The 72,089-nt window shown below is 37.9% G+C and overlaps 1 long non-coding RNA gene across 1 annotated transcript; it reads right to left on the minus strand.

The window, feature by feature from the left end:
* Window positions 1-42,517: 42,517 nt before the first annotated feature.
* Window positions 42,518-57,395, minus strand: LOC110121936 (uncharacterized). Its single transcript, XR_002309076.2, has 3 exons — window positions 57,285-57,395; window positions 43,437-43,596; window positions 42,518-42,676 (listed from the first exon to the last, which is right to left on the minus strand). It is a non-coding gene; the product is annotated as an uncharacterized lncRNA (long non-coding RNA).
* Between the last annotated feature and the right edge of the window lie 14,694 nt (window positions 57,396-72,089).

Genomic DNA, 72,089 nt, shown 5'->3' on the forward strand with positions numbered 1-72,089 from the left:
TGAAATCCCAAGCTGCTTATTCTCTTGAGCTCCCCACTCTGCTGTTCTAGTTCTGAGTAGGCTCTGTATTGCACAGATGCAGTCTATCAGGATCTCCCATCCTGCCTTCCTGGACGATTTCTAGCCTGTCACCCTTCTAACTTCCCTCTCAGAACTGCTTTGAGATCCTGTTTGGTGCTCATGCTGGCTCATGCAGGCATGGCTTGGAAGTTCAGAGAGATTTGTGTCCTACAGGATAAACATTTAACCAATAGAAAAGGGGGATTGGTAGATAAAGGGGGTTAGTAGATCAGTTCCTGTTTGCCTTCCCAAGCAATGGTCCTGAGCTGTGTTGTGCCCTAGTACCAGTAGTCAATTACCCTAGAAGTGGCCAGTTCTATGATTCATCTTTGTGTTGACTCTTTCTCCTTCCCTGCCTCTGCCTCTCACGCCTTACTTCTGCTTCCTGGATTGGGATTTCCACTAGAGTTACTAAACCCTCTGTCTCCACACGTGCTTTCAGGGAAACCCAGGCTTAGACAGCTTGTCTAGGAAATATTTTCTCTCTCAATGTGTCTGTTCTCTGGGTTAACACAGGAGTCAATAAAATGTTAAATATCAGCAAAAATCTCTAACAAGGGGTCATTTCTTCTCTTGCCTGGCATTCCAAAATCTGAATTTACTTTCCATCCCTGATTCAAAAGGAGTAGACCATCATTTTGGACCCTATTTTCATTGGCGTTTAACACTATTCTATGAAGCTCAGTTTCAAAGGTCTGGCCAAGACCTATTCTTCTTTCTCCTTCTGATAAGACTTCTAGACATGGCCCACATCTCTAAAATTCTGCATTGATATAGAATTTAATTCCACATAAATACAGTTCAGTTTGGCATTGTTGTTGTTGTTAATACTGTTGATGTTATTGCTATTTCTAAATGCAAGATACTTTGTCAGTACGAGATGTGGATTGCAACAGTGAATCAGGGACTCTTCCTCTGCTTTCAGTAAGTTCTCAATACAGAGCAGGAGGTGGTGGTATATACAACTCCACAAGCAGGCAGACATACTGTAACAGGTACCTGAAAAGGGAGCCTAAAGGAACAGAGAAAGTGTGGGGCTTCTTCACTCAAAGTGACTAGAGAAATCAGAGAGAATTTCAAGGGTGGGAGGGATGGTTAAACAGTTTTCCTGCATGTACCCAGGAAGGCTATAGTTAATAAATATTGAACAATGATCCGCATGTTGCAAAAGTCAGCTGAACTTCTGACATGACTTTAACTCCCATGGAGCCCCTATACAGCACAAATGAAATGTTTCTTGAAGTCCAAGACAATTTCTTAGGTATATTTGCAGCCTCAACAGAAAAAACAGCATGTGTTGTCTTCTGCATACTAACAGGATGTTAATTGTTTATTGGATAGAATCATGCATAAGCAGTAACAGAAGCATACACAGTAGCCTCTCCCCTCAATGTCAATCTCCCCATGGCAACCTGCAGCCCAACACTCCTGCTTCTTGCCACCCTGCCTGTCAGCCATAATTCTCAGGTTTAGTCCTGCAAGGTTTGGATGATACCAGCTGTGCTTGGTGCAAACCAAAAGAGAAAGCAAAAACTTTTCATGCTACTCAGTAAGACTCAAAAGTGGTGTTAAGTAAATGTTAGACACTCTTTCTAGATTTCTTTCCCCCTCTGTAAAAAAACAAACAAACTGGTATTTATTCAAAGATTAGAGCCATGTCATGCTGATTTCAAAAGCTAGGCTGGGAAGATTATTTGGATAACATACAACACAACTCAACTCTGATCCTTAATATTTATTTATTTTATTTTTTTTGATCCTTAATATTTGAAATGTCTTTAATATACAGGGTTGTCAACATTTCCCTAATCATATCTTGCAATTTTCTAATTTTGCTTCTGTGTAGAACTTTGGAAAATATAAGCTTTTTTTTTTTTTTTTTTTTGGCTTTTCTTATTCACAATATGTTCATTGTTGTTGGCTAACTTAGTGTTCTTACTAAATTTGTTCTTCCATTGTGTTAATTCTTTCATTCTCTTAGGTACTAGGTAGCTATGAATAGTCTGAATAGTCTATGTACAGTCTTGATATTGGGAGTAAAATACCCTTATGATCCTCAGTATCCTCTCCTAAAGGATCAGTGAGGGATGTTTGAGGCCACTAGTCTTAAACAGAAGATCAAACATGATAAGAGGCATTTAAAAATTATCGTACATTATATTGTACTAAATATCCCATTTTCCCCTTTGCATTGACCTTCACTGGAAAGGGGGGGGGGTCATGGAAGTGGGGTTTCATGAACCATTTTGACTTGCTTCAGCCAATGACCTGTGAGAGTAATGGTGTTGTTTCTGGACAGAAGTGTTTGATGACTCAGAACTTCCCTTTATTCTCTATCTTGATCACTGGTGATGTTCCAGATAAAGGATGCTTTGTCACTTTGGGTCCCAGAAAAAAGACGATGCAGGGCAGAATAGAAATCAAACTTTGATGAAGCATGATTCAAAAATAAATCTTTATTTTCATAAGCTATGGAGATTTTGAGGTTACTTATTATTACAAAATAATCAAGTCAATTCTGAAATATATACTTTTCTTCAAAGAATTTTCTGAGGAACTTTTCCTACCAGGTGTGGTAGATAGACAGAATGGTCCCCAGATATGTCCATCCCAAAAATGTTCCCTAATTTCTGGAAACTGTGAATGTGTTACCTTACTCAGAAAAAGGGACTTTGTAGATGTAACTAAAGCAATGAACCTTAAAAGAGTGAAGTTTTCTAAATATTCCAGTTCAGTTCACTTCAGTTCAGTCGCTCAGTCATGTCTGACTCTTTCCAACCCCATGAACCACAGCAAGCTGGGACTCCCTGTCCATCACCAACTCCCAGAGTCCATCCAAACTCATGTACAATGAGTCGGTGATGCCATCCAACCATCTCATCCTTTGTCGTCCCCTTCTCCTCTGGCATTCAATCTTTCCCAGCATCAGGGTCTTTTCAAATGAGCCAACTCTTTGCATCAGGTGGCCAAAGTATTGGAGTTTCAACTTCAACATCAGTCTTTCCAATGAACACCCAGGACTGATCTCCTTTAGGATGGATTGGTTGGATCTCCTCGCAGTCCAAGGGACTCTCAAGAGTCTTCTCCAAAACCACAGTTCAAAAACATGAATTCTTCGGTGCTCAGCTTTCTTTATAGCCCAACTCTCACATCCATACATGAACACTGGAAAAACCATAGCCTTGACTAAATGGATCTTTCTTAACAAAGTAATGTCTCTGCTTTTTATTATGTTGTCTAGGTTGGTCATAACTTTCCTTCCAAGGAGTAAGTCTTTTAATTTCATGACTGCAATCACCATCTGCAGTGATTTTGGAGCCCTAAAAATAAAGTCAGCTACTGTTTCCACTGTTTTCCCATCTATTTGCCATGAAGTGATGGAACTGGATGCCATGACCTTTGTTTTCTGAATGTTGAGTTTTAAGCCAACCTTTTCACTCTCCTCTTTCACTTTCATCAAGAGGCTCTTTAGTTCTTCTTCACTTTCTGCCATAAGGGTGTTGTCATCTGCATATCTGATGTTATCGGTATTACTTCCAGCAATCTTGATTCCAGCTTGTACTTCCTCCACCCCAGCGTCTCTCATGATGTACGCTGCATATAAGTTAAATAAGCCGGGTGACAATATACAGCCTTGACATACTCCTTTTCCTATTTGGAACCACTCCGTTGTTCCATGTCCAGTTCTAACTGTTGCTTCCTGACCTGCATACAGATTTCTCAAGAGGCAGGTCAGGTAATCTGGTATGCCAATCTCTTTCAGAATTTTCCACAGTTTGTGGTGATCCACACAGTCAAAGGCTTTGGCATAGTCAATAAAGCAGAAATAGATGTTTTTCTGGAACTCTCTTGCTTTTTTGATGATCCAGCTGATGTTGGCAATTTGATCTCTGGTTCCTCTGCCTTTTCTAAAACCAGCTCGAACCCCTGAAGTTGATGGTTCACATATTGCTGCAGCCTGTCTTGGAGAATTTTGAGCATTACTTTACTAGTGTGTGAGATGAGTGCATTCTTTGGCATTACCTTTCTTTGGGATTGGAATGAAAACTGACCTTTTCCAGTCCTGTGGCCACTGCTGAGTTTTCAAAATTTGTTGGCATATTAAATGCAGACTTTCACAGCATCATCTTTTAGGATTTGAAAGATTTCAACTGGAATTCCATCAACTCTATTAGCTTTGTTCATAGTGATACTTTCTAAGGCCCACTTGACTTCACATTCCAGGATGTCTGACTCTAGGTGAGTGATCACAACATCATGATTATCTGGGTCATGAAGATCTTTTTTGTACAGTTCTGTGTATTCTTGCCACCTCTTCTTAATATCCTCTGCTTCTGTTAGGTCCCTAGCTTTTCTGCCCTTTATTGAGGCTATCTTTGAATGAAATGTTCCCTTGGTATCTCTAGTTTTCTTGAAGAGATCGCTAGTCTTTCCCATCCTATTATTTTCCTCTATTTCTTTGCATTGATCACTGAGGAAGGCTTTCTTATCTCTCCTTACTAGTCTTTGGAACTCTGCATTCAAATGGGTATATATTTCCTTTTCTCCTTTGCTTTTGGCTTCTTGTCTTTTCACAGCTGTTTTTAAGGCTTCCTCAGACTGCCATTTTGCTTTTTTGCATTTCTTTTTCTTGGGGATGGTCTTGATCCTTGTCTCCTGTAAAATGTCATGAACCTCCATCCATAGTTCATCAGGTACTCTGTCTACCAGATCTAGTCCCTTGAATCTATTTCTCACTTCCACTGTATAATCATAAGGTAGGTCATACCTGAATTGTCTAGTGGGCCTTTAGCAACATGAGCCTTTAAAAATAGAAGTTCTCTGACTTGAGGTAAGTGCAGCTGAAGATGAATTCAGAGAGATGACTTAAGGAGTGAGATGGACTCCAATGGGGCTTCCCTGGTGGCTTGGCAGTAAAGAATTCACCTGCCAATGCAGGACACATGGGTTCCACCCCTGGGTAGGAAAGATTCCTTGGAAGAGGAAATGGCAATCCATTCCAGTATTTTTGCTTGGGAAATCCCATGGACAGATGAGTATGGTAGGCTATAGACCATGAGGTCACAAAGAGTTGGACATGACTTAGTGACAAAACAACAAGGACTCCATTGAGCAAATGCCGATTTGAAGATAGATATTGAGGGGTAGGGGAGTTGTAACTAGGGTCTCAGGTGGTCTGAAGGAGCTGAGAGCCTTCCAATGACAGCCAGCAAGAAAAAGGGAACCCTAGTTCCATGACCACAAATAACTAAGCTTAGCTAACAACCTGAGTAAGTTTATGAATGGATTTATTCTTAGAGCCTCAAGGAAGAATGCATACATCGTGAAAAGTTGAGATGTAGGTCTTGTGATATTCAAAGCAAAGAGACTAGATGAGCCACATTGGACCCAGCATTCTAATCTACAGAATTATGAGGTAATAAATTTGTGTTTTATTTTACATCTGTATTTGTGTTTATTTATATGACAGTGATAGATAATGAATACACTAATTCTGTGATTTAAGTAGTAATAGGCATTGACACATATTTTTCTAATATGATTAATGATGTAATGCAATGATTGTTGAATCTGGTAGTAAAAAGCAAAGGCTAATAACAGGCTAATAATTTCATCCCTCACTTTCTGGCCACTACACCTATGGCAAATTGTGTATGTATAAGAATTTCCTAACCTACAAAAGAAAACTTGATTTGTTTACTTCACAAAGTTGATGGATTTTTTTAAGTAAACATACATAATCTAGTCCTTGATATATTAGGTTGATGAAAAAATAATTGCAGTTTTGCATTGTTGAATTTTGTCATTTGATATTGGAATACATTCTTAAATGTGATTATGTTATACATCATTTTATTGTGCATTTCTTGCTTTATGTTTTTTTCTAATGAATGATTACTTACTGTTTTTTATATGTATGTTAGACTAGGGAAATGATGTTAGACAAAAACAAATTTGATCAATTTTCTTATTTGAGTTCAAAATGGGTCATAAAGCAGTGGGAAGAACTTGCAACATCAATAATACCTTTGGCCCAGGAACTGCCAATGAACCAGTGGTGGGTCAAGGAGTTTTGCAAAGGAAATGAGAGCCTTGAAGATGAGGAGCATCATGGCTGGCCATAGGAAGTTGACAAAGACCAGTTGAGAGACATCATCAAAGATGATCCTCTTACAACTGTAGAAGTTGATGAAGAACTCAACATTGACCATTCTATGGTCTTTTGGCATTTGAAGCAAATTGGAAAGGTGAAAAAGTTCGATAAATGGGTGCCACATGAGCTAACCAAATTTTTTAAAAAAAATTGTCATTTTGAAATATTGTCTTCTCTTATTCTAGGCAATAGCAGTGAACCATTTCTTGATCAGATTGTGATACACGATGAAAAGCGGATTTTATACAACAACCTGGAAAGATCAGCTCAGTGGCTAGGCCAGAAAGAAGCTCCAAAACACTTCCCAAAGCCAAACTTGCACTAAAGTAAAGGGTGATGGTCACTGTTTGGTGGTCTGCTGCCCATCTGATCCACTACACCTTTCTGAATCCTGGTGAAATCATTACATCTAAGAAGTATGTTCAGCAAATCAATGAGATGCACCAAAAACTGCAATGCCTGCAGCCAGCTTTGGTCAACAGAAAGGGCCCAATTCTTCACAACAACGCCCGACAGAATGTTCATTGAACAAATTGGGCTACAAAGTTAATCTCTTGCCAACCGACAAGCAACTGGACACACCTTTTTGCAGGAAAAATGCTTCTACAACCAGCAGGAGGCAGAAAATGCTTTCCAAGAGTTTGTCTAATCCCAAAGCACAGATTTTTATGCTACAGAATAAACAAACATATTTCCCACTGGCAAAAAATGTGTTGATTGAAATGGTTTCTATTTTGATTAATAAAGATATGTTTGTAGCCAATGGGAATTTGCTGTATGACCCAGGGAACTCAAACCAAGGCTCTGTAACAACCTAGAGGTGTGGGGATGGGAGAGAGTAGGGAGGGAAGTTCAAGAGGAAGGGGACATCTGTATACCTATGGCTGATTCATGTTGATATTTGGCAGAAACCAATACTGTATTATAAAGCAATTATCTTTCAATTAAAAATAAATTTCCTTTTAAAAGATGTGTTTGAGCCTAGTTATAGTGATTTAAAATTCAGGGTCTGAAACAGCTATTACTTTTGCACCAACCTAATACAATAAGTGATCAGTTATTGATAGTTAAATAAATGAAAAAGTTAATCAGTAAATAAATGATTGCCAAATGACCCGACTTATAGGAATATTGTTTGCTCTAGCAAGATTGAGCAATTCTTTATCCCAATCAGTGTCTGTCTTTGATATTTATAACAAACCTGCTCAACAGAAAGAGAACACTGCAGTTTTTAAAGTAGGAAAGAATTTCTTAAGAATATCACACAAATTAAAATCTGAATTTATCTGTTCGCTTTATAAAATTCACCTTATCATGAAACTAATAGTGATTTCAACATTTGTCATGCCTTCAGGAAATGTTTACAAATGAGACTGTATCACCATTTTAACCATGCCAGGTTAGCCTTTTAATTGCAAATATTTATCAGTATTCTGAAGGAATACAATGAATAGAAATGCTAAAGTCTACCTTTCACTGGATTGCAGTTTCTTACTTAAAATTCATCCTTTCCCTCAACTAGCAATTATTTAGCACCTATTATTTACTCGGTCTTATTGTAGGTATTAGGGTCTGCAAAAAATAAAATATGTTCCTTGCCCCAGTAAAGATTATGTTTTAATTAGGGAGCCAAACATTTAAACAACTATTAATGTTTCCTTTGTTAGAACAGTGCTCTATAGCACAAAGGAGAAGGAAAATTAACTTGGTTGAGAGAATAAGGAAAATCTTGCAGAAGGGTAGAAATTAGATGTAATTCTTGTATTTGCACTGCTACTCATTTGCATTTGCCAACTCGAAAGTGTTGTCTTATATAATATAAATGTTAGATGGCTGACAATATATAAGACTTTGTGTCATGATATCTCCTCCTTATATCTGGGCTGGGAATAATTTTCTCTAGAAAGTTAGATAGGAAATATTCTAGACTTTGCAGCTGCATGGTCTCTGTCACAATTACTCAACTCTGCAGTCCCAGGGAAAGAGAAGCTACAATGTATAAACAATAACATGTAAACAATTGGATGTGGCTATGTTCAAATAAAACTTTATAAAAACTGGTAGCTAGTCACATTTTTTCTGCAAGCTGCAGATTACCAACCACTGTCTTAGATAAATAATATGCACATAAAAATAATTGACAAGTACTATTCTTTTGTGCCAGAGCACATGAAGATACACGGAAAGAAAATGAATAGTTCAAGCCTTCAAAAATTTACTAACATACAATATTCATGTTAAAGGAATTCTACAAAGATTTAAGTTTATGATTTTAGCCTCAGAGTCTAAGTAACCAAGTTGAAAAAGATTGAGGGCAGGAGGAGAAGGGGACGGCAGAGGATGAAATGGTTGGATGGCATCACCGACTCAATGGACGTGGGTCTGGGTGGACTCCGGCAGTTGGTGACGGACAGGGAGGCCTGGTGTGCTGCGGTTCATGGGGTTGCAAAGAGCTGACTGAGTTGCAACTGGGGTTGCAAAGGCTGAGCTACAGAACTAAACTGAACCAAATTGAATTAGGAAACCATACTTAATCTAGTTTAATGTAATTTTGATATATTGCTTCAGATATTAACTAACATATTAGGGATTGTTGGCTTGTTTGTCTAGTTCAATGAATCTACACCTGTTCTAGACACTTCAGTTTCTCTTGGTTGCAGGAAAAAATTCATACTCTCTTATTGAGTCATTACACCCCAGATCACCAAGTCAGGCACAGTTTTAGATAAGATTGTGTTTCTAGATTAGAAGCAAAGCGGGGATAAGAGAAAGATTCAAGAGGAATTTCATTTTTATGGGTAGTCAGATTTGGTAAAGGAAGGAAAAGTTTGCCTGAGAGGAAGGCTGGAGAGGCAGGTCACCAGTCAGTAAGGTGTGGAGGCCTAGAGCGCCAGGATCCAGCAGGCTCCAGGTTAAACTTTACATGCCGGGGAATATTTCAGTGTATAATACTAACACTATCTTTTTTTTAATTGAAGTATAATTGCTTTACAGTATTGTGTCAGTCTCTGCTGTACAGGGAAATGAATCAGCTATGTGTGTACATGCATCTTCTCCCTCTTGGACCCCCCCTCCCCTCCCCAGCCCGCTCCTCTAGGTCATCACAGAGCACCTAGTTGGGCTCCCTGTGCCATACAGCAGCTTCCCACTAGTTTTCTGATCTACACATGGTAATGTATGTCAATCCCAGCCTCCCAATTTGTCCCACCCTCCCTTTCCCCCCTCCACCCTGTGTCCATATCATGTATTAACACATACATGTGGAATCCAGAAAAAAATGGCATAGATAAACCTATTTCCAGGACAGGAAGAGACACTAACACTATCCTAAGGTTATGAGTCCATTCCTATAATTTAATGACTATCATAGGGATGGGGTTAGTAAAGGAGTTAATAGATGTGAGGAACTTGAAAAGCAGGATAGATGTCTAGGCTTAAAATCTGAGAATCAGGGCACTGAGGAATACAAAGAATTTAATGAAAAAGAAAGCAAGCTAAATATGAAGAGAACACAGAGACTGGTCTTATCAGTGTAGAAGCTTCACAGTTGAAAACACTGAGAAATAAGATGAAAAATAGGACACATTGAAGTTGCAAGACATTTGCAAGAAGAACCTCGATTTAAAAACGTTATAGACACACAATGAAGTACTTCAGCAGAAAAGTGACATGTTGCTTGAGAGATACTTATTTGGTGTCATAATTAGAGATGGGTTGTGGTGTAGCAAAATCTTCCTGAAATCCAGTCAGCTGGTTTGCTGAGTGGAATGAAAATGAATCTGGATTTAGAAGATGTCAGTGGGAACAGTGAGAAATTTTTAATTTTTGACATAGTGAGAAAAGGAGAGAGATGTGTCACAGAGAGCTCCTAGGTTCTGAGTGAAAGTAATTGGAAAAATGGTAATATCTTTAGAAAAGACAAGGAAATTGAGGGGCAAATCTAATTTGGAGCGTAGAAGGCAGATTCACCTAAAAAGATGTCTAGAGGAAGAACTTTTTATTAACTTTCAATCTGGTGCAAATGTGCAAGAGACTTTTTTTTAATAGAAAAGTAACCTTGGTGGTGGGCTGGGGGTGGGGGTGGGGGGGAAGCATTGACTTTCAAAGCAGCCTCTCTATCCAACATCAAGAGCATTTGGTAACAAAAGGTGATTTGGTAATACATGGCTGGTGCTCAGGCTTGACAAACCCACCTCACACAGACTGCTGTTAGAAGGATGTGAACCAAATACTGCGTCAGGGGACAGAAAATGCTGGGGTGGGCTGGGGGAGTGCTGTGCAGCCAAATCTCAGCGTGAACTTACTCAGATCTTCCAGCTGTCCAGATGCAACAAGCTGTATCATTTGTTATCTGAGTGAATATTTAAATAAATATTTGTATCTCAGTGTTTTCATCATGGTATACAATTCATAATTGTTTAATGTCCACTATTAAAGGGAGCATGGTGATTAATTTTTTAATTTTATGTGTGTGTGTGTATATATATATATAGTTGGATGTGCTGGATCTTCGTTGCAGTACACAAGCTACTCTCTAGTTGTGGTGCACAGGCTTCTAATTATGGCGGCTTCTCTATTAAAGAGCAGGGACTCTAGGCACATGGGCTTCAGTAGTTGCAGCTTGTAGGCTCTAGAGCTCAGGGTTAGTACTTACAGAGCTCAGGCTTAGTTGCCCCATTGTTCCGTCACTCAGTCACATCCAGCTCTTTGCAACTCTGTGGATTATAGCATGCTAGGCTTCCCTGCCCTTTACTATCTCCTGGAGTTTGGTCAAAGTCATGTCCATTGAGTTGGTGATGCCATCCAAACATCACATCTTCTGCCACTCCCTTCTCCTCCTGCCTTCAATGTTTCCCAGGATCAGGGTTTTTTCCAATGAGTCAGCTCTTTGCATCAGGTGTCCATTGGCGCTTCACCTTCAGCATCATTCCTTCCAATGAATATTCCAGACTGATTTCCTTTAGGATTGACTGGTTTGATATCTTTGCTATCCAAAGGACATTCAAGAGTCTTCTCCAGCACCACAATTCAAAAGCATCAATTCTTAGGTGCTCAGACTTCTTTATGGTCCAACTCTCATATCTGTACATGACTACTGGAAAAAATTATACCTTTGACTATACAGACTTTTGTTGGCAAAGTGACACCTCTGCTTTTTAATATACTGTCTAGGTTTGTCATAGCTTTTCTTTTTTTTCTTTTCAAAGTTTTTTTAATTTTATTTTATTTTCATTTATTTTTATTAGTTGGAGGCTAATTACTTCACAACATTGCAGTGGGTTTTGTCATACATTGACATGAATCAGCCATGGAGTTACATGTATTCCCCATCCTGATCCCCCCTCCCACCTCCCTCTCCACACGATTCCTCTGGGTCTTCCCAGTGCACCAGGCCTGAGCACTTGTCTCATGCATCCCACCTGGGCTGGTGGTCTGTTTCACTATAGATAATATACATGCTGTTCTCTCAAAACATCCCACCCTCGTCTTCTCCCACAGAGTCCAAAATTCTGTTCTGTACATCTGTGTCTCCTTCTCTGTTTTGCATATAGGGTTATCATTACCATCTTTCTAAATTCCATATATATGTGTTAGTATGCTGTAATGTTCTTTATCTTTCTGGCTTACTTCACTCTGTATAATGGGCTCCAGTTTCATCCATCTCATTAGAACTGATTCAAATGAATTCTTTTTAATGGCTGAGTAATATTCCATGGTGTATATGTACCACAGCTTTCTTATCCATTTGTCTGCTGATGGGCATCTAGGTTGCTTCCATGTCCTGGCTATTATAAACAGTGCTGTGATGAACATTGGGGTGCACGTGTCTCTTTCAGATCTGGTTTCCTCAGTGTGTATGCCCAGAAGTGGTATTTCTGGGTCATATGGCAGTTCTATATCCAGTTTTTAAAAAAATCTCCACACTGTTTTCCATAGCGGCTGTACTAGTTTGCATTCCCACCAACAGTGTAAGAGGGTTCCCTTTACTCCACACCCTCTCCAGCATTTATTGCTTGTAGACTTTTGGATAGCAGCCATCCTGACTGGCGTGTAATGGTATCTCATTGTGGTTTTGATTTGCATTTCTCTGATAATGAGTGATGTTGAACATCTTTTCATGTGTTTGTTAGCCATCTATATGTCTTCTTTGGAGAAATGTCTGTTTAGTTCTTTGGCCCATTTTTTGATTGGGTCATTTATTTTTCTGGAGTTGAGCTGGAGGAGTTGCTTGTATAATTTTGAGATTAATCCTTTGTCTGTTGCTTCATTTGCTATTATTTTCTCCCAATCTGCAGGCTGTCTTTTCACTTTACTTATAGTTTCCTCTGTTGTGCAAAAGCTTTTAAGTTTCATTAGGTCCCAGTTGTTTATTTTTGCTTTTATTTCCAATATTCTGGGAGGTGGGTCATAGAGGATCCTGCTGTGATTTATGTCAGAGAGTGTTTTCCCTATGTTCTCCTCTAGGAGTTTTATAGTTCCTGGTCTTACATTTAGATCTTTCATCCATTTTGAGTTTATTTTTGTGTATGGTGTTAGAAAGGGTTCTAGTTTCATTCTTTTACAAGTGGTTGACCAGTTTTCCCAGCACCACTTGTTAAAGAGGTTGTCTTTTTCCATTGTATATCCTTGCCTCCTTTGTCAAAGATAAGCTGTCCATAGGTTCGTGGATTTATCTCTTGGCTTTCTATTCTGTTCCATTGATCTATATTTCTGTCTTTGTGCCACTACCATACTGTCTTGATGACTGTGGCTTTGTAGTAGAGTCAGAAGTCAGGCAGGTTGATTCCTCCAGTTCCATTCTTCTTTCTCCAGATTACTTTGGCTATTCGAGGTTTTTTGTATTTCCATACAAAATTATTGTGTAATTATTTGTTCTAGTTCTGTGAAAAATACCGTTGGTAGCTTGATAGGGATTGCATCGAATCTATAGATTGCTTTGTGTAAAATAGCCATTTTGACAATATTGATTCTTCCAGTCCATGAACACGGTATGTTTCTCCATCTGTTTGTGTCCTCTTTGATTTCTTTCATCAGTGTTTTATAGTTTTCTATGTGTAAGTCTTTTGTTTCTCTAGGTAGATGTACTCCTAAGTATTTTATTCTTTTTGTTGCAATGGTGAATGGTATTGTTTCCTTAATTTCTCTTTCTGTTTTTTCATTGTTAGTGTATAGGAATGCAAGGGATTTCTGTGTATTAATTTTATATCCTGCAACTTTACTATATTCATTGATTAGCTCTAGTAATTTTCTGGTAGAGTCTTTAGGGTTTTCTATGTAGAGGATCATGTCATCTGCAAACAGCGAGAGTTTCACTTCTTTTCCTATCAGGGCACGCTCCATATAGAACAGCCAGGAGCCTGAGCAGCGTAGAGGGGAAAGCAGCACCAGCCCCTCCCCGCAGCACGATGGAACTAGCAACCTGAATAAGAGTCCACCTCTGCCCACCTGTGTCAGGGCAGAAATTAGGCACTGAAGAGACCGGCAAACAGAAGCCAAATAAACAAAGGGAACTGCTTCAGAAGGGACCGGTGCAACAGATTAAAATCCCTGTAGGTAACACCGACTACACAGGAAGGGGCCTGTAGATATTGAGAAGTGTAAGCTGGAATGAGGAGCTATCTGAAACTGAACTGAACCCACACTGCCCGCAATAGCTCCAGAGAAATTCCTAGATATATTTTTACTTTTTTTTTTAAGTAAAAAAAAAAAAATTTTTTTTTCATTTTTTCTCTTTATTTTCTTTTAAAATTCCCTATTAGTCCCCCATTACTCCTTAACTTTCATTTTCATAGATTTTTAGGATTTTTTTAATTAGGAAAAAATTTTTTTCTTGTTTTTTTTCTTTTTTTTTCCCTTTTTCTCTTCTATTTTCTATTTTTCTTTTTCTCTTATTTCCTTTTAAACTCCTCTATTACTCCTCTACTACTCCTTAATTTTCATTTTCATTACGCTATAACCTTACCAAAAAAAAACAAAAAGAGAGAAGCCCTATTTTTAAACTGAATTTCATATATATTTCTAAAAATTTGTTTGTGTTTTGGTTTTTGTTTTTAATATAGTATTTTTAAGAGTCTAGCCTCTACTCTAGATTTTTAATCTTTGTTTTTCAGTATATGATATAAATTGTGGACATTTAAGAATCCAATATTCAGTTCCCATTTTTATTCAGGAGTGTGTTGATTACTCTCTCCTAATCTTGACTCTCCATTTTCTACCTCAGAAGACCTCTATTTCCTCCTTTCCCCTTCTCTTCCCAATCCAATTCTGTGAATATTTGTGGGTGTCTGGGCTACAGAGAACACTCTGGGAACAGACAACTGCGTAGACCTGTCTCTCTCCTCTTGAGTCCCCCCTTTTCTCCTCCTGCTCACCTCTATCTCCCTCCTCCCTCTCCTCTTCTTCATGTAACTCTGTGAGCCTCTCTGGGTGTCCCTCATAGGGGAGAATCTTTTTGCCATTAACCTAGAAGTTTTATTATCAGTGCTGTATAGTTGGAGAAGTCTTGAGACTACTGGAAGAATAAAACTGAAATCCAGAGGCAGGAGACTTAAGCCCAAAACCTGAGAACACCAGAAAACTCCTGACTACATGGAACATTAAGTAATAAGAGACCGTCCAAAAGCCTCCATACCTACACTGAAACCAACCACCACCCAAGAGCCAGTAAGTTTTAGAGCAAGACATACCATGCAAATTCTCCAGCAACGCAGGAACATAGCCCTGAACGTCAACATACAGGCTGCCCAAGGTCACACCTAACACACAGACCCATCTCAAAACTCATTACTGTCATAGCTTTTCTTCCAAGGATCAAGCGTCTTTTAATTTCATTTCTGCAGTCACTGTCCGCAGTGATTTTGGAGCCCAAGAAAATAAAATCCACCACTGTTTCCACTTTTTCCATATCTATTTGCCATGAAATGTTGGGACCAGTTACCATGATCTTGTTTTTTTGAATTTTGAGTTTTAAGACAGCTTTTTCACTCTTCTCTTTCACCTTCTTCAAGATGCTCTTTAGTTCCTCTTTGCTTTCTGCCATTACAATGGTATCATCTGCATGTGGAATTTTCTCAGATCAGGAAATAAACCCACGTCCACTGCATTGACAGGTGGATTCTTAACCACTGGACCACAAGGGAAGTCCAGTTATTAATTTTATGCATACTTATTAAGAAAAATTACATAAAAATGTAAAGGCCCCATGTATAGATTAAGGCATAAAAAGGACATTTTCTAAGGTGTGAAGGCTAGAATCATACATTTGGGTAACCATGGAATTTGAAACTATAGAAGTGGGTGAATTCTTTAAGTTGTAGAGAGAGGAGCAGAGGAGTGGGGACTGAACACTGGAAATGATTTCACTGAAGTGTTCTCTAAATGAAACCTGTATACAAGGGAAATCATAAGAGGACGTTCTGATACAAAGAACAAAAATTACCGGCGGGGAGCGGTAATTACCGGCGGCGGGGGGGAAGACAATTGAAATGTACTGAATGAAGTCAGTAAAGCTTAAATAAGATTGCATGATTATTACCTATAAAAGTGAATTGTTTTTTCACTGAAAATTATTTTCTAATGATTTTAATTATTTGAGCAACATTTAGTGAAATAGAGTTAGAAATCAACTACACACATCTCTAGGTATCTTACTATCCTGGTACCAAAAACTTTTTGAGGCAATAATAAATTTTCTGGATGATACTCTTAAAATCTTTATTAATAGGATTAAGTGGGTGAAAGGAATACTTTCTTAATGAGAGAGGAAGAGAAAATGGAGGCAACTAAAGAGTAGAGAGGTTGAGACTAAGAATCTCAGGGAATAAGTCAGGAAGCCATAGACTCATCCCAACCAATTTGGTGTTGCTTCTACACTTCTCTGCCCTCTTTATTCTGCTCAGATTTTTCCTGGATTTACATCCTGCCACAGAAGACACTTGCATTTACATTTGCCTCATTTAACAAACTATCAAACTGTGCTCCAAACAGATGTATGTTTGTTCCATAGGCAGACCGGATGTTAAAATATGTATTGGTGATGCTGCTTTGTCTAAAGAATAATCAGACATTATTTTTGGAACAAAATTGTCTGTTGAAAATACCTTTTGCTAAGAATAAATATATTTTGTCAAGTTGTACATTTTCCCAAACTGACTTAAAAGAGAATTGACTTTATCTTTCATAAAACCAGAATCCATGGTTGAGAGGACTGGCTCCTCAAGCAGTCCTAGTGAACATAAAATATGTGTGCTGTCAACCGCCCATATGTTTCCTTTCTCTTGAACTTCAACAGAATCTATGTTGTCATATTTTATCATGACAATTCTCACTTCAGTCAGAAGCCAAAGCTTCTCTGAAAACATGGAAAGAACAAATGGAAAAATATGAACAACTTTATTTACTAACATAGAAAGAAAGGGCAGTTAAAAGCTGTAAAATGCTAGAAAGTGGAAATAGTTTTTATTAGATTGATTTGCTAAGGAAGTGGAGGGTGTGAAGAGAGAAAAGATGTTATGTTGCTGTAAGAAAGTAACTGGTTAAAGAGAAAAAAATTAAATTAAAAAGGGAAGTTGGAAACGACAGGAAAATGTTTGTACATACCTGTGAAATAAAAATAAAGGGGAGGAAAAAACTTACTGATTTGTTGAAGAACCAGTAGTAAGGCAAAGTTTAAGGTGTAATAGAAAAGGAAAAAGGAGAATGTTTAATGGATTTAGGTCCAGAATAATGAAGAGAGTAGGCAGATATCTAAACTTTAAAAAGGAAAATGTCTCTTTTTGTTTTGAGATGAAGATGGTAGAGTAAGTAATGGTAATGACACTGGAGAATTTTGAGGTGGAAGGGGAAGCTTTTTTGTTCTTTTTTTTAAAAATTTGACTGTGCCAGGCCTTCGTTGCAGCATGTGGGATCTAGCTCCCAGACCAGGGATCGAAATCAGGCCCCTTGAATTGGAAGTGCAGTCTCAACCACTAGCTAACCAGGGAAGTCTGGGGAATTTTTGAAAGTTCAAATCAAATTGCTTCTTTCTCTTCTTATAGGAGTAGGAAGCAAGGCCATGATGGAAAATGGGATTGGCCCTTTGAGGAGAGTGAAAAACAAACAAAGCAGACATTATGGAGTGTGGTATACAAATACTGCAGAACAATTTCAAAAATGACTATTGAGAAGAAAGGTTGTTTATCTGAGATTAGATACAGACATGATAGTTAGCCGATAGACTACAGGAAGAGGAGGGATCAGAGGAAACACAGACATAAAGCACAGAGTTAGTGGGAGGGAAGGGGTGGCAAATGCAGAAAGAGGTAAGTCTTCATGGGGAAAGGTCAAGGTCCCTCGCAGCACCATGAGTGAGGGACACTGAGAAAGACAGAAAATACAAGTTATTGAAATTGAAGAATTTGAGGAATTGTCAATTTACACAAACATTCTAACTGAAACAGTGGCGGCTGAATGTGAGTGCACATGCCATCCACCTGTGCCCTTTACAACAACATGAAGGCCCCCACTTCTGGTCTTAGGGCTTTCTCTGGGCTAAAGGTACACAAGCTTCTCAAAAGTTTATTCATTAGTGTGTGTTAACTTGGTTTGTTGTTTATCTGCACCTCTGTGTTTGGACCTTGGAATGCATCTGCTCATTCATTCTGGATGATCTGGTCCTGATTCTAATATCTCTTTCTGCTAAGTAGGTCTCTCCCCTCCCAGCCTCTAGCTTACATGCAGGGAAAACTAGCATTGGTGTGATGCTACAGTATCCTAGAATGATGACAGGAGATAGATGATAAAAACAGTGGATAAGAACCAAAAGCATTCAAGAAATATGGAGGATTGCTCTAGAGATGAGCAGAAGCTGGTTCTAAAGAATGACTAGCAAACACAAATTGGCATGGACTTAAATGGAGAACGGTAAAAGAGTATAGAAACTTAGATTGGGTTAAAATTATGTTGTCCTCTCCTGGTGTCTGAAAATACATGCAAATTTCCACATATATCTTTTCTTACATAGTCAAAACTTTAGTACATAGTCCTTCCACTTTAAACAAGAGTCACATTTTCTCTCATCAAGATAAACAGAATGTGGAAAACCATTTAAAGGTAAATGATACGTGAAACTTTTTTATAAAGTAATAATTTGGATGAAATTAAAATGAACTTGTTCATTAAATGAACAAGCAGGGATTTCCCTGGCAGTCCAATGGTTAAGATTCCACACTTCAAATGCAGTGTGAGCTTGTTTGATCCCTGCTCCGGAAACAGATCTCACAAGCCAAGGGGTGTGGACAAAAAAAAGAGAGAGAGAGAAATAAATACAAGGAAATAGCTACAAGCTTTGTAAAGGTGTTCAAAAAGTTGTTTGTGTTTTATCTTTTTAACAGGAACAAGCAAATTCTATATCCACCTCTACAGAGGCTCCACACCAACCTTTCTAAAATCGTTCTCTGACCATTTCCCTGCCCTCCTTCAAAGATCTCCAACAACACTCCATGGCTTATAAGAGTCAGCCCCCTTAGACAGTGCGGAGTAACTCATATCCTAGAGTCCTAGGACAGTCCCATTGGTAACAACTGTACTGTCATAATTAGCGATAGCTTACTCCTCACTCTAAAAGACATTCCAGGTAAGAAAATAAATCACATGGTCACCACACATTTGAGGGTTTTGACATCTTTTCCAAACCCATCTTTTCAGCCTCATATGCTGATATTCTTCAAAAGTCCTTCAGATGTAGGGGGCTATTTTGTAACTTGTGAACACAGTACTTCCACATCTGTGTTCCTTTTAATGCACAGTGTTCACTCTTTCTACTGCCTTCGTGATTCTTTCCAGCCCTTAACCCCATTTTCATTTATCTATCCAATGCATGACAACTTACTCTTCAAATCCTGGGGCAGCAGACACCTTCACTGGAAGGGCTTCTCAAAGCTTTAGTTGAAAGGGTCAGAAACCAGACGTCATTCTTGACCTTTCTGTCTCACTCACCTTTCCCTTCTTCACTCCACCAAAAAATCTTGTAAATTTAACCTTTATTTATGGGGGGGTGCAAGTCCTGACACCCTTGCCTCAATCAAAACAGCTTTGAATAACTATTTTCGCTTGCTATAGCTACAGTAACAAAGTACCACAAACAAAATGGCACAAACAGGGGAAACATATTGTCCCACAAGTATGTTGTCAAGATGTAAAAGGTAGGTTCTTTCTGAAGTCTTTGAGGAAGAATCTGTTCCATGATTCTAGTGGTTTGCTGGCAATCTTTGGGGTCCTTTGGTTTCTTCTGCATCATGTGATCTCTGCCTTCATCTTCATATAACTTTCTCGTCATGTGCATATTTGTATCCAGCTTTTCCCTTTTTATAGACATGAGTAATATGGGATTACAAATCTTCCCCAAGGCTTCCCCAATGGGTCAGCAGTAAAAAAAATCTTCCTGCAATGAAGGAGATGCAGGTTCAATCCTTGGGGTTGGGAAGATCCCCTAGAGAAGGGCATGGCAACCCATTCCAGTATTCTTGCTGGGAAAATACCATGGACAGAGGAGCCTGGCAGTTTATAGTCCATAGGGTTACAAAGAATTGGATATGACTGAAGTGACTGAGCATGCACACCATTCTAGTATGACCTCATCTTTAATTAATTACAACTGCAGGGATGATATTTTCGATTAGAGTCACACCCTGACGTACTATTAGGGTTAGGACATCAACATATACATATAGGGGATACAATCCAACCCATAATATCATCCTAATATTAATTACTAATTACTACTTCCTAAATGACAAATCTAGTCTTCCCAAGTGGCTCAGTGGTAAAGAATCTGCCTGCTGTGCAGGAAAAGCAAGAGACATGGGTTCCATCCCTGGGTTGGGAAGATCGCCTGGAGGAGAAAGTGGCACCCCATTGTAGTATTCTTGCCTGGAAAATCAAAGGACAGAGGAGACTGGTGGGCTACAGCCCTCATGGTTGCAAAGAGTCAGACATGACCGAAGTGACTGAGCATGCACGCATGTAATATGACAAATATATATCTTAGTATTTGTTTCCCAAAAATTCAACATAAGACAAATCACCACCAATAATAATGATGTTTATGGAACATAAAATATATATAGATACCATATCAAATACAAACACAAATACTGCATCAAATAAAATACAAATATTGATAAATATATCAGATGAAAATATTGCATCAAATACATAATTTTATTTTTAGGCTTTCAATAAAAATTTACCAGATATCTGCAATACTCCAGGAATTGTCTTAATATTTAGAGAAATCAATGAATAACAAATAGACAAGACCTTTACTAACAGTTTATATTTTAGTGAGTAAGAGACAATAAACCAGTATACTAATTAATTATAATGTCTTGCACCAAATTGACATAAAGTGATGTATTAGTAAATGATAGGATGGTTACATTATACTAAAGTAGTAATTAGCTTTTTCTAAGTAGTATTAAATACATCATTAGAAAATAATAATTATTAGCAGTTAATATGAATCAGTAATTAGTCATTACTGAATTACTTTCTTGTAAGGTGATATTTAAATCTGGAATCTAAAGAGCAAGAAGGAAGCCAGGCAAAAGGAGCTTTTATAGAGAGAGCGGCTACAGTAAAGGCTTGCCAATAGAATGAGCCTGTCATGTATAAGGAAGGAAAATAAAGCCAGTGTTTCTGGAGAGTGGTGGGGGAGAGACAAAGTAGACACAGCTGAGGCTGGAGAGAAATGAAGGACTCGTCTCAGGTGGGCATCAATTAGCAGGTTAAAGAAATCAGATACTAATCTAAATATGATATTAATAGCTGGGAGTATTGAAGTTTCAGCTTCATCATCAATCCTTCCAATGAATATTCAGGACTGATTTCCTTTAGGATGGACTGATTGGATCTCCCTGCTCTCCAAGGGACTCTCAAGAGTCTTCTACAACACCACAGTTCAAAAGTATCAATTCTTCAGCACTCAGCTTTCTTTATAGTCCAACTCTCACATCCATACATGACTACTGGGAAAACCATAGCTTTGCCTAGACTGACCTTTGTTGGCAATGCTAAAGGAAATCAATCCTGAATATTCATTAGAATGACTAATGCTGAAGCTGAAATTTCAATACTTTGGCCATCTGATGCAAAGAACTGACTCCCTAGAAAAGACCCTGATGCTGGGAAAGATTGAAGGCAGAAGGAGAAGGGGATAACAGAGGATGAGATGGTTGGATGGTATCACCGACTCGATGGACATGAGTTTGAGCAAGCTCCAGGAGTTGGTGATGGACAGGGAGGCCTGGCGTGCTGCAGTCCATGGATTTGCAAAGAGTCAGACACAACTGAGCAACTGAACTAACTGAGCTGGGAGTAATATAGTCTGCCTTACTTTTATACATAATAATGGGTTAATGACAAGTGCTGCAAAAATGGAAACAGGAAGACCTGTGGAGGCCTTTTTGCAATAACCTAGCCCAGTAATCTTACTAGCCTAGTAACCTTTCCTGGATGATATCAATGGAAGGAAAGATGTAAGTGAATCCACTTACAGAAAGTGTCAAAGCTACACTTAACAGGAGTCAGCATGACTTGCTGATAGATTGAATGTAGGGGTGAGGAAATGAGATGAATTGAGATTAATTCATTAACTGGTCAATTTGGTGGGTAGTGGAACCAATTACTGACTTGAAGACAAGAGAAAAGCAGGATCTCTGGGAATGGATTAAAATTCTTCGTTGGCCATGGTATGTTACAGATACAAATTGGATAGTAAAATAAATATATCAAGTGTTAGTGTTTGATATATGAGTCTAGAGTTCTGGGAAGTGGTCTTGGCTGGAGATATAGGTTTGGGAGGTATTTGGATATAAAAAAAAAGTACTTAAAGCCTTGCATTTGGAATGAGATCACCTACTGAGGGAATATAGTGAGAGACGTCCTCAGGCACTCCAGGATTGAGAGGATAATTGTTCATAAAATTAAAACAGCAAAAATGAATTTGCCAACATGTAAGGTCTTTGACAATGTCTGTTGCATGCTGGAGATGGAAGTTCTATCAAATGGGATGGAAGACAGAAATTGAAAACGAGAAAGCAAAGATGGTGTAAACTCCAAGTTTTAAATGGTATAAGAAAGTGGAGTGGTAGTTAAAAAGGCATGTAGGAGGGTCAAAGAAAAATTACGTGTTGTTTTTTTATTTTTTAAGATGGCATCACTGATGGCATTGATGTCTACTAGATTACTGGGGGTAGAATGCACAGCTGTAGAAGAGGTAACAATTTCAGGATGAGCTCTTTTTTACAGTGTGGAAATAGGTATTCTTTGTCATAAGCTGATGCATTTATATTGAATTTCAGATTTTAGAATTTTTATTTCTGAAATTTACCCATCGACAGTTTTAAAATTTCTCTGTCACCATGGTGACAGTTATAAACACAAGACCTTAGTATCTAACTTGAGTTTCCATACCCAATTTCTCTCCTCATTATAAGGCATGTACCAGTTAGCAACCTGCCAGGAAACAGAAGGCACACAGAAATGGGAGTCTCTTTGAAGAAGTTTGAATGCTGTTAGAAACCTGGGGGATAGAGAAGCAAAGGGGTGAAGCAAGTATTCTTTGGTAGTTTTTGTTGTTGTTCTTTATGATAAAAGATATAAAAGAATGGAAGTATGTTTCTATACTAACAGTAATGATCTAATGAAAGAAGAGAAATTGTTAGGAGGGAGAAATAAAAATCCCAGAAGTAGAGTTCCTGATAAGTTCAGCAAGAACAGAGCACACAGCACATGTGAAGGGGTTTGTATTTTATAGGAACAAGAATACTTCATCTATAGTGTGGCAAATTAAGCACCAAGCCATTTCTTCTTTCTGAGCACACAATTGTATTTTCTGTTTGTCTTGGGTATAGATAGGACCATATGGTTAGTTTCCACAAAAGGATCATAGCAATAAATAAAATGCTGCATCTGAACTAAAGCTGTTAAGTCTGCTCTATCGCTTCTCTCTTGCCTCTGTGGTGACCACAGAGACCATGTGTTGAAAATGGTCTCCAACAGGAATGTGACCAGAATCTCTAAAGTATTGCTGGAAGGAAAGATGCCCAGGAAAGCCACACTGGAAGGGTGCTATTGAACTTACTTTGCATGATAGCATGATACATAGTCTTTCACATGGGAATGATTGCAAGGCTGGAGTTCTTTCTCTTATTTGTCAAGCTACATTAGTAAATACGCAAAGGATAAGGCAAAAGGTATACCCTGGGATACAAACGGCTTGGTAGCCTTCATAGACAGCAGATGGGGGCAGTTACTAAATCTGTGTTATTAAAAAAACTGAAGCAAGTTTAATAAGTCAAGAAAGCTGCAAAGGAGAGCTGGTAATGGATGCTCGAGGAGGAGAGTAGCATAAATATGGTGAATGAGAAAGTGAACATCCTGGAGTTTAGTAGGATTCCAGGTAGTGGAAAAGTCATATTTGAAATACGAGTTCACAAATTGAAAGTCTCTAGTATTGCTTATCAGACAACCTACTTTGAAGCATTAAAATAAATAAACAAATAAACACAAGTTTGTCCTAGAATTCCTGGTGGCTCAGTTGTAAAGAATCCACTGGTGATGCAGGAGACCTGGGTTGGGAAGATCCCCTGGAGAAGGAAATGGCAACCTGTTCCAGTATTCTTGCCTGGGAAATCCCATGAACAGAGGATTAAATGAACAGGCTTCATTTAGTTACACGTTGATGAAAAAAGAAGATATTGTAAGATGAAAGGATTGGATAACTCAGGTGGATCAAAGGAAAGGTCAAGAAAGGCAGATCAGATCCGGGAACACTGGCCTTTGTTGTTATAAGTAGCCTTGGGGGAATACAAGGACTCTCAAAGGAGAGAAAGTGGTGCAGCAAGTCTGAAATATCTGCTGAAGACCTTAACTCCTCCAGACATTTCCTATGCCCTGTTGCTTCCCTCATATTAAGCCTGCCAACCCCACTCTGCTCTTCATTGCTAATTAACTTTCTATATAACAAACCTTCCCAAGATGGTCTAATAACTCCTTGGTTGACAGAACTGATGTAGAAAATTTCTTTTTGTTTTTCAGTACCAACAATTCTATCTTGAAGAAATACTCAGAAACACTTTCTTGGGAGAACATTTCTTGGGGATTACAGCATCTCCAGTTTGCTGAATAACACCACATGCCAGCAGATCCCTAAGTAGGTCACAAATACCACTCTATACAATCCTCCCTGTAAACCTGTGAAGTTAGCATTGATTTTCATGTCCTCATTTTAAACATGAGAAAATGAAGGCTTACTGGGGTTAAGAGATCTGTCCAGTGATAAAGTATTAGAAATTGGAAGAATGAGATTCCACCCCCTACAACTGATGATAGAACCAGGTGATTTTCCAAAGCTTTAATATGGATGCACCAACCCATGTTCCACCAGCTCTTAAAGAGTCCAAGCTCAGATTAACCCAACTCCAAACTTTGTGGTTCCAGATTCTGTTTCATCTCTGACTTTAGCTCTCTTTGAGCCATTTGGGCATTTTTTAAAATAGAGAAATGAGTGGGGGAAAAAAAAAAAGTAGCTCACTAACTCCTGATTGAGGGCTTTTTGGTAAGAGGTTCAGCACTTAATTTTTCATTATGTCATACTCTGAGGTCAGCAAAGGGGCTGAGGGCAGTGAGAAGCATGCAAGAAAAATTGTGCTTCCATTGGCATCTCCACAAAAATAAATGAAACTTTAACCTTGAAAAAATCATTAAAAAACACAAAAGATGCTGATACTATTCTTATCTCCCCATTTCATTCCCCTAGCAAGTTCCTCTAAAATTTAAAAAAGAAAAACTGCTTATGAAGGGTTTTTTTTTTAATAAGGAAGCTATATTTAATCTATGTGGGCTTACTTTTTAGTCAAAATACACTTAAGTCTCCTACTCAATCATCTTCTCACTACTTAAAAGCAATTAACTTTGTTATGTCAATTTTAATGTAAAATAATTTGCTCTAGAATGATTTTGTTTCTTGAAAATTAACTAGAAAATCAGGTGTTATGAGCCCACCTGCAAGTCTTCTGTCAAGCATACTTCAATAAAGTGAAAATTTCAAGGATTTTTGGTGAACAAAGTTTGCCAAAATTAAAATTGACATTATGACCTTAATAACCACCTACGTAAACAATTCACAAAGAAACCCAGAGGGCTGGGATGAGGAGGGAGTTGGGAGGGGGGTTCAGGATGGGGAACACATGTACGGATTCAAGTCAATGTATGGCAAAACCAATACAATGTTGTAAAGTGAAATAAATAAATAATTTAAATTTAAAAAAGAAAAACAATGGCACTATCAAATGTTTCCTCTAGTTCTGGCACCCTCTCCTATCAAATATTTTAATCTTGAAAAAGCTAAGATTTCAATACTACCTTTCCTATTCTGTCTTCCATATCTATAATTCTTTTCATCCATTCATGTCCTCTGATGTACATTTTTTAGAAACTGAACTATAGCTGATTTATAATATCATATTAGTTTCAGGTATATAGCACAGTGATTCAGATGTATATATATGTGTATATACATATTCAGATATATATTTGTATATGATTCAGATTCTTTTCCTTTATAGGTTATTACAAAATACTGAGTATGGTTCCCTGTGCTATACAGTAGGTCCTTGGTGGTTGTCTATTTTACATAGACATATGTTAATGTTACATATCTTAATCCTAACCTCCTAATTTATTTCTTCCCTGGTTGTTTTACACTTATCAAGTTAATTTTTGTAACTGGTGTAAGGTAAGGATCCAGTTTTATTCTGGTGTGTGTGGCTATCAACTTTTCTCAGTACCATTTATTGAACAGATTATCTTTTCCCAATTAAGTATTCTTGGCTCCTTTACCAAATATCAGTTGACCATATACGTGTGGATTTATGAGTGGGCTTTTGCATCTCTTTCTTTGGTCTATGTGTCTGTTTTCATGCCAGCAACATGCTGTTTTTATTGCTATAGCTTTGTAACATAGTGTGAAATTAGGAAGTGTGATACCTCCTACTTTGTTCTTTCTCGAGATTGCTCTGGTAATTTGGAGTCTTTTTTGGTTCCAAGTGTTTCTTAGGTGGCTCAGTGGTAAAGAGTCCATCTGCAATGCAGGAGGCACAGGAGATGTGGGTTCAATCCCTGGTTTGGGAAGATTCCCTGGAGAAGGGCATGGCAATCCACTCCAGTATTCTTGCCTGGAGAATACCATGGACAGAGGAGCCTGGCACGCTATAGTCCATGGGGTCGCAAAGATGACATAACTGAAGTGGCTTAGCATACATGCACAAAAATAGTTCAAGGTCAAAAAACTCTGGGCTATCAGTAGTGGAACAGCATAATCTCAGCTTCCCAAGATAGATCTTCACTTGCTGCCTTATCTCTCATCGTTCCTTTTCCAAGCACCCCATGCTTGGAAAAATTTTAAAAATAAACTGTTTCCTGACTCAATGTGTCTCTTATGATTTTCCTTCTGCTTGCATGCCATCTGCAGCATTTCAGATTTCCTTCAAAGCTTGTCTAATAATCCACCAGTTCCTTTCTTCCTTACCCAGTTCCTCTCAATCAATAGGGAATGAAGGCAATTAACTTGTAAATGGAAAAGTGAATGTCTGGTAAACAAATATTTGCTAGGTCATGCAGAGACAATAGAACACAGAAAGTGGAACGCGCTGAGCTTCTCTCACCACACATAGCCCACATTTTTTGTAGATATCTCTGGTAATATCTCTGGTAGGCCCTCTTTCTAAATTCTTCTGAGGCAGTTACGGGGAAAGGCAGAGTTTCTTCCTGAGTCTTTTGGGTCTTGGTTGTTTTCAGCTTGAAAAAATATGCTTTCCAAAGAGACAGTTTGGGGTGGCAAATTTTGCTCCACTATCAGCGGCATTAATTACATTCATAAGCCTATGATCCATTACCACTGTCTATGTCCAAAGCTTTTTCATTATTTTCAACACACATAAACTCAGTATTCATTAAATAATAATTAGTTTTTCTTTCCTTACAGACTTTGATAATCTTATTCTGCTCTCTGTTTCTATGAATTTTCCTATTCTGCAGACCTCATGTGAGTGAAACTATTTAACATTTGTTTATGTCTGGCTTATTTCACTTGTTTAGTTGCCAGGTTGTGTATGACTCTTTTGCAACCCCGTGGACTGTAGCCTGCCAGGCTCCTCTGTCCAGGAGATTTCCCAGGCAAGAATCCTGGAGAGGGTTGCCATTTCCTTCTCCAGGGGATCTTCCCAACCCAGGGAAGATCAAACCTATGTCGCCTACATTGGCAGACAGATTCTTTACCACTGACCCAACAGGGAAGCTCTTATTTCACTTAGTGTAATGTTTTCAGGGTTCATCTGTATTGTAGCATATGTCAAAGTTTTCCCTTTTTATAACTTAATAGTAGTGTATTGTACATATACGCTACAACTTGTTTATCCATTCATCTGTTGATGAACACACAGGGCCCACATTTGGCTGTTGTGAACATTACTGCAGTGAACATGATTGTATAGATATCTGTTCTAGTCTGTGCTTTCAATTATTTTGGATATATACCTATACTGATGAAAAATTAATCAATCAATCTGAGAAAGAAATGGAAACTTTCATTTGAGCCAAATTTGAGGATTATAATCCAGGAAATGCCTCTCAGGACACTATGAGAACTATTTTACCCGTTAGAACTCAAGGCACAGTTATGTGAGTCTTTTGAGTAGGGGAGTTGTACATTAAATGATGTGTTATTGACAGCTTACATAATCCAGATCTAAGCCCCAAGTGACCCCTTATAAAATCAAGAAGGAATTTTTTTTTTTTTTAATGTTTGACTGCATGTGGGCTTTCTCTAGTCATGAGGATCCAGGGCTGCTCTTCAGATGCAGAGTGTAGGCTTCTCATTGTGGTTGCTTCTCATTCATATTGTAGATGATGGGCTCTAGGGTTATGAGGGCTTCAGTAGTTAAGCATGGGCTCAATTGCCCTGTGGCATGTGGAAACTTCCTGGTGCAGGGATTGAGCCTGTGTCCCCTGCATTGGCAGGCAGATTCAGGAATGTAATTTTTAAGGAGCTATCTTATTGATTCTAGGAAAACATTGGTCTTTGTGATTAAGCAGGTGTATCTGCAGTGGGAGGTTCTGTCCGCACATAATGCAGATACACAATGCAGTCAGGGGAGAAAAGAGGCCAAAGGGCAGAGAAGATTTTGCTTAAATTTTTCTTCTCTTGCCATAAAATATGAATTTTATCTCACACTTAGGAGTATAGGAGTATACTTCTGAGTCAATATGGCAATTTGATGTTTAACTTTTAAAGAAATTGCCAACCTGTTTTCCATAGTGGCTACACCATTTTACAAGTGAAAACAAAAACATTAAAACATTTTTTCTAATTGATACATGCATTTCAAACTCAAAGTTTGCTTTCTTGTACTGATTGTTTACAATACTCCTAGAATCATGAAAATATGTTATTTGATTTGACCTCCTGTTCTCAAAGAGGATGGATAAAAGTACATATTTTAAAGTGTTAATAAGCTGATAGTTTATGATTTTATTGATAATAACATGGAGATAACTACAGGAATCCCAAAGTAGCTAAAGTAACTACATAAAATGCATATTTAGTAAACTATATGACGTATGGATAATGAATACACAAAATGGCATAAACATATCCAATGACTCAAAACAAATAGCAATCTGAATATTGGATGTGTCTTGAAAAAGATATTGTTGAAAGTCACAAAACTCCACGTAACTTTTGTTATATACAGGTTCAGTTCAGTTCAGTCGCTCAGTCATGTCAGACTCTTTGCGACCCCGTGAACCACAGTACGCCAGGCCTCCCTGTCCATCACCAACTCCTGGAGTCCACCCAAACTCGTGTCCATCGAGTCAATGATGCCATCCAACCTTCTCATCATCTATCGTCCCCTTCTCCTCCTGCCCTCAATCTTTCCCAGCATCAGGGTCTTTTCAAATGAGTCAGCTCTTCACATCAGGTGGCCAAAGTATTGGAGTTTCAGCTTCAGCATCAGTCCTTCCAATGAACACCCAGGACTGATCTCCTTCAGAATGGACTGGCTGGATCTCCTTGCAGTCCAAGGGACACTCAAGTGTCTTCTCCAACATCACAATTCAAAAGCATCAATTCTTTGGTGCTCAACTTTCTTTATAGTCTAACTCTCACATCCATACATGACTACTGGAAAAACCACAGCCTTGACTAGATGGACCTTTGTTGACAAAGTAATGTCTCAGCAACCTCTGTCTAGGTTGGTCATAACTTTCCTTCCAAGGAGTAAGCGTCTTTTAATTTCATGGTTTCAGTCACTATCTGCAGTGATTTTGGAGCCCAGAAAAATAAAGTCAGTCACTGTGTCCACTGTTTCCCCATCTATCTGCCATGAAGTGATGGGACCAGAAGCCATGATCTTACTTTTCTGAATGCTGAGCGTTAAGCCAACTTTTTCACTCTCCTCTTTCACTTTTGTCAAGAGGCTCTTTAGTTCTTCTTCACTTTCTGCCATGAGGGTGTTGTCATCTGCATATCTGAGGTTATTGATATTTTTTCTGGCAATCTTGATTCCAGCTTGTGTTTCATCCACCCTAGCGTTTCTCATGATGTACTCTGCATATAAGTTAAATAAGCAGGGTGACAATATACAGCCTTGATGTACTCCTTTTCCTCTTTGGAATCAGTCTGTTGTTCCATGTCCAGTTCTAACTGTTGCTTCCTGACCTGCATACAGGTTTCTCAAGAGGCAGGTCAGGTGGTCTGGTATTCCCACCTCTTTCAGAATTTTCCACAGTTTATTGTGATCCACACAGTCAAAGACTTTGACATAGTCAATAAAGCAGAAGAAAATGTTTTTCTGGAACTCTCTTGCTTTTTCAATGATCCAGCGGATGTTGGCAATTTGATCTCTGGTTCATCTGCCTTTTTAAAACCAACTTGTTATATAGGTTAGCAAATTTTAATAAACTGAGAAATGCACAGTGTTAAACATTCTGTAATTTTCTTCCAATTAGGTCAATTTATATATTTTCTTATACAAAATGAGTTATTATGTTCATTCTGATATAATAGAGCATAAGAAGACATTCAGTCTCATTAATTGTTGGTCTAATTAATTTTAGTTGCATTGTCATAGTTAAATGAGAAGTCAGAATATTTTAATTAAATGATAGTATCATGGGCTTTTTTTATGCTGCACTTTCTGACTTTAAAATATTCTAACATATTATTGAATGTAATTTTTTTAAATTAAAACATTAGTATATTGACTCTCCAAGAATAAATATTAAAATACTAAAAATGTACTGTCTAAATCATCAGTCCTATGCCACTGTCCTATGCCATTGAGATATAATAACAAAATTATCTTTTATATTATCCTCAGAGGTCAATATGAGCAAATTATTCACATATGCTTAAGAAGTTTGAATATTTTGAATTCAGAATGTCACAAGGACTAATTTACTGTAAAGTCTCCTCCTTCAATAAGTAGAAAGCACTTACACAGCTTAAAAAACATTTCCAACTGCTTAACTATCTCTAAAGACTGTAGATGGCTGTGTACTCAATAACTTACAGCTATAACCACTGGTGACTTTTGTTTCCAGACTTGAACTTGCCCTGATACTAAGCCCATCTTAGTCAGTAAGGAGGCTACTTCAGTAATCCTGGGCCCACCAACTAGAAGAGCCTGAATTAGTCTGCTATCAGTCTGGTATCTTAATCACTAAGGATGAGCCCTGGGTTTTCATGTACAGTCAAGGGGTTCCCTGATTCCCTAATCCTGACAAACTAGCTCCAGCAACTAATTGAATTTCTCCAAAAGCACTTCTGTGTTCCATAACGAGCTGACACTTTGCTCAACTTCCTAGTTGAAACCCTGTTTTGTTTGTAGTTGAAAAAAAATGGAAAGGTGCATAAGCTGTTATAAGTAGTATATGTAATTGTTTCAACCACATGGATCTAGTTCTTCTCAACTGACCCTTTTCTTGACTTTATAAACTTCAAAATGAAAGTAATACTTTCACATAAAGCCAAGGAGAAAGGACTTAGCTGATAATTATTGTATCCTGACTGTCACTGAGCCCAAGTTTGTACTGCTCACCACACAACAGGCCAATAAGTTGAAGGACATCAGGCTTCTTTTATACTAGAAGTGGAGGGCTGTGGCTGGTTGTCACAAACTTCTTGGGCTAGAATCCTTTGTTCTTGCATCTGTCCATGTAGGTCTGGTCACAATGTTTCTATAAATCTCCAACAAGACACATATTATTCTCTGTTCTGCAACTTTTTATTTCTATATGAATGGAAAAGTGTTATCCTTTTAAAGCTTAGAACCTTGAGAAGGGGGTATCCTATAGACAACATTCTTTCACAAAAGGTGTAGAGCCAGCATAACCAAGCACAGACAAGGCAGAATAAGGGTTAGAGCTAAAAAAATAGATTAAGCATGGAGTCAGGATTTTTTCTTCTCTGTGACATCGCCAGTAAGTATATCTCTTCAGAACAATGTCCAAAAGGGAGATTAATTATTTATGCCACTCTCTTCTATCCAGTCTTATCCAATGAGCAGCCTTATCTTCATTTTGCACCTTACCCTTTAGCATTCTCTGCACTACTCTTCCCACTGTGTTCTTGATACTGCTTTTATTTTACCCCCAAAGCTATCTTGCCTTCTTACTTCTGATTTAGTTTGGCCAGTGGGGTGTATCTGCAAGAGACTTGGGGTAGGAGACAGAATTCTGGATATTTCTCCCCCCAGAAATTTCCATGTTCTGGCATCATGTTTCTGGAGGTAGCTATATCCAAACAACCAATACTTACTAGGGCATGACTTCCCCATGTTTCCATCTGTTACCTCTAATGGGTCTAAGAATTAAAAGGGTGCCCAGTTTTCACAGTCACTAATTCCTGGATGCCTTAGCATCCTCTGTTGATTTCCCAATCTCTGAACATGGCTTTGTAAATCATTCCTTTATTAATTTGTCTTCAGAATCTAATCTCCTGTGCCCTGTGCTTCCTGTCAGAACTCTGGTCAATCTTCCAAAAGATCTTCCTTGAAGGGAAGAATTTGGACTTGAAATTCAAGTTAGTTCTCTAAGGTCTTTTATCTGTATCCAGGACACTTAGGATAGAAAACAAAAGGAATAGGTGGGAAAGTTTCAAATGTAATATCGAGATAACATTCAATGCGAAGGCATCAGACTGTGGTGGAGAGCACACAGAATACTTATTTTCACACTGTGCAAAGCCCAACCGACATGGAGAAAAAAAAACAGCACATTCACTGAATACATTTCACCTCCCTTCAATCCCAGTATGTCATGCTCTGAATTTGTTAGCTCTGACAGGTCTCAAATGTACAACTGTGCCAACCTCACTTGTCAGCATTTTTGAACTACCTGTAACCATAGCCCTTTCAAAAGCCCTTTTAATAAGAAACTCACAACTGTTCACTGTGTTTAAAAATTTGCTATTAATCCTGGCTAAAGTAGGTCTTGCATTGTAAGTAACATTAAATTTTACACCCCCTCATGACTTTATAATTTTAAACACTTGACAGATATTTAATGAGGATTTTGCCTCCCTCTCCCTGTAAAGCTCTTCTCAGTAATATGTGGTTATCTTATTCACCAGGTGTCTGCCCACACAATAAAAAGGAATACAAATGACTTTTCATTATGCTAGTAATTTGAATCATAATTCTGTTTCCCTTCCATTTACAGAAGCAGCATGGTAAAACGAAATCAGTGTCCTCTAGACAAAATATCACTACAATTGGAACTTAAAACATACTTTCATTTTCACTGTGTTAATAAATCACTTTATGGTTACCACTGCCTGATTCTTTTAAAGGAATTATTAAATGATGGGAAATAGTTTTGGTGATGTCATCATTACCTTACCTGTCACTGATACAGTAGTGTATAAACACTGTGTACAAGATCAATAAGGACCAAAAAGTGCACATGCATTTACAAGGAACATTCCCCAAGAAGGGGTATGTGTATGTATGTGACTGGCACAGGATATTTCACTGCAAATACTGTTGAGATCCTAGTGCAATTCACTTTGGTCAGTTCAGAGGGTAGTGAAATTTTTTAAAAAATAAAGAAAGCCTTCCAAGCTGAATCAGATAGTGGACCTAAATGGAAAGATGTAAAGACAGCTTTATGTTCCTCAGAGAGTCTTTCCAACTCTCCTCCCCCACACCCTGAATTGTTAGTCTGGTGACTGCACAGCATTCTACTAGCCCAGCCTCTCATAAACTGGAGTCAGAATCATGCGGGGACCCTTTACAAAGGAATGGGAATTTTATTCTAAGTGATGAAGGGCTATATCTTTAACCATTTCATTCCCTTTGGTTGTTCTGTGTTTCTCCCAGTACATGCAATTGAAGCAACTTTGCCTATGCCAGTCTGCAGTCACTTCCATGAAAGAATCCATGAAATCTTATGTGATTATGGCACACAGTCTGGTTCATCAAAGACCACAGAGGTCATCAAATTTCTTATCATCTTGAATGTTATGAAGATGAATTTGATAAACATTAATTTCAGATCAAATGAACTAGGTATTTCACTTAACAGTACTTTCTTAATACAGTCACATGAATAATGTCTATTAAGTCTTTGATGTACTGAAAATATCTAAAATAATGAGGATCCTTGAGTGGCTAATTAACACAGACTAGAATTATACATGACTCTTTTTCTTAGTAGATATAGTTTCTTGGTATTCCTGGATGATTTAGAGTCAGAAAAATACCTATTTGATCAAACATACTTTGAAATGTGACTAATCATGGGCAATGTCCCATGCCACAGGGAACAGCCTGACAACTTTCTGTGTAATCCTCTGAACCCACTGCTCCCCTAGCATGGTGCATAGAGAGCAAGAGGGAAGTGCCCCTGCTGCTGTCCCGCTCTGAGCCTCCTGTACGTAGAATTTTCCATAGTGAACACAACCACTGTCATGATTTGGAGCTGTCAGTTAATCTAAGGTGCACGTTTCAGTATTACGTTTTTCCTATCATGTTTCTTTCATCCAAGAGAAAGAGCAGACACCTCTTAAATAAATTAACTGAGGCATCAGAAGTACAAAAAGAATAACACCACAAAGTCATCCTGATTTTAGCAGAAAGTATAAAACTGTTGTACCTTCATCAGAGTTTCCCTAACTTAGTTTAACCATCAAGCTTCTGGATGACTACTGATATTCCCTAATACCTAACATTCTAGGATATACTCTTCTCTGTCTTTAAGTGCCTGTAATGGGCTTCCCAGGTGGTTCAGTGTTAAAGAATCTGCCTACCAATGCAGGAGGTGTGGGTTCAATCCCTGGTTTGGGGAGATCCCATGGAGAAGGAATTGGCAATCCTCTCCAGTGTTCTGGCCTGGAAAATCCCATGGACAGAGGGGCTTGGTGGGTTACAGCCCATGAGGTCCCAAAGAGTCAAATACAGAGTCTGACATGACTCAGCATGCATAGAAATGCAACTACAGTGCAGGCTTGCCTTGTCCTTTCTGCTCGTATTTTACTCCTGTATCACCTCTGATTTACTCATGTGATTTTCCACTAGACTAGGTGTTCCCTCAGGAAAAGGACCATGTCTTTTTTTTTAATTTATTTATTTTTGGCTGTGCTGGGTCTTTGTTGCTGCACACAGGCGTTTTCTAGTTGCGGTGAGCTGGGACTACTCTTCATTTCGGTGTGCGGGCTTCTCACTGTGGTGGTTTCTCTTGCAGAGCATAGGCTCTAGGCACAGGGGCTTCAGTAGTTGCAACTCACAGGCTCTGGGGCACAGGCTCCTGTGGTTGTGGTGGGTGGGCTTTAGTTGCCCGCAGCATGTGGAATCTTCCTGGACCAGGGATCGAACCTGTGTCCCCTGCCTTGGCAGGCGGATTCTTATCCACTGTACCACCAGGAAAGTCTAAGAGGACTGTGTCTTATCACTAGTGACTTTAAATAACAAAATGATGGATAAGATGGAACCTCAAGTAGTTGTCTTAGCAATGTATATTTAAACAAATTAAAAATGATATTTTTATTTCAAAAGAGAGTCTGGGTTGTAGCCTCCTCTGCCTGATTAAAATCTGGAGTCAAGTTAAAACAACCTCCTCTCCAAATGCTGCCCAGTAATAGAAACAAACACTACATGAATAATGCAAAGAAACTTGGAAAGGCGTATAATTTAACAAATCGGAAAAGGGGCAGAGAATTATGACGTGACTGGCCAGGTCCACAATGGCCCTTCCCATTGAGTCGGGCAGGGACAGGATGCAGGCAGGTAACAGTAGATGTGAGCTGGGGAACGAGGGCAGGGCAGCGGTAATACTAGCTCCTGTCCTGCAGCAGCGACCCTTGAACTTGCTCCTCCCAGCTTATTTCTTGGTCTGTCATGGAGCATGACTCTCTGACTGACCAAAAGTATGATTATTTGCTACAAATTTTAAAATATAGAAAGACGTGAGTTACGCATTATTTTTGTCTACCTGACTGCCTCTGGTTTGTTCAGATAGCTGTTAGGGATTATTACTGGTTTGGAAAACCAATTGTTTCACACTTGAAAGTGCATCAGACTCAATAAGCTTGTTAAAACACAAGTGGGCCTTAAAACCAGAGTTTCTGACTCAATAAGTCTGATTTGGGACCTGACAAGTCCATTTATAACCAGGTTCTGGGTAATGCTAATTCCATGGATGTGGGAACTAGGCTTTGAGAACCACTTGTCTAAACCTCTCAGTATAATCTATTTCCATTGGTCTAGCCAAGGATTTGCAGAATAACTCTGATGGAGTCACTCACTGAACATTTATTGTGTGCATATTACGTGTCAGACACTGCCCTGTGCACTGTGCCCACCAGTCAGTGAAGCAAAGGTCCTTGCTCTGTGATCTTATGATAAGAGAAACAGACAATGAATAATAAACATAAGAAATAAAATTTTAAAATAATGGAAAAAAGAAGAAGTAGAACCAGGTACTTTTACTTGGCTCAAGGATAATGGAGGAGCAGGTGATGCAGTTTGTGGAACTGAACGTAGTGATAAGTATCCATCATACTGAGAGACCAAGATAGGCTTGAAGGGGAGGAGGAAATTTGACAAGAGGTTATCTGGGGAGGAGCATGCCAGGCAGAGGGAATGGCTAAGAGTAAAGGCCCTGCTATGGAATGAATGTTTGTGTGCCCCCAAAATGCATGTGTTGAAGCTCTCCCTCCCAATGTGGTGGTCTTTGGAAGAAGAGCTTTTGGAAGGTCACTGGGCTTAGACAAGGTCAGGAGAGTGAAGCCCCCATGATAGGATTAATATCCTTATACTAAGAAGGTGAAGAGGCTGGAACACTATCTCTCTCACCATGTGAAGACCCAGGAAGAAGGTGGTTGCCTGCTGGAAGACAGCCCTCACCAGGGCTCAACCATATTGACACCTTGATCTTGGAATTTTCAGCCTCCAGAATTTGGAAAGTAAGCGTTTGTTGTTTAAGCCACCATGTCTATGACAACTTGTTATAACAGCCTGAAAAGACTAGGTAGGATAAACCCTTAGGCTGGAGTATGCCTGGTATGTAAGAGGAACAACAAAGAGGGGGTGTGGTAGAATAAAGGCAAGGAGCATACAATGCTAGGGCTCTTAATCTCTTCAGCAAAGTGAGTAAAGTGTGCCCCACTGTATGCTTAAGGCTTCCTGAGCGGTGCAGTGGTAAAGACTCTGCCTGCCAATGCAGAAGACACAAGAGATGCAGGTTCGATCCCTGGGTCTGGAAGATCCCCGGGAGAAGGAAATGGCAACCCACTCCAGTATTCTTGCCTGGAGAATCCCATGGATAGAGGAGCCTGGTGGGCTACGGCCCACGGGGTCGCAAAGAGTCGGACACAACTGAGTGACTAAACACACACATATATGCTAAACTTCCCATCAAATAGACAGCTACATTTACAAGGCTCTATGAACCAAATGCAGGATTTCTACACAGCAGCTGTTGAGGAGCAGTGGCTGGGAGTCAGAGACCAAAGTACACATAATGATTCTGCCATTAATTACACAGCTGATATTAGGAAAATTACTTCAGCTCTCTGGAATCCACTTTGCTCAATTATAAAATGAAAGAGTTGGACTGCATCATCTTACAAGTTCCCTTCTAGTTCCAACATGCTCTTTCACCCCTAACAATGCTGTTAGGGCTGTAGTATAGTTATTACAGCAGCAAAATTACAAATGTACTATTAAAGAGAAATTTCCTGGTGGTCCAGTGGCTAAGACTCATGCTTCCAGTCCTGGGGACCCAGGTTTGATTCTTGGTCAGGGAGCTAGATCCTACATGATGCAACTAAAGATCCCACAAGCCACAACTTAAAAAAATTAAAAAATTCCTGTATGACACAATGATGAACAAAGATTTTGCATGTTGCAACTAAGACCCAGCACAGCCAATTAAATAAAAATAAATATTGAAAAAATAGCAGCTAACCATTAAAAACAAAAGTGTATAGAAAAAGAGTATACCATTACAATTCCACAGAATCAACTGCACAGGCTCTAGCCTGACTGTGTGTGTCAAGGATGGGAAAGGCCAGAGGCTGATGGATCACAACTGTGAGAGATATAGTCACATGGTCAAGAAGACTTCAGGTCAAATTTAAAAGCGAAGTCAGAAATAAGACAAGGCATCCCAGAGAATATTGTCAATGGTAACAAAATTACAAATTGTACTGAAATGTGATAATGAATATTGATTCTGAGTTAGATTCAAGTCCCAATTGCACCTATAGATCTTAGTCAATACCACCATATTTTAAATAGGTTATACAAAGAATTCCCCAGCTGTTAACTCTCAATTCCATATATAATATATATGTATTTATGTCCATTATTAGCCGCCTTTTTCTGAGCCATATATCAAGTAATAGTTGGGGTGCCCTATTACCCTTACTGTATAATCCTTCAAGTTAGGAAATCATAATTGATGTGACATAACCCTCTAATCCTTACATAGCTTTCACATTTCACTAACTATGCAAGTCAAATCTCCTATTTTATTAGTTCAGAATTCCATTCAGGAGTACATATTTCATTAATTTGTTATTGTTTCTTTTGCTTTCTCCTAAGTGGAAGACTTCTTCTCTTGTCTGTGTTCTTGAGCCTCACAGCTTTAAAAAATGTAGATCAAGGAACTTCCCTGATGGTCCAGTGGCTAAGACTCTGAGCTGCCAGTGTAAGAGGCACAGGTTTGATTCCTGGTCAGAACACTAGATCCCATATGACACATGGCGTGGTCAATTTAAAAAAAATAATATACAAAAACAAACAAACAAAAAACCAAAATAAAAAATGTTGACCTTAAATATTGTCGAATGACCCTGAATTTGGATCCACCTGAGGTTTCCTCATTACTGGACTCAAGATACGCTTTCACAGTAGAGAAACTACAGAAATCATGCACTTTTCTCCATCCTTCACATGAGGGGCCCACAATGTTGATGCTGCATACCAGTGGGGATGTTGACCTTTAACACCTGGTTCTTTTAACCAGGTTTCCCCACATAATCACCTTCCTTTCCTACCTTTTGTAACTGATATATTCAATTTATGGAGACATAATCCAGGATTATATTAATATCCTATTTCCCACCAAATCACCACCCATCAGTTTGGTTTCCATTGAACAATTCTCTTCTGAATCAATTACCACAATAATAGTAGGCCTGCAGTTTCTTTGCAGTCTATTGTTTTTTTCTACATTTATTATTAACATTCTACTATACAGAAAAGCTTTTCATTTTCCCCAATTATTTTCTGATTCATTCATTTTAATTCATTTAGCTATATCAGTACAGACATCAGTTCAGTTCAGTCACCTAGTCATGTCCAACTCTTTGCTACCCCATGAACTGCAGGACACCAGGCTTCCCTGACCATCACTAACTCCTGGAGCTTGCTCAAACTTATGTCCATCAAGTAGGTGATGCCATCCAACCATCTCATCCTATCTCATCCCCTTTTCCTCCTGTCTTCAATCTTTCCCAGCATCAGGGTCTTTTCCAATGAATCAGACATATTTATATAATAGACATATATGTTTATATATTCATATAATAGACATATAAGTATAGACATATTTATATTTTTATTCAGTGGGGTGTATTCCTTTCCTACCATTATCTATTTTGAGACTCCAATTTTCCTAAATTTAGCCAGTGAGAATCCTGAGAGTGATATTGTGGCACATTCCTATCATTCTTTGAACATTTATTTACTTTCTGTCACAGTAAGATGTTCTAAGTAAAGTTGGAATTTCAATGCCTTAGTCCAGAATCAACAGGTTTTCCAATCTTGGTTCTTTCAGTGTAGGTTTTGTATTTGGAAACTAAAGACCGGGTGTTTATTATGTTCATTGCTATCCAAGTTTCAATGCTCCTAGGCCTTCTTGGTGGACAGAGCCAGACAGTATATATACACACATATATATACACACACACACACACACACACACATATATACATGTACATGCATACATACATATACAACCATACACACACACACACACACACACACACACATCTCTAACTAATTCAGTATCTCTTGACAAAGATCTAGTTCCATACATAGACATATTTTTAGGCCAGGAGTGATATGTATGTCCAATTTTAATCCATCACCTCATGATTCTTTTTAAGCCTTAATTTACTTTTAACAGTAGTAAACTTAGCTCTCATCATTCTTAACATATTGACTTGTGGGATCACTTTATGAATCTGCTTGAGCTGAGCAGACTCCCTATGCAGATGATATGCAGATGATAATACTCTAATGGTAGAAAGTGAAGAGGAACTAAAGAACCTCTTGATGAAAAAGACGGTGAAAGAGGAGAGTGAAAAAGCTGCTTTAAAACTCAATATCCAAAAAACTAAGCTCATAGTAACTGGTCCCATCACTTCATGGCAAATAGATAGGAAAAAGTAGAAACAGGGACAGATTTTATTTTCTTGGGCTCCAAAATCACTGCGGATGGTGACTGCAGCCATGAAATTAAAAGACACTTGCTCTTTGGAAGAAAAGTTATGGAAAACCTAGACAGCAACATAACTTTTCCATACAGTCAGTTCAGTTCAGTTCAGTCACTCAGTTGTGTCTGACTCTTTGTGATCCATGAACCGCAACACTCCAGGCCTCCCTGTCCATCACCAACACCTGGAGTCTACCCAAACCCATGTCTATTGAACTGGTAATGCCATCCAACCATCTCATCCTCTGTCGTCCCCTTCTCCTCCTGCCCTCAATCTCTCCCAGCATCAGGGTCTTTTCCAATGAGTCAGCTCTTTGCATGAGGTGGCCAAAGTATTGGAGTTTCAGCTTCAGCATCAGTCCTTCCAATGAACACCCAGGACTGATCTCCTTTAGGATGGACTGGTTGGATCTCCTTGCAGTCCAAGGGACTCTCAAGAGTCTTCTCCAACACCACAGTTCAAAAGCATCAATTCTTCAGCACTCAGCTTTCTTTATAGTCCAACTGTCATATCCATACATGACTACTGGAAAAACCATAGCCTTGACTAGATGGACCTTTTTGACAAAGTAATGTCTCTGCTTTTTAATATGCTATCTAGGTTGGTCATAACTTTCCTCCCAAGGAGTAAGCGTCTTTTAATTTCATGACTGCAATCACCATCTGCAGTGATTTTGGAGCCCAGAAAAATAAAGTCAGCCACTGTTTCCACTGTTTCTCCATCTATTTGCCATGAAGTGATGGGACGAGATGCCATGATCTTTGTTTTCTGAATGTTGAGCTTTAAGCCAACCTTTTCACTCTCCTCTTTCACTTTCATCAAGAGGCTCTTCAGTTCTTCTTCACTTTCTGCCATGAGGGTGGTGTCATTGGCATATCTGAGGTTATTCATATTTCTCCTGGCAATCTTGATTCCAGCTTGTGCTTCTTCCAGCCCAGGGTTTCTCATGATGTACTCTGCATATAAGTTAAATAAGAGGGTGACAATATACAGCCTTGACATACTCCTTTTCCTATTTGGAACCAGTCTGTTGCTCCATGTCCAATTCTAAACTGTTGCTTGTTGGGGCACTAAGATCCCTTATGCCGCTTGGGGCAGAAGAAAAAAAAAATAGCCCAGTTTAGACTCACTTTCCTGTGTGACCATAGAACTTCCATTAGCAAGAAACTCTCTCACTTCTATCTCCATGAAATAATTTGCTATTACTGTACACTCAGTTTTTCTCTGGTTTCCCATCTTCAGAGCAGTGATTTGGATAAGAATAAATAAAACCAGGCCCTAAGCTTGTGAAGATCCGTAATTTAATAGAACCAGATGCAAGCCCTGAAGGATCTGCATAATGTATGGATTTTTACCATTTCTCTGAATCTGCGATCTAATTCATTATGTCAGTTTCCTCTAGTTACTCAGGCTCTGTCGATATCTAAAAAAGCATTTTGACTGAATATCAATACGTTTCAACCCAATGTAGAAATCAGCACAATCAAGAATTTTGCAAGTTCTTGAATTCACCAGATCTCTTACAAAACTATTATAACTGAACACCAATATCAACACAGGATTTTTGCCGAAGTTCGTAAAAACACAAGGTAAATCTTAGTACACTGACATGATTGCTATATCCTGTGTTGGGTGGAAACCAACCCTCATTCCTCCCCAGTCAAATTATGACATTTTTGCCTTCTTTAGCCCATCAAGCTATTCTGTCCATGGAATTCTCCAGGCAAGAATACTGGAGTGGGTTGCCATGCCCTCCTCCAGGGGATCTTCCCAACCCAGGGATCGAACCCAAATCTTTTACATCTCCTTCTTTGGTGGGCAGATTCTTTACCTGATAAGCCACTGGGGAAGCCCCTAAAGTGACACTAAGTAATCCTAAATGAGTTTTTCTGAATTTGTGCCAAATTTATCTAATAAGCAAATAGATACAAATTATTCCTACCATCATTTATGTAAATAATTTGTTTTTACATTTTCTCTCCCCTTGTGTCATTACTAGTACATTAGAAATAGTAATTAGAAAGTGAATGTCTATTATTATTTAAATAACAATATTTTCTAAAATTTTTCTTATCTATTATAAGACATAACCAATAAATTTATTTTTATATTATCCCCCAATGCTTAGATATTGTTATAATCTAACATCTATGATAGAATTTTATAAAAGTTAAAAATAATTTTCTTAAAATTATGCATGCAGTAAGACTGTTTTTCCCTCTGCTCTATCCCATGCATTAAATAATGCTTGCACATGGTAAGATGACCATAAATATTTGTTTAATGAATAAATGAATGTTAATGAATACAGGTTTGGCTGTGTCTAATCCCTTTACTTATCTTAGCCCGTGTTCGACTTCATCCTCTTGTGTCCAGTAAACATTTTAACAATCAAGTGGTAAAATGGGAGCATAATTCTAAATAAAGAAACACAAATGCACAAAGGTATGAGTTACTGATGCCAAAATATTCTAATTTACAGTATCACAATCAAAATGCATTCTGTGTATGTCCATTCACTATATTTTTCAAGGAAATTGCAAACTAGAATTTGAAACCATCAACGAACCATGCCCAGCAGTCCACACTCCATCATAGATCAATACCCTGGTCTATGATCTATAACTGAACCATGTCTCCATAGTTCAGGAGCCCTACCTGTTAGCCAGTAGTAGCCAGTACTGCTAACGTCAAGGTTTTTATAGAGCAGTTATTTATGGCTTTCACAGGGGAGATGGTGTATAATTCAGCAGTCTAAGCCTTTTCTTGGCGTCAGAAATTTTTGTTGCTCCTATGATCAAAGTTATTAGAGAAAGAACTTGACAGTAATGAAAAAAGTTACAAGTTTTCCACCTGTGTGCATTAGTCAGACCAATCAAGAAAACAACATACAGGAACACAAGCAAAGAATGGTTTTCTAGTTTGACAGTGCTTTTTGACAGAGTTGGAGTTACAGCTTTAGCTCAGTCGGTAAAGAATCTGCCTACAGTGCAGGAGACCCTGGCTTGATTCCTGGGTTGGGAAGATCCCCTGGAGAAGAAAAAGGGCAACGCACTCTAGTATCCTTGTCTGGAAAATCTCATGGACAGATGGAGCCTGGTGGGCCCCAGTCCATTGAGTTGCAAAGAGTCGGGCATGACTGAGCAACTAACACTTACTTACACTATTGAAACTGACCTGCCCTACTTGAAGGATTCTGTTATAGACAATGTTGATTTCCTCTCCCTGGATGGATGGCTGGGAAACTGGACACTTTATCATCTTCAGTTCTCTTCATGGGCATATTGCACCCCCAGAGGACCCACTCACTGACAGGTCTCCTGAGGGGCCCACAAGTCTGTCGACAAGAGAGAGAACACATCAATAAGCTGCAAAGGAAAAACAAGCTTGCCACCTCTTTTATATTTTGAAATGACAATTTTATGTTATAAGAAAATATTAGGCAGAGTTTTGTTCTTTACCAGCTATAAATAGGGTCATCCAGATTCTGACTATGACAAGATGATTGTACATGGATTGGGATGGTAATTTTCTCTAATGTTCTGATTTTTGTCATATAGAAAATATATTTCCTCTAATTCATCCTAAAATAATACTTTTAAGGGGAGAGAAGTACAGACACTGCTTTTTTTAGTAATAGTCACTATTATTACAGTTGCAGGAACACAGAAACCTACCATATTTTCATGAGAATTTCTCATTTTAGAAGTAATGCTGGTTTTTCTGTCACTCAAGGCATAAATTCTACAAATTGAGAATATACTGGTTATTTCCATTGTGAGGGTTCTATTAAAACGTCACAAGTGAAAATATTGTTTTTATAGAATGCAGAAATATGAAACAAATCTACAATAAATATCAAATAAAGGTACAGATATTTTCAAAATGGATAAAAGAGGATTGAAAGTATTTTATTTCCCTTTCATATCTTTATTTAAATTTCTATTTTGAAATTTAAAAAATGGAATACATTGGCTATTTTGTAGAGCAAAAACCAGTCAACTTTTTTTACCTTTTAAAGTCTAAATGCTTTTTCATTTCATGGAAACAGCTACAAATATCTCTTGCTTTTTAGAGAAACTGGTTGTAGAAAATGATCTTAAACAAACACATGAGGAAATATTTGTTAGGACTCAAACTTAGTGCACGTGTTCACACAAGTATACCTTTCTGGTTTGTGATATTATGCCCAATGAACCTAAGAAAGCTCTATTCTCTTCCCAGTTACCTTTTTTTTCCCAGTAGAGTTCTTAATCAAGCTATGTAGAAAAAACAATAGGACCATGAACACCAAGTGACCACTGTATTTACTTCTGTGACAGTGCCTGAGAACCCAATGGAGAGTCTAATAAGATGAGATTTGAAAATACATCATGTCCGAGGGGAAGTTGCTGCCTCCCTCTCACCTCAAGTTGGGATGGGTACATCCTGGCCTGACAATATTCAAAAGCAAAGTAGACTCAGTTTTGCAATCCTGACATGTGGATGCAAGAAAAACAGCCTAGTCACGTGTCTACCCATACGGATTTTAAAGGCAGTTTTGAAAACTTTTTGTGCGACCTTGAGCAAGTAAGTTATTTATACCTGATTCAAATTACTGGAGGCATTTATGTAAAAAGGAACTACAAATATACACCCATACATACACACTTTTGCATATACATAATGTATTATGTAAGATTGTTTTAAAATGTAGGTTTCACTACTATTTAGATGTGATGAGGCCAGCAGATTAGGAGACAACTGCTATTGAAAAGATAGCTTGTTACAGTTCCCAAGGTGAGGGCCTGCCAAGGAGGGGTGAGAGTAGCACAGATGAAGAAATAACAGGCACAGTCAGGAGGCAGAGTGGAGCAGGAAGAAAAGATGATAAGCCTCTTTATTAAGTTTTACATGGGAAGAAATATGTGACTAAGTGAAAACAGGCTTAGAACCTCATCTAGTTTGAATGAATTCAGTGGGCTCTCAAGTACTGGGGCTGTACTTTGTCTGGTACTGACCCTCTGATACCAGACAGGGCATGCAATGTATGAGCCTCCTGAGAAACCGATAAAGTAATGGGGGACAGGGGCTGTGCATTCGTTGATTTGCATATGGAAGTTGCACTCACAGGATAGTAGTTTGCTATCTCTAGAAATTAGCTAACCCTGGGAGATGAAAACTCCCAGGCCCTAGATGTAAAAGAATTAAAAAATACAAAAAAATTAAAAACATGATTGATACAAAGACATTTTGTACTTTTTGTATCGCTGTATCATAGCCACAGTTACACGACACTGCTGCTGCTGCTAAGCCGCTTCAGTCGTGTCCGACTCTGGCAGCCCCACAGACGGCAGCCCACCAGGCTCCGCCGTCGCTGGGATTCTCCAGGCAAGAACACTGGTATGCGTTGCCATTTCCTTCTCCAGTGCATGAAAGTGAAGTTAGACACAATTTAGGCTCTATTTTTAACGTAATATAATGAGTAATTTCACTCCAATATTACCTAATTTATAGCTTTTTCTATCCACAAAGGGGGAAAAACAAAAATCAGCCAATTATCTTGGCATTTGACCTGATTAATTTGGCAAGACCTACAAGTGTTTGGTTTGATTATATTTTAAAAGTATAATTCTACAAAGTTAAGCTGAATATTTCAAATACACTACAGTTGTGCAGTAACACAAGAAAATGAATCCCTCTGAAGATAACTGTTGAAAGTTTCCAAGTGACCATTTTTTTTACTGAATTTCTGAATGATTTGGGAAATTGTGATGGGCAAATTTTATGGGTCAGGGTGAATGGGCCACAGGATACCCAGATATTTGGTCAAATATTATCCTGGGTATGTCTGTGAAGGTGTTTTTTGATGAGTTTAACATTTAAATAGATAGACTAAGTAAAGCAGATTGCTCTCCCTAATGTAGGTGGACCTCACCCAATCAGTGGAAGGCCTGCATAGAACAAATAGCCTGACCATCCCTCAAGTAAGAGAGAATTCTTCCTTTGGATGACTTATGAACTGAAACATTGGTTTCTTTGCTCTCCATCTTGCCTTACTTACCTTGAGACTTGCTAGGCTCCATAGTCAAATGACTCAATTTTGTATAATAAATTTATTTTTATATTAAATATATGTAAATATATTTTATTAACTATAAATACATAATAATATATATAAACATATTATATATATGTATACATATATGCACACACACACACACACACACATATATATATATAACACCTTTTGGTTCTGTTTCATAAAAGAACCCTGACTAATGCAGTGTTAATGATTTATCCCTAATAAAACTGATAATATTATAGTGGGCAGACACTCTGGCTTTTGACTTTGTAGACCCAAATTCTATTAAGATGCCTCTCAAGTTTGTGATTTGATGGCAATTAAACTCTTGCCTGGAGACTCTCATGAACAGAGGAGCTTGGTGGGCTACAGTCCATGGAGTGACAAAGAGTCAGACACAACTGAGCGACTAAGCGCACACACACACATACACACACACACAATTCTAAAATTACCAAGGTAAAAGTGGCTCCTTTTTAAGTCTGTTAACTATTCCTCAAGGAATTATGTTAAGGAAACAACATAAATGTTAACAAGTAAGTAAAATTATCATAATCCCACATTTTGGAACAAGAACATGCTAACTCACACCTACAAATTTCATCAAGGAAACACTAGTCAGTGATCTTGATGACAATTGTAAGATTACTTATGTATTATAGACACAAGTACAATACTTAAGACGTTTGATGGATAAAAATATCTGTTAAGCATAACAATAGATGGACTTCCCAGGTGGTGCTAATGCTCAAGAATCTACCTGCCAATTCAGGAGACACAACAGACACAGTTCAGTCCCAGGGTCAGGAAGATCCTCTGGAGTAGGACATGGCAAACGATTCCAGTATCCTTGCCTAGAAAATTCCATGGACAGAGGAACCTGATGGGCTACAATCCATGAAGCCACAGAGTCAGACATGACTGAATACAAACACACGTAACAATAGATATGCTAAATAATTGTATTTCACTTTCTCGGTAAGTCTTACTAAGTTTTTGTTGTTGTTAGTTTTCCTATATAATTGTTTTAAGTTGATATGTTGCATTTTCATTTTTATTGAAAAAATTTTTCAAAAATTTTTCTTTCTTTTCTTTTGTTTTTTGGTCTTGCAGCAGCAGGATCTTAGTTTCCGAACCAGGGATCAAACCTGTGCCCACTGCAGTAGAAGTACAGAGTCTTAACTACTGAACCTCTAGGGTAGTCCCAGTAAGTTTTGCTTATAAATCAGTCCTCACTTTCATAAGAACCTCTCATGATTGAATAAGTGAAAGAAAATAATCATCACGGAAATTGAAAGCCCCAATTGGAAGCACAAAGAACAAACACCATTAGAATAGGCACAGTAGAATTGAGAAGCAAGAGGCTGAATTTACAAATGAAATTTTGTAGTGTTAGAATAAAAATATAGCTCTGAAAGAAAGAAATGGAGGGTTCACATACACAAAACTGAAAGTGCAAAAAAAAACAGGTAAAACAAAAGAGAAAATATGCAAAGATGTACTAATCTACTCAGGTTTTTTATTGACATTCTAATTAAAGACTTTGTACTTTTTGGTTACATGTCCCATCTAAACGTTAAGCTCCTCCATTGCAAACCTCAGCCTTGTATCCACCACAAGATCTGGCCAAGTCATATGCATGAGAGTCAATGTATTGAATTAATACAGTGTAGTCTGAAACTCAACCAATAATGTTTAGATTTTCTTTATTAAAAGTCAGAAGTTGATATTAAGCACATCCAATAAATTTTGAAATTAATATGTTAACAGGGAAGCTGCCAGGAAACATAACATGAATTTTATAATTTGAAATCTACTGAGATACAGAAGCATAATTTTATTTTATTGCAAGACATTTTCAATAACACAGCATACTCACTTCCCAGTTTAATAATGGAAAGCAGGCTAATGTCCCATCTGTCATGTAGCATTCTGCCTCAATGTGTGATCTTGGTGATTTCTGAAAGAATTAGTTTCTGGATTGGAAGCAACTTCTTGTTTTGACATGTAAGATGCTCCTTGTGAATATTCATTTGTGTATCCTTCACAAATTAGAACCCTAACTATAGATTCCTCTTGTACCTAAACTATTAAATGAAATCTGAGGTGACTTGAAAAAGAATCATATTTCTTTTACTGTTAGAGTTGCTAGATGTAGCAAATAAAAATATAGGCTAGTCACTTAAATTTTAATATCAACAACAATAAATATTTTTCAGGATAAGTATGCCCTGTGCAATATCTAGGATACTTTTATACTAATTTTTTTTTCTTAATTTACCTGAAATTCAATTTCACCTGGGTAACCTGTATTTTCTTTAACAATTCTACTTGGGCTTCCATGGTGGCTCAGAGGGTAAAGTGTCTGCGTGCAATGCAAGAGACCTGGGTTCGATCACTGGGTCGGGAAGATCCCCTGGAGAAAGAAATTGCAACCCACTCCAGTACTCTTGCCTGGAGAATCCCATGGACAGAGGAGCCTGGCAGGCTACAATCAATGGGATCGCAAAGAGTCTTAAATGACTGAGCAACTTTACTTTCACTTAGAACAAAGTCTCTTCCTTATGTGTGTAGTGATACAATCTACTGCTTCCTTGAATACAAAAATATAAATTATGTAGACCTTGTATTTTGGTCAAGGACAAACATGAAAGAGTTACATGTACTGGTAAGTACAGAATGAAAGAAAATAAAGTGTGTAGCAACTGTCACAGGGTCTCAGCTATAGCCATTAGAAGACATTCAGCTAGATGACCAGGAAACAGTGTCCAAGAATATGAAGCAGTGGACAATGGAAAGAAGGATAACAAACTGGAATAAAACATGAAACCATAATAGAGGCATCCATATAGAATGCAGAGTGCGATACTGGGGAATCGGGGCATTCCAGGTTGATTTTGATGGATATGTCTTCACCCAGAGGGGAACACAGAAGGGCAGTGTGAGGCGGGGAAAACAATCTATACACGAGGGTCAAAACTCCCAGATTCATGGCTATCTTATTTTGGCTGTCTTTTACCATCTGTGACCATTGACCATTTTATATGTAATAAAAGGATGATATTATCTGTGCTGCCAAGGGCTGGGAGGATCAAATAAGATAAAAACTGCAATCCATTTGATACATTATACAAATATCATTTGTTATGCTTATTCGATGGCTGATTGATATGAGTATATTATTATGCTATTATCAAGACTAAATTATAAGCATGTAAGACAATAAAGGTAAAAGGGATTTATAATGTGACTTTTTTGTTAGTCAGTGTAATTATATACTCAGGTTCATATTAGTTTATTTGGGTCCTATTAGAATTATTAGGGAAAAATTCTTCCTTTTGTCTTCTTAATTTATTATGTGGGGAGAATTTTATTTTATAATCATTTCTTTCAGGCAGAATATCTAAAATACCTTATCATTGGCTCATCTACCTGCCAACCCAAATATTTTACTTCTTTCAAATTTATATTCTTATAGCTGAGGAATTTAATTTTCCTCTGCCATTATAAAAAAAAATAGCTATTTTATAAAAGAAAATTTTATGTTCCATTATCCCAAGAAATCTCAAAAGTATAGGGAATAAGATATATAATCAAGCTGCCTCTATTGACATTAATCTTTTTTGAATTTGAACATTATTCATGAAACTCATTTTCATTCAATTAAGACTGACACATACTCTTAAAAAGAACTGCCATAAAACAAATAGCTACAATAAGCTCATTTCATGTAGAAAGCCAAGGTCCCATTATCCTTTATACTCATCTGCTGAACAAGGTCAGGAAGATGTTGAAAGTGATTTCACATACATTTTTTTCCAGTAAAATGGTGAAATAAAATGTGACGTGACTGATAAAGATAGAATAGAAAAATCAGACCAAGTGGGGTTATCAAATCTTGGCTATATTTTCTATCTTCAGAATATAAAATAATTTTCCATGACATTTAGCTCAGTAAATGTTTCTAGTATTTCAAATGCAAATTTCCAATTTCTGAGATAATTTCTTCTCATTATTTTGTTAACACTTAAGGTGAGATATATTATACATTCCATTTCACAAAAGATTTCCCTCCTTGGAAGTACTTACTTGCATTATTCAGAGCTGAGAGTTGTAAATGTCAGTGAAGGCTGACTCAGTCGGTTAAACAAAATGCAAAGAGCACCACATTCGTGAGTCTCAGACCCATGTATCATTTGAGCTCTTCTGTCTTGCATAACTATAGCTTGTACAATGTGTCTGGGTCCACTACATATGTAGCCATGGTTAAGGAGGACACACAATATAATAATGTGTAAAAGGTAATGCAATGAGCTTGCTTAAAAATATGAATGAGTGCCTCCTCTGAGACAGGCACTTTGATGGACATGTGCCAATGCATGAAACATATGGAAACTACATTCAAGTAGGAGAGAGGAGGGAGGGAAAGAAAAAAGGGAGAGAAGGAGGGAAGGAGGGAGAGGTCACAAACGAAGTGCCAAAGATTTAGACAAAAAGGATTAGTAAGTGATACGAACTTTTAAAGAACTGAAAACTCAAATTTGAAAATGAGCTAGCCATTACTACTATTTGACAGTTCAAGTTTTATACCTTATGAGTTCTTCTTTGAGTATTTCATAGCTATTGTGTATCTAGAATGTCAAATTAAGCAAGATCTTATTTGTCAGACAACACAAATTTGGAATCTGAGCTGAGACAAGACTTGAAATGGAGTTTGTTGTTTTATCTTTTTAAAAAATATTTATTTATTTATTTTACTGCAGTGAGTCTTTGTTGCAGCTTGTGGACTTTTTCTTTTTCTTTTTTCCTAGCTGTGGCATGTGTGATCTTCAGTCGAGGCATGCAGAATCTTTTAGCGGTAGCATGTGGAATCCTTTGTTATAGCATGTGGGATCTAGTTTCCCAACCAGGGATGGACCTGGGCCCTCTGCACTGGGAGTGCAGAGTCTTAGCCAATGAACACCCGGGAAGTCCCATCTTATCTCCTGTATGGACCACCAGTTGCCTTCTCCCATCAATTCCCCCCAGGCCATCTCGACACTCTAGGTCTCTACAGAGGATGTCATAATGTAAAGAGAAATATAGATTTTCCTGATGGAATCCATGAGCTAGGTGAGGCCAAATAGAACATTTTACTCTTCTTGACAAATAAAAAGTTTAGAGTTGAGACTGTGACGTAGACTGATCCAAGAAGGGAATTTTGAAGCTTTTATTTTTCTGAGAAACTGGGGACCCGCATGCTCACTCTCCTTATGAATTGTGTAATATATGGTAGTGAAGACAGGAACTACTAAAACTATTTTATTACACAGGGAAAGGGTGACATAAGAACAAGAGAGGAGCTGAAGAAATCTGAAGTAAAAGTTGGAGCCTGAATCACATCACACCTGAAATTTGTACTAATTTTACCCTTTGCAGTTGCTGGCCTCTTCGCTGAGCCTATCATATCTATGAATCATTCAATCCAATTGAGTTCAATTTTCTAACAAAAATTTCTCCTGCCTATTCATGATGGAACTTTCTTTTAAAAAAATTTTTTTAATTAAAAAAAAAAACAACTTTTGGCCACGTCCCATGTCATGTGGGATCTTAGTTCCCTGGCCAGAAAGCAAACCCACAACCCCTTGCAGTGAAGTCTTAAGTACTGGACTGCCAGAGAAATCCCCAAGATGGAATCCTCTTTGTTTGAAGTTTTATACATTTGAAAACTGTATGCCCCCCCAAGTTGACTCTGCTGTCCTGGTCAGACAGTGGATTTCTTTTCTAGCCTCAAATGTTTCTGTCTCCCTGACCTCCTACCACAGAGGACTGCTCAGCTGTGTCTTAATACTCTACATGAATCAACAGCCCAGATCAATTTTCATGGAAACACTCTGGCCTCAGGATTGCATATTCTCTGACACTGGTATAGGCTCTGAGGGAAGTAGCTATAAATTACTAAAAATGCTCTCCTGGAATACCGCAGAATTGAAAAAAAAGAAAATGTCCTTGCCTTATCAGCATATATTCTGAGTTTTAATATGATGTTTCTATAAGCAAGTTGTATTTCATAAACAAATTACATTTTCTCCAAGTTTGAAGATTTTGGTTGTTGAAATTAATTACTGCCTAATGAACACAAAACTAGCTTAAAATACTGTGTCTCCAGCTAAATGGTAAATGAGAGTTTCTTACTGCATCCAGTTGTAGGAATTCTTACGGATGAATTAAAAATATGTGGATATGATATGAATAATTATTCATGAAACAGTTATTGATATTCCACTTTGTAGCACATGGGCTTCCCTGGTGACTCAGACCTGCAATGTGGGAGACCTGGGTTCAACCCCTGGATTGGGAAAATCCCCTGGAGAAGGGAATAGCTACCTACTCCAGTATTCTGGCCAGGAGAATTCCATGGACAGAGGAGCCTGGTGGGCTACAGTTCATGGGGTCACAAACAGTCAGACACAACTGAGGGATTTTTCACTTTGTGGCACACACTATTTTAGGTCTTATGAAGTTCATATTAGGAATAATAAAAACTCATGTCTACTTTAAAGGACTTCATAGACAAACAACAAATAATAGTGGGATAAGAGTGTCACCATCATAGAGATACAATCATATAAATGAGCCAAAGATTGTTTCTATATATTGACATTTAACTCTTTATTTCTTTTCATGTCTTTATTTACTTATTTTTTGGCCCAAGATATGTGGGATCTTAGTTCCCCAACCAGGGATCAAAACTGTACATCTTGCATTGGAAGCTCGGCGTCTTAACCACTGGACCACCAAGGAAGTGCCAGTTGTTTATTTCCTTAGATCAGTCTGAGATGTTATTAGCTCAAAGTTCAACAGTGACTAGCTCAAAACTTTACACATCCAATTGTTAAATAGCACTCAGTTACACAGATATTTTTAGCCTTTTCAAGTCTCCCTGCTTTGCATAGCCTACAAAACTGCACCTAATGACTGCTAGCTAAAGATGAGATAAAACCACAGGACAATAGAAAACACTGAGTTGCTATTTCCCTTGGGAGCTGTCTGCCCAGAAAAAGAGTCCTCTCCAGACTGCTGAGCACATTCTCTAGAAACAGAAGGCCCTCTCTGAGCCCCTCTTTCTTGGGACTTACCCTCTCCCCTTCTAGACAGTGGCTCCCACCCCTTAAGCCTCCAGATGACTGATGCTGTGAGGTACTCCCCTGTATATATACCCATCAAAATAAAGCTTAGGAGTACAACTGCCAGGTCATATCTTTGTCCTTGCTTACCCCCCAAATCCTCAAAGACTGCCTACAGCACATAAACCAGATTCAGTGAGAGGGAAGGATATAGGACATTTGAGAGAACAAAGAAGGGGATAAAGGCAATCACAGTCATGGGGACAGAATGTGCAAAGTTCTTAAATATGGTACATTCTGGATCTGACCTTTCAGGAATTCAATGTGACTGGAGTGTCAAAAGCAGAATGTGAGAAATGAGACCAGACAGGTAGACATTAGATAGAATGTGTCATGCCAAGAGATTTGTATTTATCCTGGCGGCAATGGAAGGCTGTTAAGAAATTTTAAGAGAGGAAGTAAGCAATCAGAATTGCATTTTAGAAAGACCCACCTGGCAGCAATGTGGAGAATGGTTCTGAAGAAAATCAGTATCTAAAAATGTTTTCTCAAACAAAAAGCTAGTGAGAAATTATGAGGCCTTGGACAAAGGTGTGAAAGAGTTATGGAAACAATGAGTGTTTTGTGGAGGGTATTTTGGTCTTTTTTTCTTTTTTTTAAGAACAAGAATTAAGAGAATTTTTCTGACTGACAACATAATGAGTGAGAGGATGTGAAGAGAAAACTATAACTTCCTGGAATCTGGTTTGGGCGAATGGATACATTGTGATTATAAATTAAAGCTGAAATAGAAAACTTAGAAGAAATGGAAGGATTTTTTTTTTTTTTTTGGTTGACCAACATTAATTTCAACTTTGGACATGTTGAATTTGAGGTCTTTAGAGTCAGTCATCACTGTTAGAGAACTGAGTGGAGCTGGGGGTCCAAACTTCAGAAAAAAATCCTGGTTATAAGATGAAAATTTGGATCTAGCCAATGAACAGTGGTTGAAAACAGAAGTGATGAGACTGTCCAAAAATAGTGATGAAATACAAGATTAGAGGATGGATTCCAAGGTACAGCAATATATGATGAGCAACTAGAAAGAGAGGAATATACAGAGGAGAGGTATCCAGGAAAGAGACAGAAGAAATAAACAGAAAGAAAGAGAGAAATTAGAAGTTTTCACCACCTCCTTATAAGATCAACTATTTAATAATATTAAATTTAAATAACTTTTGTTCTTTACTTTGAAATATCAAAATAAGTGTGATCTCATTAGTATTTTTGAGCCACGCTCTTCAGGTTGTGAAGATTATGTGGTCCATGTACATCAAAATCAACTAAGTGTTGGGTTTAAAATTCAGCAGTATCTCCACAAATCTGAGTCAGTAATCTGGCATGTGGACCCAGTAATCTGACTTTACTATCTTCCTAGGTTTAGTCCTCAGTTCAGCTCAGTCACTCAGTAGTGTCTGACTTTTAGAGTTGGTTTAGTAGGTTTAGTACTACTGCCTTACGAAGAATTTGGGGTAAGAGCTCCATTGATGCGAAACTGAAAATGAGAATTTAAGATTCCAGGTTTGATATTAAAGATCTTTAATCCTCTTTCTACAGTGCTCAGATCAAGATTGCAAAAAATAGTTAACTATGCAAGAAAGATCAACCTAGTCATCAATTTCTGAATCCAATGAAAAGTTAATATACTCATGAAACAAAATAGGTTCCTTTCATGAACCATTAGGTATATAATTTTAATGATCAATGTAAGAGCCATAAAATGCCAATCTGTGTTATAATTAATTAACAAAATTAAATGAGAGAGGGAATTCCCTGGCTATCCAATAATTAGGACTCTCTGTTTTCACTGCCAAGGACAAGGTTCAATTCCTGGTCGGGGAACTAAGTTCCCACAAACCACATGACAGGGCCAAAAATAAAACAAAATAAAAAAAAAAAAAAAAAAAGGAAATGAGAGTTTCAGCTATTCCAGCCAAGTCAGTAAACTTAAAATGCACACTCATTTTTAAGCGAACAGGAACCTTTAAAATGTATTGCAAACTGAAGATTAATGAATAAATGAGAAGAATGACCAGCTCCTGTAATAGAAATAATTACACAAAAAGCTTCGTAAGAACAGAACAGCTGTCAGTCTTGTCACAGCAGGCCAATGCTCAGCAGAATGCCTAACATATAAATTACTCAATAAATGTAATTTTTATAAATGGGCTTGAGAGTCAAACAGAAATATGTTCAAATACACATCTATCGCACACCACTCCTTTGACTTTGAAAAATAATTGCAGCCTCTTTGTCAGGGTTCTCTAGAGAAACAAAAGTAATAGAATATAGTCAAGTATATAGAAAGAGATTTATTATGAAGAATTGACTCAGCAATTATGAAATCTGAGAAACCCCTCAATCTGCCATCTGCAAGCCAGTCCAAACTCACAGGCCCGAGAACTAGGGGAGCCAATGGTGAAAGTCCCAGTCTGAGTCTGAAGGTTCAAAAGCAGGAGCACTAACTTCCAAGGGCAAAAGCTGGATGTCCCAGTTCAAAGAGAGAACAAATCTGCTTTCTGTGTTTCTGTTCTATTTAGTCCCTCAACAGGTTGTATGATCCCCACCTGCATTGGTGAGAGCCATCTTCTTTGTTGAATATCAATTCAAATGTTTATCTTTTCAGGAGACACCCTTGCAGATGCAACCACAAATCATGTTTTACCAGCTATTTGGACATCTCTTAGCCCAGTCAAATTAAGACATGAATGTTAACCATCACATCCTCTCAACTAATTTCCCTGTAAGCCTTCTTCTGGCAGTACATGGTACAGTGTATGAAAACTGACTCACACAGCATAAGCAGTCAAAATATGCAGAGATAAATTGACCTTGAGGCTATCCAAGCTTAAGTCAGGGCCTCTTACTTGCACAGGCCCCTTCCAAGGCTTGCATGGGGCTCTACCAATGGGGTAACATGAACTGGTATTTTTATAATATTTGCAAAAATAACATGTTTTTTATATTATTTTTAAAAGAAAGAGTCTCCAAATGAGCTTTAGGCCCTAGAAAAATTGGATTTATCAATGAATATATTATTATTATTATAAAAATAAATTATACACAACCTATAGAAAATTCTTAGCACACGGCTGGCACTCAATAAATGTATTATTTTCATACATTGTAATATAAATTGTTCCAGCAAGGTACACAGTGAAATGTATAAAAATAAAAAATGGAAGAACATGTAAGAACAAGTTTTCTAACAGAAAAGAAGATGAATTTATATACATTTTATCAGCAAAGGTAAAAAAATGAAATAAAACTGGGTACTTATTTCTCAATGTGCATGAACCTAAAGCAGATGAACTGCTAAGGAGAAACTCAACTGTTCCCAGTATGAAGTAAGATATTTAAGAATTATTTTTTTTAATTAAAATGAAACTGTAATGCAGTAGACAATTATGTTCACGGTAGCTATAGAGTAAAATCAGCAACTGGTATCAGATACATATTAAAGCTGTCATAAGAAAAATGTGATCACATTGCAGCTTTACTTTTCAGATTTTATAAATTTTTTGTAGAAGAATGTGGGATAAAAGGAAAACTTGTGTATTTATGAATGTAGGTATGGATGCATGGTTGAATAAAAAACTCTGATAGAGGTAATAGGAAAAACCAGTTAAGGACAGATATATGCATTGTGAAACAGGGTCACAATTGAATGGCAAATTTACAGCCAAAAAAGGAAAATTTATATGTGCAGTGACATTAGTGAAGAGGTAGTTAAAAAGAGATACAAACATTTGGGACAAAGCAACTGACTCGGGAAGCCATTATACATAATGTTACATACAGGAGTCTCGAGCCTACCCTTTGCCTTCCCGCCTTCAGGCCGCCAGCTCCGGATACCCGCCAGCCCCTTCAGTCGCGACCTCACCCCCCTCACGCTGTCGCGGCCCGGCGCCATCTTGACTTCACGCACCTCGCATCCCTGCACCTTTTGTGACCTCATGCCCCTCACGCCAACGTGCCCCTCTGGCCCCCGCGACCACTCGCCCCTCACTCCTTGGCGACTCACCGCCGCCAAGCTCCTCGCGATGTTGAGACCTCATGCCCCTCGTGCCCCTCATGCCTCTCACACCGCTCAGGACACTTACGCTCCTTGTGCCACTCATGCCCACCTGCTGTCTAGTTCACCAGCCCCTTCCGACTGGCAGGAAGTAACGCGAGCAGGCCTATTAAAAACGTTCGCTTCCGGGACGGCTCCAGAACTTGACCTGGCACCTCTGGGTCAGGCAGGAGGAGGCTCCAGTCTGGAGACCTTGTGGACACTGCCGGCTCTGGCCCCAGAAGATTGAGTAAAGTGGATACAAGTGGAACATGGCAGAGAAGACATGTGCTCTTAGAAATGTACGCTCAGACTTCTGATGTCCTATGATTATCAATTGACAGAACAACTTGCAGATTACTAATTTTGCAAAAACAATGCAGCCATCTTCTTGTTGACTCCTGGGACATGACAGAAAGCTTCCAAAATGGCGACCTGGATACACTGGACACTACCTGAGATCAGCGTGTCCCACCTTGAGACCGACCCTCATCCATCTGCTACCAGCTGAGCACGTGCCTTTCCTCGCCTCACCAGTGGGCATGGACCGTCTTCTCAACTCCTCAACTTCTTGATCCCTGTCTGTGACAGTGTGGCCTGAGGCAAGCTGACCGTATTTCCTGTTTTAGCGATGCAGTGTGTGTGTGATGGAAAAATGCTAGACAAATTGAGATGTGTTTTCTCCCAGATGTCAGATTCCAGTTGCCTGAGGATACTTAGTAAGTTAGACAGGTTTCTGAAGGAAGTTTCAAAGCTCCCAGCAGTTGTCTTAGAAGGACCATCTGTTGGTTACACAGAGCACTCAGCCCAGACCTGTTTTCCACTGCAGAAAGAGTACGAAGTCTGCTTTTACACAGCAATGGCCGATCCTCCTCCTCCTCCTCGGGATTTGTGTGACTAACCCTCAGGCACAGGCTTGCCTGTGCAGAGAAGGTCTGCCTCCCATGGAGGGCTCCTATTTCCGGTGTGAGATGGGAGCGCTCCTATTCCTGGTATGAAAGTGGTGTGGGTTTCTGCTTCCCATGCCTACAGGGCCACAACCCGTGGTTCTGGCACCACTGCTTTTGGCGTGGCTGAGCAGGTGACACGGCATGCTTAACTCTTTGAGTTTTCAGAAAGATTTTAAGTTCTTTTTCTCCCAGCCAACTTTCTTCATGCTTATAGAGTTTAAATAGTACAAAGCTGCATGAAATGAATGAGTTAACTTTTTGCCTCTCTAAAGTTGGGGGAATATTGTATTTTACAGTTGTCACATGGATGTCCTTACTTTCCAAAACAGTATTTTAAATAACATTTGGGTGGAGGTCAGAGTCCGATTTTTCTGTGGTGTTTATAAATCATGTACTAAGTTCAGCGTTGCTCATTTTTCCTTCCTTTCTCAGTTTATTTCCTGAGTTTTAAAAATGCTGTACTTTTATTTCCAAACAGTTGCTAGAGCCTTGTTTTAAAACCTTTCCATCTAGACTTTGTTGGTTTGCTGAAAGGTAGAAAAAAGAAGTCATAATTCAGGATCTAAGTTCTTAGGCTTGGTCCTCCTGCTAGACTTTTAAGTATTAGAAGGCTTCAAGAAGCAAAAGTTTTTCACTTTTTTATTTTTCCTAGTTAACCTTCTTAAAACTCAACCAAGAGAAATTAAATATGTAAGTCCATATTAGGGATTAGTTAAAAACAAAAACAAAACTGCAATCAAATGTTTACTTCCTACATTTCAGATACCTTGGAGATTTTTTTTTTATTAGATAGCTTTTCAGTTAACCATATAAATTTCATTAAACTGAACATCCTATCATGGGTCTTTTGTTGTAAATTCCAATTTTTTTTTTTTTTGGTTGAGAAGTCAAAATTATTTAAAAAACTTAAACTAGTAAAGGAAAAAAGAAGGAACACCTAGTAGTTTCTTCTCTATTTTATTGGTTAGAGAGAATTTATAGATTTTCAAATAATTACTTTTTCCTTAAAGTACATTTCAGGAAAAATCAAGTGTATCAGGATGCATAATTTTGATGGTGGTATCATAATTGTATCAGTTCTGAATTTTGAAGAGTATATGTATTATGTATGGCAGATGCATACTGGCAAGGCCTTTTAACAGTATGAGAGTGTGTGTGTGTACCTTGTTTTCAAGATTAGAACTATGTGCAATGCTTTAGTGCTTTGAGGAAGATAACCTTGAATTTTGAGACTGATTGAGTAAAAAAGTTTCCATCTAATGAAAAGATGTATAATCGGTTTAGTTGTAATTTCTTTGAAGGTTGTCCACTGTATCTGTACCGATATTTTGAGTGAATGCTTCTCTGTGTTCACAACAGGTGAATTTAGTGTGCATTTTACAAGCTTATGTATAAATTTTCATTGTAGGTTTGATATGTATAATGTTGGTGTTTGAATGTTTACTTTGATTTTTCCAAAAGTTTTTGTTTAATATTTTATCTAAGTAAATATGTGATATAATTTCTTATTCTTCTAGTCATCAATGCATTCATTTGCCTTTATTATAGAAAAAAAAAAAAGCCATACAATACTGTTTTCTTTAAAAAGTAAAATGAAAAAGGAATCCTTGGAATAAGCCATCATCATAGTTATAAAGCATGAAGCATGCTGATGGCTAAGAGGCCCTGACATAGAAGCTTAGCAACTTAAGGAATAAGAGGGCATCCCACAAACAAATAACAGCATAATTTTATACTTTTCCATGGCATCTTTTTTGTCCTAGAAAAGCTTGATTAAAAATTAATGTTTTCTCAGAATTCCCTGGTGGTCCAGTGGTTAGGACTGCGTGCTTTCACTGCTTGGGGCCCAGATTCATTCCCTGGTCTGGGAACTGAGGTTCCCAAAAGCCAAAAAAACTAACTTTTTAATGTACAGTATCTAAAATATGAATCCCCTAGATCAGAGATAAGCAGACTTTTTCCTAAAAGGTCAGCGAGTAACAATTTTGGGCTTTGTAGGCCCTACTGTCTCTGTCACAGCTATTCCATAGTAGCAGAAAAGCAGCCATAAAAACTGTGTAAATGAATGGAGATGGCTATGAGCTAATGAAAATTGTTTACAGACACTGGAATTTAAATTTCTTACATTGTCACAAAACATTATTATTTTTTCAATGATTTAAAAATGTAAAACCATTTTTAAATGCAAAAAAATGTAAAACCATTTTTAAATAGTGAACTGTACAAAGAAGTGGCAGGCTGGATTTTACCACTGGGATATAGTTTGCCAAACCCTGGCCTACATGTTTTTCAATAGGATTCCTCCCCTGCCCCCCAGTAGTATAATACTTTGGTTAGACATAATTTATGATGAACCTCAAAATGGATGGCTAGGAATAAATTTCTCCTAAATTAAGTCTAAAATGACATTTTATCATTCTAAAGAAATGACATTTTATAATTTTTCTATCATTTCTTAAGAAAATAGTTTTTAGTAATTTTTAATAACATGGAGAAAATTTGTCACATTTTCTATTGGAATTTTTGCAGATAAGCATAAAGATAGCTTATGTGTAAATAAGTTTTTGCCTTCTTTCAAATTCCCTTGAAAAAAATTTAGTTCTCATTTCAATCTGTATGTCTGATTTAAATGCCTGATGATTCTGAGAATATTGATTGAGAGTAATTTAACTTTTTAAAACTTCTTAATTTTATACGTAACAGTATCTCATTAATATATAAACATTTATAAAAGTTTGAAAGTAAAAATCATGTGGCCTGAGCTTTGCCATTCACCTTTCTGTATGAAAAGGACATTCAATATCTTATTTTTCAGTTCTTCAATCTACATAGTTTGAAGAGTAGAGTTTGTGTGCTCTACTATTTAATTTTTTCTATTTAATTTTTTCAATTGAAATTTTTTATTGAAATAGAGTTGACTTACAGTGTTGTGTTCATTTCAGGCATACAGCAGAGTGATTTAGTTTTATATATATATATATTTTTTTTTTCAGATTCTTTTCAATTATAGGTTATTACAAGATATTGAGTATGGTTCCCTGTGTTATACAGTAGGTCCTTGTTGGTTATCTATTTTACATGTATATTTTAGTCCCAAACTTTTAAGTGATCCCTCCCCCCATATTTGAAAATGTTAATTTGAATTATATTCTTTGCAGTAAGCTAATTTAAATGATCCCCCCACCTAAAAGTTTAAGTTTATTCAAAATAAAATGTATTTGCACATATTTCTTAATTTTAAACCTTATTATCCCTTCAAATTTATTTTTTTATGCCTATGCACTGATGCTCCCCTTTTCAGTGGTTAGGCCCACACCAGCACAAACAAACTAAATGCACACAAACTCCAGTTCACTTCAGTGATATGAGAATCGGGTTATTAGGTAGGGGACATCCTAAATTTCCAGGCACTGGTATTCCAACATTTCAGTATCTTCATATAACAAACAGGCAAACATACCCAGTTCTGAACATGTTTCCTTCCTTCTGCTACAGTAAAGCAGATCTCACTCCCTTCCCTGAAGGCTAATCCTTCCACCTATACTTAGCATCTAACTCTTCTGCCATCTCAAGGATCTTCAGTCAGTTCAGTTCAGTCACTCAGTTGTGTCTGATTCTTTGCGACCCCGTGGACTGCAGCATGCCAGGCTTCCCTGTCCATCACCAAATCCCAGAGCTTACTCAAACTCATGTCTATCGAGTCGGTGATGCCATCCAACTATCCCACCCTCTTTCATCACCTTCTCCCCCTTTCAACCTTTCCCAGAACCAGGGTCTTTTCAGATGCGTCAGTTCTTAGCATCAGGTGGCCAAAGTATTGGAGTTTCAGCTTCAGCATCAGTCCTTCCAATGAATATTCAGGACTGATTTCCTTTAAGATGGACTGGTTGGATCTCTTTGCTGTCCAAGGGACTCTCAACACCACAGTTCAAAAGCATCAATACTTCAGTGCTCAGCTTTCTTTATAGTCCAACTCTCACATCCATACATAACTAGTGGAAAAAACAGAGCATTGACCAGATGGACCTTTGTTGGTCAAGTAATGTCTCTGCTTTTTAATATGCTGTCTAGGCTGGTCATAGCTTTTCTTCCAAGGAGCAAGCATCTTTACCTTAGAGCTCATCTCATCACTTTTCTACATGTTCACACTCAAAATTTCAATGGGTTCCCTCTAAGCAGAGGTCATATTTTACTTGTTGTTGTTTTGGACCTTGATTAGGGCAAAATCAGATTCATTATAGTCCTGTTTCATGACACACTGTCATCATTAGTCCATTTATGTACCTATTTTACTTAGTTAGCTATTTACCAAGTTATTGTAGATAATGTTACATGCTTCTAAACCCTCTAACCAAAACACAACGCCAAGATCTTGACCTACATCTAGATATTTAGTTTTCTTATGTGATGTACCATCATTCTGAATTTTATGTTTGTCATTTCATTGTTTTCCCAAATAAATAGTCTGATCATATATATACATACATATATGTGTGTGTGTGTGTGTGTGTATATATGTATGTATGTATGTTATGTTTTAACTTTATAAAAAGGGTATCACTTTTTATTCAGTCCTTTTGGACTCTATCTGCTGACTATAGTGGCACTAAAATTTTCTATATTTCACTGTAGCTTATTCATATTGACTATAATATTCCTTTGTGGGAATGTGGCATAGTTTATTCTTCTGTTTTTCTATTTAAAAGAAATGAGTTATTTTCGCTATTATGAAAGCAGTGTTTCTATGAATATTCTTACATGCATCTATTAATATTCAAGAGTTTCTCTTAGTTATGTATCTAGATGTTGAATAGCTAAATCATAGCATATATGAGTATTTGGTTTCAGGAGGAAATGTTAAAATGTTTTAATAGTGGATGCATAGTGGTTTCAAACATTTATTTACTTTATTACTAACAATGTATAGTGGGTTCTGTGGACCCAGATCTCTCTTATACCTTGTTTGAACAGAATTTCTCATTTTGCTGGTAGAATCATTATAAAATGCTATTTAATTGTGGCTTTGATTTGCATTTTCCTGAAGACCAATAATGTTGAACTTCTATCTATTCCTTTGCCAGTTTTTCTTTTGGGCTATTTGTGCGCATATATTTTTCTTGATACTGATCTAATGTACATATTGTAAATATCTTTTTCCAGTTTGTAAGTTAGGTTTAAAATTTCTTTAATTTAAAAATTAATCTTTGATGAATAAATGTGATTAATCTTAGTATTTTAAGTTTAGTAATTTCTTTTATAAAAAATTGTTTTCATGCATTGTTTAAGACACCACACATATATTGAACTCTAAAAATATTCACTTGTAACTTTTTTCAGTGTTCAAATATTTTTTTTTAGATTTAGTCCTAAAGCCTATAACTCCTAAAATATGGAGTTTATTGTTTTAAAATGATGTGAGGAAGGAATCCAACATTCATATTTTTCCATATAAATTATTTTTCCAAATCAGTTTATTGAACTATCTTGTTGTTCCTACTCATTTATCATATCACCTCTGACCCATGTCTAATATCTGTACTTATATGGCTTGGTCAATTTCTGATTGGTTAACTACTTAATTTGCTTCTTGTACACAAAAACTGCATTGTCATATTTGCCATTTCATGAAGAATCATAGTAACTGCTCTGCCTCTACTTTTATTCACATATGCTTCCTTGCATGTGTATGTGCACGCACACACACGTGCACAACACACACACAATTCTTGGACATTTTTTTTTGTATACATATATCCTCCCGTGCCCCTCATCCATTTTCTAGTTCCTCAGGGTAAATCTTTCAAGGAGGAAACGGCAGGCTAACAAATTCTGCACCTTGGTCAGGGCCCACTGGCTCAACAGACTTCTCAACTCAGTGTAAAAACTGGCCAATGATTAAACTCCCTGCATCCCTCCATCTATGGCTTGCTTCCCTCAACCCTTTTACAGTCGCTCTTTACAAGAGGTTCTATATTACTTGGCTGTATTTTTTCCATACCTCTTATTCACCTTTTAACCCTTCTAAATTGGTTTTTAGTGTGTTAGTCACTCAGCTGTGTCCAACTCTTTGCAACCCCATGGACTGTAGCCTGCCAGGCTCCTCTGTCCAAGAGATTTTCCAGGCGAGAATACTGGAGTGTGTTGCCATTTCCTTCTCCAGGGGATCTTCCCAACCCAGGAATCAAACCCAGGTCTCCTGCATTGCAGGCAGATTCTTTACTCTCTGAGCCACTGGGGAAGCCCTCCTCCCCCCAAAAAAAAGATATGTGTGTGTGTGTGTGTGTGTGTGTATATATATACATATATATGTATATATGTATATATAGGTCAGTGCAACCTTTTCACCTGGCTACTTCCGTTTAAAGATGTTTCATGTTATAAAATCTACATAGCTAAGCAAACACCGTTCATTTTATAAGAGAGCTGGTTTTAAATTGAGGAGTCAGGGTAATGGCCAAAAGCAGTTTCTGACTTCTGGAAGTATAAAATCAGCTAGCTAATGGCATACTTTTCAGCTGATTAATTTTTTTTTCTTGCTGGGACATCTGGTATCATTTGAGAACTGTCCAATATGAATATCTGAAGCAGATGGGAACAGCATGGAAGATGTCATATTGGCTTGTGGTTGTAAGTAATATATGCTTCTTTTCAATAAGTCTTTATTTTGAACACTGTTATTATTTACTCTGAGTTTTAGCCTTAGGCAGTGGTCACCAATCACAGGTAAAAGTAAGCTTGGCAGCCCACAAGAGGAACTACCTTCCACTGAGCAGGGTCTCCAGGACACTGCTTAATGTTGCTTTGATGTTCCCATGTTGTGTGATTAAACACTTGGTGAGATCTCAGGGTTGCCAGCTGGACATGATTTGACACCCTTATTAATCTTGAGAAATGTTCCACGTTCATCCAATTAGAAAAGTTTTGGAAAAGCCCTTGTGCCATGTGTCTCTGATGCTTCCAGCAAATAATGCCAGCTGGCAGTTTTCTTTTCATTAACTGAACTAAATCTTTCCATATAACTCCACAGTTTGTTGTAATTTCATGGGTAAAGGTGGTCACTGGAAAGTGAATATTACCTATTACAGCACTTAAAAAATATTGGAAATCTTTAGAGTTCTCCAGATTCCCTCAAGCCGCAATATGATAGCTCTTCTTCTGTGATTGCTTTCCCTATGAAGCCTGGCCATGAGTCTCAATTCCTTGCATCTAGCTTGCTGGTAGAAGTACTCGACTTTGCCAATGTCATGGTCATCAGCTGGGCTCTATGGCAAGGGAATAAAAGAGCTTCAGTATTTTAGCAGTGGCACTATGTTTTTTTGCCTGAAATATATGAGAAGAATCTGACCTTGCACAGATAGGTGGAAGGAGAGGGAGTTTTTTATCTGTAAATGGTCTTTACAGATAATTGTGGTTGTTCTTCTTTAATTCTACATAAAAATTCTACAAGTGGCAGGCTTAAAGGTTTGCTGCAATAACAAATCTGAAATTATACTAATAAACTTTTCATAGTTATCTTAAAATCATTGATCTGTCTTGTGATGTGACTAGACCACTTACCCATGAAAAATTTTGTAAGATTATATGCTGACCATTTGGAAAATAATGGCTTACTTGTGTTATGCAAATCTTCTAAATGTTGCCACATTTCCTTATTCAGCAACAAAAAACTACATTTGTTAATATCACCAATAATCTCATCAGAAAATGTGATGATACTGCATCAATAGCATGTAGTCAATATTAAAGTATGACCCAAGGATCAAAATATAGTAAAATTAGTAATTTTTGCTGCTTCATCAAGGACATTCTTAACATGAAACCAGCTAACTAGTTCTTTTTGTTTGGTTGGGTTTTTTTTTTTTTTTTTTTTGTCCTTCAAAAGTATGGAGGGAAAAATACAATGGCTCCTCTAGGGCCACTGTCCTAACTTGTGCTTAGGCACCAGCAGTCTTCACCACCACTGTTTTTGAATGATCAGTGTAAATTCAACACCATAAAAAGAACAAATAATGCCTAGTTTTGATTTTAAAGACCCCCTGAAAACAATTCCTATTCTTTAGGAATTGTTATTCTACATAAAATTATTTAATAGTTAGAGGAAACAGAAGAAAAAAAATTTATTGAGCAGTGACTATAAATTAGGGACTAAAGAACAGTAGTCAGAATTCATTTGGTTAAAAATGATTTAAAAATGAAAACAATTAGCCACACAAAAATAAAACTAGCAAATTAGCTGAGGCAAAAGAGACTATATTGGCTTACATAAACATGTTGAGGTCAGATGAGAGTATTTCCAGGAACTCATGAACATGAGTCTGAGCAGACTCTGGGAGATAGTGAAGGATGTAGAAACTTGGCATGCTGCAGTCCATGGGATCACAAAGAGTCAGACTTGACTTAGTGACTAAACAACAACAGGAACTCAAGAATTATTGGAAAGTGGAGGGACACACAGCATCTCCAACTCTCATCTTAGCCTATTTTCTGAGCAACTCTTGCCAGGAAATTGGGCCCTTGGCTCCTGGCAACTATGGCTTCATCTTTCTAACTCTCTCATCAGATGTGAAATGACTTTTTCCCATTTTTAGTTCTAGTATGAAAAATTACATCAAAGATCAATTCATTGTTGGGAGTGTGCCATCTGTGGCTAGGATGGCAGGGGAGAGGTTGAATAGAGAATGGCTTCAGTGATTGGTGGGGTACACTGGAATCATCTGTTTGGACTAAGGAGAGGAATAGTTCCCAAGAAATAATGTGGGGGTGGTTTTTGGTAGAAAGGAGATGTTCTTGGAAAATAAATAACTATTACAGAAGTAGATAGATAGATTTATAGATAGATAGATATGGATTATAAGCCAGAATGAGTCAGCTGAATTTTGAAAATGAGGAACCTAATTGTTAGAATTTTAAGTAACTCCCAGCATCACAAAACTGTTAACTAAGGGAGGTGCTTTTGAATACCTGCTTCCAAATAGCCTCACTTTGTTGTGCTGCTTCTCATTGAGGGTATGAATGATTCAAACTATCCATAAAGCTAAGAAAAATCTGACTTTTTTCAACAGATCTTACTTAGCACTGCTTTCTTAGCCTGATATTAATATTTTAAATGTATTAGTGATTTGATGGTGGAAATGGTGGATTCATATTAAATGCATATTGGATGTATGGTGTAAACGTTCTGTGATAGCTTATCCATAAAGAGTTGCTGTAATATTATGTGCTGCCATACTAATAACCTAATAGTTATTGGATATTTACAATGTATTGAAGTCCAAATTTACCACTTTGGACATATAATGATGATTTAATCTTTTCAACAGCCCCGCGAACCAGATTACTATATTACCATCCTTTCATAGATGACGTAACTGACTTCTGAGAGGTTATATACTGCCCCCTACCACCACATCACATACCCACGCACATTATTATTCTGGATAGGTTAGACTATTCTGAATGAACAAACAAACCAAAAAGCTTGGTAGCTTGAAAAAACACAGTTTTATTTCTTGTTCCCACTTCCAGTTTATTTTTGGTGAGGGTTGTGGTGCACTGTTTATTATACCCCTCAGGAACTCAATCTAAAGAAACAGCGAACACTTGAGAAGGAGAGAGAGCTTTCTGCAGCATTACACTGGTAATTCAGTGCTCCAGCACTTAAATATACAACTCCAGCTAGAATTAGTTACATGACCCCTCCCAGTCCCAATGGATACGGAAAAGAAAACCTAAGACATGTCTGGAAAAACAAACATCAAAAGTATTAAATATCTCTTCCCATTGGCCTGAAATTATGGTGTCTGGAATCTCAGTGTTCATTTCTTCAACTGAAGGCATTACTGTTCCTTAACTATAAATTGCCATGAGAGAATAACACACTCATCTGTAATCTAATTAACAATTAGGTTTAAATTACCCGATAATCTATAATGTGCTTTGCATATGTATGAGAATTATGTTCATGATATGAAATGATGACAGGTCTGGCATGCAGTGTCCCCTGAGCCACATGCAAGACATTGGGTTGGATAATAGAAATGTGAAATGAAAATATAAATGGCATGTGGATTGATATCAAGGACAGACTGTTTATTTTGCAACTTCATAGTAAAGCTTACAAGTACTTTTACCACTGAAGTTCTTTTGAGCAATCTTCCCAATTCTTCCCAGACTTAAGCCTTAAGGTAAATTCTCAGCAGATCTTTTGTGCTCCAGCATCTACCTGTCTGGTACCTCTAAGGACTTGGTCACCCTACTCCTGCTCCGAATAGTTGCTCCCTCTAAGGATTAGTGGCACATTTGATATTCTCTCTTTAGATCCTTTCATCTCTCTTTCCTACTAATCATCAAAAAGAAACAAAAGTGTGAGACTGGGAAAGACCCAAAGCATGAGAAATCTTAGTGAGCTCTTCAAAGGCATTGTGTTTAATCTTCAGTTTATGGCCCTCTTCATGGGATAGGAATAGAAGTGCTTCAGCAATACCCATCCCAACCCAAACAGAAGAATATTTGAGAATGAAATTATATATCCCAAGCAAAGCGTTTTGTAAGTAAGAGTGGTCTCTAGAAAGCTGTTACACTCATACTTATAGATGATTGCAGCTGAAGGATACTGGTTAATATCAGCCAAGGGAAGAGGGATTTAGAGTAGAGTCCTGGAAGATGCTGAATGTTTCAGTTGTCTTCTCAGAGTAGAGTCAGGGGTAGTATCACTTTCCTGGCATCATTACATGACAATTAGTACTGAGAGATGGCAACTAAGGAAGCTCACACAAGCCCTGGTGTCCAAACTTTAATGGGGTTCCATTACTGAGGCATAGTTGACCACCAACATGGCCCATCTCAGAGTCCAGTTCCTCTAAAGATTCAGCTCTTACTGTGTGACCCGAAACCCCCACCCCAAATCACACTCTTAGACTATCTAGTTCATGAATGGCCAGCCCCTACCCTAAATCATATTGTTACATTCACGTCAGAAATGATGTTCTGAGGGTTTAGAGTTTGCCTCCCAAAGGCCAAGACCAAATACCAAAGCTGTCCGTGTGTGTGTGTGTGTGTGTGCGCGCGCTCAGTAGCTCAGTTGTGGCTGACTCTTTGTGGCCCTGTGAACTGTAGCCCACCAGGCTCCTCTGTCCATGGAATTTCCCAGACAAGAATACTGCAGTGGGTTGCCATTTCCTACTTCAGGGGATCTTCCTGACTAAAGGATCAAACCCACAGGGATCAAACCCACATCTCTTGGGTCTCCTGCATTGGCAAGCAGATTCTTTACCACTAGCACCTATACTGAGCGCACGCGCGTGCGCGCACGCACACACACACACACACACACACACACAGCTATACCCACATCTTTCATGGTTGAATCACATTCATAAGTCATATTTTTTCCACTGAGGGAAAAATGGAGCAAAAAGGAAATGATATTTAACAACTTTTGTAAATATTCCTCTTTATCAGGAGAGTTTTGCAAAGAAATATCAACTATTCCAACTTCTTCAATAGTATATCACACAGTCAATCCTAGAAAGTAAACTCTAGGAAAAGCTCATAATTAAGTTTAAAATAAGTGGGGTTAGTTATGGACTTTTCACTGCTTTAAAGGAGCTGGCACACTGAACTTTATATGCTCTCCTTCCCATTGACCTAATTAACTCAATCTCTGGAGGCCTTTGGCTCTGTTCTGAAGTTCAGGGCATGTCACTGCTGATGAATAAATTAATGGCATAAGGGAATCAAAGTCAAAATTAGCATAAAATTAGTATCCCACTGCTCACTATCTTGAGGGAAAACTAAATTTATTGTGAAATCTGTTGATGAAAGGATATACTCTGACAAAAATTTTGATTACATTTTTAGATACCTTTGGAATAAAATTGCTATTAACCCTGTGCTGTGTCAAAAGCATAATACAGACCTTACTAAATAATTGTTATTGTGTGATCACCCCACCATTTATGGTCTTTATTTTTTTTTTCCCATTTATTTTTATTAGTTGGAGGCTAATTACTTTACAATATTGTAGTGGTTTTTGCCATACACTGACATGAATCAGCCATGGATTTACATGTGTTCCCCATCCTGACCCCCCCCCCACCTCCCTCCCCATCCCATCCCTCTGGGTCTTCCCAGTGCACCAGGCCCGAGCACTTGTCTCATGCATCCAACTTGGGCTGGTGATCTGTTTCACCCTTGATAGTATACTTGTTTCAATGCTATTCTCTCAGAGCATCCCACCCTCGCCTTCTCCCACAGAGTCCAAAAGTCTGTTCTGTACATCTGTGTCTCTTTTTCTGTCTTGCATATAGGGTTATCGTTACTATCTTTTTAAATTCCATATATATGCATTTGTATACTATATTGGTCTTTATCTTTCTGGCTTACTTCACTCTGTATAATGGGCTCCAGTTTCATCCATCTCATTAGAACTAGATCTAAATGTAAGACCAGAAGCTATAAAACTCCTAGAGGAGAACATAGGCAAAACACTCTCTGACAGAAATCACAGCAAGATCCTCTATGACCCACCTCCCAAAATATTGGAAATAAAAGCAAAAATAAACAAATGGGACCAGTTAAACTTAAAAGCTTTTGCACAACAAAGGAAACTATAAGCAAGGTGAAAAGACAGCCTTCAGAAAGGGAGAAAATAATAGCCAATAAAGAAACAGACAAAGGATTAATCTCAAAAATATACAAGCAACTCCTGCAGCTCAATTCCAGAAAAATAAATGACCCAATCAAAAAATGGGCCATTTATGGTCTTTAAAAAATAATAGCTCAACACGAAGAAAAGTTTTAGCTGTTAAACTGTATTGATGACCTTTTAAATTGATTTTATTTATGTTGATCTGTGGAGACTGGATAAGGGGTGAGGGAGCGCTTACATTTTAATGCAGTTTCTAAGGATCCATCATAATGTAGGATCTTAAGGAATCAAAGGAAAGAATATACATCTAAGTGGGCTTTAGATAGTAGAGATGCTAAGAACCAGTGTGGTAAAGAAATATGCACTCAGAAATAACCAACACATCAAAAATGTATCTTTTCTACAACTCTTTGTAACTTTTATTATTCTTTAGAGTGTGCTATACCAGAAAGATTTTCTAAGAGAAAAATAGTAGACTTGAGGAAAGGAATATTGTACAACAACAACAAAATTAAGTGTAATTATTAGAACCTGCTTCCCGTCTATTTGTCTCCCAGTTTCTATTTCTTATGTGTATTAATTTTTATAATTAAATAATGTTTATTCTCCAATTAATTTCTTTTGCATCTTATAAACAGATTATCTCTAAGTAAAGTAGGGCTAATTAATATTCAGGGAAGACCATTTAAAGTACCTGGTAAACACATGCCTGGAAGAAAACGTGATCTAAGATGACTTAGATCTAAGATCTAAGATGTATTCAATAATCACAAAGAAGAGGAGGTTAGAAAGTTATAATTTAATATTATGACTCTGAACTTCATTGTGTATAAAACAAAAATCAGACAAGGTGTTTTCCTCTCTTGCACACATGCCTTTGGAGATGCTGCCAATTTTGATGTTTAGAATCCTTTTTATAATGTAAATAAAATAGTAAATCCTTTCAGAGAGTAGTGCCAAATAAAGGT

The sequence above is a fragment of the Odocoileus virginianus genome, chromosome 7 (genome assembly GCF_023699985.2).
Source record: "Odocoileus virginianus isolate 20LAN1187 ecotype Illinois chromosome 7, Ovbor_1.2, whole genome shotgun sequence".
NCBI lineage: Eukaryota > Metazoa > Chordata > Mammalia > Artiodactyla > Cervidae > Odocoileus > Odocoileus virginianus.